Raw genomic sequence first — 72,089 nt, forward strand, 5'->3', positions numbered from 1 at the left:
CCTGCTTGTACCTTCCCTTTTGCTGTCTGCTAAACTTGTGTACCAAACCACTGCTTTGCCTCCTGATAAAGTTTTCTGATTATTCCATCAACTCTGCCTGTGGGTCTGCATTTGTGTCCTCCACCTTCTGTGGAACAAGTTCTCGCTGCCTGACACAGCAAGCTGCGAGACTACGGTGTTGGGCTGTGTGACCTGTGCTGAGAGGTTCTGGACCTGGGTTCCCATGTCTACAGACTGCTGAATTCCTCCAGGAGCTGTCCTTGTCGAGCAAGTGCCTGCTGGATGAAGTCTCCCTCTGGGTCCATGTTATGGCCAGATATTTCTGTCATGGTTAGAGGTTCAGGTGGATCCGAACCAAGTGATGGGGGACTGGGCATGATCCTTCGTGTTACAGCGTGTGGGGGACTGGGCACAGATCCTCTTGTGTAATTACAGTGAGTGATGGGGACTGGAGCACAGATCCTCTTAATTTCATTACAGTGAGTGATGGGGACTGGAGAACAGATCCTCTTCTTTTCATACAGTGAGTGATGGGGACTGGAGCCCAGATCCTCTTCATGTCATACAGTGACGGGTGGGGACTGGAGGACAGATCTCTTCAGTCATTGCAGTGAGTGATGGGGACTGGAGCACAGATCCTCTTCTTGTCATTACAGTGAGTGATGGGGGACTGGAGCACAGATCCTCTTCATGTCATTGCAGTGAGTGATGGGGGACTGGAGCACAGATCGCCTTCATGTCATTGCAGTGAGTGATGGGGGACTGGACCACAGATCTCTTTGTCATCAATGAGTGATGGGGACTGGAGCACAGATCCCCTTGTGTCATAGTGAGTGATGGTGGACTGGAGCACAGATCCTCTTCATGTCATACAGTGAGTGATGGGGAGTGGAGCACAGATCCTCTTCGTGTCATACAGTGAGTGATGGGGACTGGAGCAAGATCATCCTTCGTGTCATACGTGAGTGATGGGGACTGGAGCAGATCTTCGTGTCATTACAGGGGTGATGGGGGTGAGCACAGATCCTCTTCGTGTCATACAGTGAGTGATGGGGGACTGGAGCACAGATCCTTCTCGTGTCATACAGTGATGTGGGACTGGAGCAGATCCTCTTCGTGTCATTACAGGGTGATGGGGACTGGAGCACGATCCTCTTCGTGTCATTACGTGAGTGTGGGGACTGGAGCACAGATCCTCTTCTTGTCATTACAGTGAGTGATGATGGACTGCAGCACAGATCCTTTTCATGTCATTACAGTAAGTGATGGGGGACTGGAGCACAGATCCTCTTGTCATTACAGTGAGTGATGGGGGACTGGAGCACAGATCCTCTTCATGTCATTGCAGTGAGTAATGGGGACTGGAGCACGATCCTCTTCATGTCATTACAGTGAGTGATGGGGGACTGGAGCACAGATCGTCTTCATGTCATTGGGGTGAGTGATAGGGGATGGAGCACAGATCCTCTTCATTTCATTACAGTTTGTGATGGGGACTTGAACAAGATCCTTCATGTCATGCTCATAACTGATCATGCAGAGGAATGGTCTATTTGAAGAGTTTCATTCAGGTTTTAGAATCATCATAGTACAAACACCCATTAGTGAAGGTTACAAATGATCTTCTTATGGCCTCGGACAGTGGACTCATCTCTGTGCTTGTTCTGTTAGACCTCAGGCTGCTTTTGATACTGTTGACCAAAATTTTATTACAGAGATTAGAGCATGCCATAGGTATTAAAGCGCTGCGCTGCGGTGGTTTGAATCATATGTCTAATACAATTTGTCAGGTAAATGGGGAATCTTCTTCACAGACTAAAGTTAATTATGGAGTTCCACAAGGTTCTGTGCTAGGACCAATTTTATTCACTTTATACATGCTTCCCTTAGGCAGTATTAGGCGGTATTGCGTACATTTTCATGTTACGCAGATGATACCCAGCTTATATATCCATGAAGCCAGAGGACACACACCAATTAGCTAAACTGCATTGTCTTACAGACATAAAGACATGGATGACCTCTAATTTCGGCTTTTAAACTCAGATAAAACTGAAGTTATTGTATCTTAGAAACATGGTGCTAACCAGATCCTTACTCTGGATGGCATACCCTGACCTCTAGTAATACTGTGAGAAATCTTGGAGTCATTTTTGATCAGGATATGTCATTCAAAGCGCATATTAAACAAATATGTAGGACTGCTTTTTGCATTTACGCAATATCTCTAAAATCAGAAAGGTCTTGTCTCAGAGTGATGCTGAAAAACTAATTCATGCATTTATTTCCTCTAGGCTGGACTATTGTAATTCATTATTATCAGGTTGTCCTAAAAGTTCCTAAAAAGCCTTCAGTTATTCAAAATGCTGCGCTAGAGTACTGACGGGGACTAGAAGGAGAGAGCATATCTCACCCATATTGGCCTCTCTTCATTGGCTTCCTGTTAATTCTAGAATGAATTTAAAATTCTTCTTCTTACTTATAAGGTTTTGAATAATCAGGTCCCATCTTATCTTAGGGACCTCGTAGTACCATATCACCCCAAATAGAGCGCTTCGCTCTCAGACTGCAGGCTTACTTGTAGTTCCTAGGGTTTGAAGAGTAGAATGGGAGGCGAGCCTTCAGCTTTCAGGCTGTCCTGTGGAACCAGCTCCCAATTCAGATCAGGGAGAGACACCCTCTCTACTTTTAAGTAGGCTTAAAACTTTCCTTTTTGCTAAGCTTATAGTTAGGGCTGGATCAGGGACCCGAACCACCTAGTTATGCTGCTATAGACGTAGACTGCTGGGGGTTCCCATGATGCACTGTTTCTTTCTTTTTGCTCTGTATGCACCACTCTGCATTTAATCATTAGTGATTGATCTCTGCTCTCTTCCACAGCATGTCTTTTTCCTGGTTCTATCCCTCAGCCCAACCAGTCCCAGCAGAAGACTGCCCTCCCTGAGCCTGGTTTGCTGGTTTCTTCCTGTTAAAAGGGAGTTTTTCCTTCCCACTGTAGCAAGTGCTTACTCACAGGGGGTCATTTTGAGCGTTGGGTTTTACATAATTATTGTATGGCCTTGCCTTACAAATAAAGTGCCTTGGAGCAACTGTTTGTGTGATTTGGCGCTATATAAAAAAATTGATTGATTGATGATACAGTGAGTGATTGGGGACAGGAGCCAGATCCTTTTCCTGTCATACAGTGAGTGATGGGGACTGAAGCACTGATCCTCTTCATGTCATACAGTGATGATGGGGACTGGAGCACAGATCCTCTTCATGTCATACAGTGAGTGATGGGGGACTGGAGCACAGATCTCTATGTCATACAGTGAGTGATGGGGGACTGGAGCACAGATCCTCTTCATGTCATACAGCGTGTGATGGGGACTGGAGCAGATCTTCATTCATTACAATGAGTGATGGGGGACTGGAGCACAGATCCTCTTCATGTCATACAGCGTGGAGATGGAGCACAGATCTCTTCTTGTCATTACAGTGAGTGATGGGGACTGGAGCACAGATCCTCTTCATTTCATTACAATGAGGATGGGGACTGGAGCACAGATCCTCTTGTCATTACAGGGAGTGATGAGGGACTGGAGCACAGTCTTCTTGTCATTACAGTGAGTGATGAGGGACTGTGAGCACAGTTCCTCTTCATTTCATTAAATGAGTGATGGGGACTGGAGCACAGATCCTCCTCTTGTCATACAGGGAGTGATGAGGGACTGGAGCACAGTCTTCTTGTCTTACAGTGAGTGGGGACTGGAGCACAGTCCTCTTCATTTCATTACAATGAGTGATGGGGACTGGAGCAGATCTCCTCTTGTCATTACAGTGAGTGATGAGGCACTGGAGCACAGTTCCTCTTCTTGTCATTACAGTGAGTGATGAGGGACTGGAGCACAGATCCTTTTCATGTTATTACAATAAGTGATGGGGGACTGGAGCACAGATCCTATTATTGTCATTACAGTGAGTGATGGGGGACTGGAGCACAGATCGTCTTTTTGTCATTACAGTGAGTGATGGGCGATGGAGCACAGATCCTCTTCGTGTCGTACAGTGAATGATGTGTACTGGAGCACAGATCATCTTCATGTCATTACAGTGAGTCATTGTGGACTGGACCACAGATCCTCTTCATGTCATTACAGTGAGTGATGGGGGACTGGAGCACAGATCCTCTTCATGTCATTGCAGTGAGTGATGGGGGACTGGAGCACAGATCCTCTTCATGTCATTACAGTGAGTGATGGGGGACCGGAGCACATTTCCTCTTCATGTCATTACAGCGAGTGATGGGGACTGGAGCACAGATCCTCTTCATGTCATTACAGTGAGTGATGGGGGACTGGAGCACAGCTCCTCTTTATGTCATTACAGCGAGTGATTGGGACTGGAGCACATATCCTCTTCATGTCATTACAGTGAGTCATTGGGGACTGGAGCACAGATCCTCTTCCTATCATACGGTGAGTGATGGGGGACTGGAGCAGAGATCCTCCTCATGTCATTACAGGGAGTGATGGGGGACTGGAGCACAGATCCTCTTCATGTCATTGCAGTGAGTGATGGGGTACTGGATCACAGATCTTCATGTCATACAGTGACTGATGGGGATGGAGCACAGATCCTCTTCGTGTCATACAATGAGAGATGGGGACTGGAGCACAGATCTTCGTGTCATCAGTGAGTGATGGGGGACTGGAGCACAGATCCTCTTAATTTCATTACAGTGAGTGATGGGGATGGAGAACAGATCTCTTTTCATACAGTGAGTGATGGGGACTGGAGCACAGATCCTCTTCTGTCATACGTGAGCGATGGGGACTGGAGGACAGATCCTTTCATGTCATTGCAGTGAGTGATGGGGGACTGTAGCACAGATCCTTCTTGTCAGACAGTGAGTGAGGGGGACGGGAGCACAGATCCTCTTCATGTCATACAGTGAGTGATGTGGACTGGAGCACAGATCCTCTTCTTGTCATTACAGTGAGTGATGAGGATGGAGCACAGATCCTTTCATGTTATTACAGTAAGTGATGTGGGACTGGAGCACAGATCCTCTTGTCATACAGTGAGTGATGGGGGATGGAGCACAGATCCTCTCTTGTCATTAACAGTGAGTGATGGGCGATGGAGCACAGATCCTCTTCGTGTCGTACAGTGAGTGATGGGGACTGGAGCACAAATCCTGTTTGTGTCATACAGTGAGGATGGGGACTGGAGCACAGATCCTCTTCAGTCATACAGTGAGTGATGGGGGACTGGAGCACAGATCCTTCATGTCATTACAACGTGTGATTGGGACTGGAGCACAGACTCTTCATGTCATTACAATGAGTGATGGGACTGGACCACAGATCCTTGTCATTACAGTGAGTGATGGGGGACTGGAGCACAGATCCTCTTGTGCTACAGTGAGTGATGGGGGACTGGAGCACTGATCTTCTTCTTGTCATTACAGGGGTGATGGACTGGAGCACAGATCCTCTTCTTGTCATTACAGGGTGTGATGGGGACTGGAGCACAGATCCTCTTAATTTCATTACAATGAGTGATGGGGACTGGAGCACAGATCCTCTTCTTGTCATACAGTGAGTAATGGGGGATGGAGCACAGATCCTCTTCTGAATTACAGTGAGTGATGGGGACTGGAGCACAGATCGTCTTCATGTCATTGCAGGAGTGAGGGGACTGGACCACAGACTCTTTGTGCATACAATGAGTGATGGGGGACTGCAGCACAGATCCCCTTTGTGTCATACAGTGAGTAATGGTGGATGGAGCACAGATCCTCTTCGGTCATACAATGAGTGATGGGGACTGGCGCACATATCTCTTCGTTTCATACAGTGAGTGATGGGGGACTGAAGCACAGATCCCTTCGGTCATACAGTGAGTGATGGGGGACTGGAGCATGATCCTCTTCTTGTCCTTACAGGGTGGTGATGGGGACTAGAGCACAGATCCTCTTAATTCATTACAATGAGTGATGGGGATGGAGCACAGATCCTCTTCTTGTCATTACAGTGAGTGATGGGGGACTGGAGCACATATCCTTTTCATGTCATACAGTAAGTGATGGGGGGACTGATCACAGACTTCTTGTCATTACAGTGAGTGATGGGGGACTGGAGCACAGATCCTCTTCATGTCATTGCAGTGAGTAATGGGGGACTGGAGCACAGATCCTCTTCATGTCATTACAGTGAGTGATGGGGACTGGAGCACAGATCGTCTTCATGTCATTGCAGTGAGTGATGGGGGGACTGGACCACAGATCCTCTTTGTGTCATACAATGAGTGATGGTGACTGGAGCACAGATCCCTTTCGTGTCATACAGTGAGTGATGGTGGACTGGAGCACAGATCCTCTTCATGTCATACAGTGAGTGATTGGGGACTGGAGCACAGATCCTTTCCTGTCATACAGTGAGTAATGGGGACTGAAGCACAGATCCTCTTCATGTCATACAGTGAGTGATGGGGACTGGAGCACAGATCTTTCATGTCATGCTATGAGTGATGGGGGACTGGAGCACAGATCCTCTTCATGTCATACAGTGAGTGATGGGGACTGGAGATCAGATCCTCTTCATGTCATGCAGTGAGATGGGGGACTGGAGCACAGATCCTCTTCTTGTCACACAGTGAGGTGATGGGGACTGGAGCAGAGATCCTCTTCCTGTCATACAGTGAGTGATGGGACTGGAGAACAGATCCTTTTCATGTCATTACAGTGAGTGATGGGGACTGGAGCACAGATCCTCTTCATGTCATTACAGTGTGTGATGGGGGACTGGAGCACAGATCCTCTTCATGTCATTACAGTGAGTGATGGGGACTGGAGCACAGATCCTCTCATGTCATGCAGTGAGGGATGGGGGACTGGAGCAAGATCCTCTTCATGTCATTACAGCGAGTGATGGGGACTGGAGCACAGATCCTCTTCATGTCATTGCAGTGAGTGATGGGGGGGAGCACAGCTCCTCTCAGTCATTACAGAGATGATGGGGACTGGAGCACAGATCCTCTTCCGCATTACAGTGAGTGATGGGGGACTGGAGCACAGCTCCTCTTCATGTCATTACAGGAGTGATGGGGGACTGGAGCACAGATCCTCCATGTCATTACAGCGAGTGATGGGGACTGGAGCACAGATCCCTCATGTATTGCAGTGAGTGATGGGGGATGGAGCACAGATCCTCTTCATGTCATTACAGTGAGTGATGGGGGACTGGAGCACAGCTCTCTTCATGTCATTACAGTGAGTGATGGGGGACTGGAGCACAGATCCTCTTCATGTCATACCGCGAGTGATGGGGACTGGACAGATCTTCATGTCATTACAGTGAGTGGTGGGGGACTGGAGCACAGCTCCTCTTCGTGTCATTACAGTGAGGTGGGGGACTGGAGCACAGCTCCTCTTCATGTCATTACAGTGAGTGATGGGGGACTGGAGCACAGATCCTCTTCGTGTCATTACAGTAAGGATGGGGGACTGGAGCACAGATCCTCTTCATGTCATACAGTAAGTGATGGGGGACTGGAGCACAGATCCTCTTCTTGTCATTACAGTGAGCGATGGGGAGTGGAGCACAGATCCTCTTCCTGTCATACAATGAGTGATGGGGACTGGAGCACAGATCCTCTTCGTGTCATTACAGGGTGTGATGGGGACTGGAGCACAGATCCTCTTCGTGTCATTACAGTGAGTGATGGGGACTGGAGCACAGATCCTCTTAATTTCATTACAATGAGTGAGGGACTGGAGCACAGATCCTCTTCTTGTCATTACAGTGAGTAATGTGGGACTGGAGCACAGATCCTCTTCATTACAGTGAGTGATGGGGGACTGGAGCACAGATCGTCTTCATGTCATTGCAGTGAGTGATGGGGACGGACCACAGATCCTCTTTGTGTCATACAATGAGTGATGGGGACTGCAGCACAGATCCCCTTCGTGTCATACAGTGAGTAATGGTGGACTGGAGCACAGATCCTCTCGTGTCATACAATGATGGGGACTGGAGCACAGATCCTCTTCGTTCATACAGTGAGTGATGGGGGACTGGAGCACAGATCCTCTTCGTGTCATACAATGAGTGATGGGGGACTGGAGCACTGATCCTCTTCTTGTCATTACAGGGTGTGATGGGGACTGGAGCACAGATCCTCTTAATTTCATTACAATGAGTGATGGGGACTGGAGCACGATCTCTTCTTGTCATTACAGTGAGTGATGGGGGACTGGAGCATATCCTTTTCATGTCATTACAGTAAGTGATGGGGGACTGGATCACAGATCTCTCTTGTCATTACAGTGAGTGATGGGGGACTGGAGCACAGATCCTCTTCATGTCATTGCAGTGAGTAATGGGGACTGGAGCACAGATCCTCTTCATTCATTACAGTGAGTGATGGGGGACTGGAGCACAGATCATCTTCATGTCATTGCAGTGAGTGATGGGGACTGGACCACAGATCTCTTTGTGTCATACAATGAGTGATGGTGACTGGAGCACAGATCCCTTCGTGTCATACAGTGTGTGATGGTGGACTGGAGCACAGATCCTCTTCATGTCATACAGTGAGTGATTGGGGACTGGAGCACAGATCCTTTTCCTGTCATACAGTGAGTAATGGGGACTGAAGCACAGATCCTCTTCATGTCATACAGTGAGTGATGGGGACTGGAGCACAGATCCTCTTCATGTCATGCTATGAGTGATGGGGGACTGGAGCACAGATCCTCTTATGTCATACAGTAAGATGGGGACTGGAGCACAGATCCTCTTCATGTCATGCAGTGAGTGAGGGGGACTGGAGCACAGATCCTCTTCTTGTCACACAGTGAGTGATGGGGACTGGAGCAGAGATCCTCTTCCTGTATACAGTGAGTGATGGGGACTGGAGAACAGATCCTTTTCATGTCATTACAGTGAGTGATGGGGACTGGAGCACAGCCTCTTCATGTCATTACAGGTGTGTGATGGGGGACTGGAGCACAGATCCTCTTCATGTCATTACAGTGAGTGATGGGGACTGGAGCACAGATCCTCTTCTTGTCATTACAGTGAGTGATGGGGACTGGAGCACAGATCCTCTTCTTGTCATTACAGTGAGTGATGAGGGACTGGAGCACAGATCCTTTTCATGTCATTGCAGTGAGTGTTGGGGGACTGGAGCACAGATCCTCTTCAGTGTCATACAGTGAGTGATGGGGATGGAGCCACAGATCCTCCTTATGTCTTACAGTGAGTGATGGGGGACTGGAGCACAGATCCTCTTCATGTCATACAGTGAGTGATGGGGACTGAAGCACAGATCCTCTTTAGTGTCATACACGTGAGTGATGGGGACTGGAGCACCGATCCTCTTCTGTCATACAGTGTGTGATGGGGACTGGAGCACAGATCCTCTCATTTCATACAATGAGTGATGGGGACTGGAGCACAGATCCTTTTCCTGTCATACAGTGAGTATGGGGACTGAAGCACAGATCCTCTCATACAGTGAGTGATGGGGACTGGAGCACAGATCCTCTTCATGTCATGCTATGAGTGGGGGGACTGGAGCACAGATCCTCTTCATGTCATACAGTGAGTGATGGGGACTGGAGCACAGATCCTCTTCATGTCATGCAGTGAGTGATGGGGGACTGGAGCACAGATCCTCTTCTTGTCACTCAGTGAGTGATGGGGACTGGAGCAGAGATCCTCTTCCTGTCATACAGTGAGTGATGGGGACTGGAGCACAGATCCTTTTCATGTCATTACAGTGAGTGATGGGGACTGGAGCACAGATCCTCTTCATGTCATTACAGTGAGTGATGGGGACTGGAGCACAGATCTTCATGTCATTACAGTGAGTGATGGGGGACTGGAGCACAGATCCTCTTCATGTCATTGCAGTGAGTGATGGGGACTGGAGCACAGATCCTCTTCATGTCATTGCAGTGAGTGATGGGGACTGGAGCACAGATTCTCTTCATTTCATTACAGTGAGTGATGGGGACTAGAGCACAGATCCTCTCATGTCATACAGTGAGTGATGGGGGTACTGGAGCACAGCTCCTCTTCATGTCATTACAGTGAGTGATGGGGGACTGGAGCACAGATCCTCTTCATGTCATTACAGGAGTAATGGGGGACTGGAGCACAGATCCTCTTCATGTCATTGCAGTGAGTGATGGGGACTGGAGCACAGATCCTCTTCATGTCATTTACAGTGAGTGATGGGGGGACTGGAGCACAGCTCCTCTTCATGTCATTACAGCGAGTGATAGGGGGACTGGAGCTACAGCTCCTCTTCATGTCATTACAGCGAGTGATGGGGACTGGAGCACAGATCCTCTTCATGTCATTACAGTGAGTGATGGGGACGGAGCACAGCTCCTCTTCATGTCCATTACAGCGAGTGGATGGGGGACTGGAGCACAGATCCTCTTCATGTCATTGCAGTGAGTGATGGGACTGGAGCACAGATCCTCTTCATGTCATTACAGTGAGTGATGGGACTGGAGCACAGCTCCTCTCATGTCATTACAGCGAGTGATGGGGGACTGGAGCACAGCTCCTCTTCATGTCATTACAGCGAGTGATGGGGACTGGAGCACAGATCCTCTTCATGTCATTACAGTGAGTGATCGGGGACTGGAGCACAGCTCTTCATGTCATTACAGCGAGTGATGGGGGACTGGAGCACAGATCCTCTTCATGTCATTGCAGTGAGTGATGGGGACTGGAGCACAGATCCTCTTCATGTCATTGCAGCGAGTGATGGGGACTGGAGCACAGATCCTCTTCATGTCATTGCAGTGAGTGATGGGGACTGGAGCACAGATCCTCTTCATGTCATTACAGTGAGTGATGGGGGACTGGAGCACATCTCCTCTTCATGTCATTACAGCGAGTGATGGGGACTGGAGCACAGCTCCTTCATGTCATTACAGTGAGTGATGGGGGACTGGAGCACAGCTCTCTTCATGTCATTACAGTGAGTGATGGGGGACTGGAGCACAGATCCTCTTCATGTCATTACAGTGAGTAATGGGGGACTGGAGCACAGATCCTCTTCATGTCATTGCAGTGAGTGATGGGGGACTGGAGCACAGATCCTCTTCATGTCATTACAGCGAGTGATGGGGGACTGGAGCACAGCTCCTCTTCATGTCATTACAGCGAGTGATGGGGACTGGAGCACAGATCCTCTTCATGTCATTACAGTGAGTGATCGGGGACTGGAGCACAGCTCCTCTTCATGTCATTACAGCGAGTGATGGGGGACTGGAGCACAGATCCTCTTCATGTCATTACAGCGAGTGATGGGGACTGGAGCACAGATCCTCTTCATGTCATTACAGTAAGTGATGGGGGACTGGAGCACAGATCCTCTTCGTGTCATTACAGTGAGTGATGGGGGACTGGAGCACAGATCCTCTTCCTGTGATGTCAGTGAGCAATAATGTGAGGTCATAATGCAAACTAATACATGTTTTAAAGGCCTCAGAAAGGATTTCCTGACTGCTGGAGGAGAACATGAGGTCCCCTGTGTCCACCTGAACCACTCATACAGTTCCCCCCCCCCCCCCCCCCCCCCCCCCCCCCCCGCCCCCACTCTCAACTTTTGTGACCTCACAGGTGTTTGAACATCATGTTCAGATCAAAGCACGTTTCAGTTTATAAGACAAAACAAAAAAAACTCCCACTGAAACGTTTCCAGTGCGCTGATGGATTTGCACTGCTCAGAATGACTTAGAGTCAAAACCCAAATGAGAGTGAGAAGCCTCAGAGGGCTGATGTGTGCGTTCACACTCCACAGAACACAAGGAACATCTGCCTGTAATGATGTTTATCACTCACTGTCATGTGACTTCTGTGTGGCTACATTATGAAGTCATCCATACCAGATAATGTAATATCTTTCTCATCAATGTATGCTTTAGTTTAGGGGTCCCAAACCCCGGGCAGTGGACTGGTGCTGAACCAGGCTGCAGAAAACCCGTAGGAGGCCAGGAGGAAACGATGTGTCCCTGTATGTTTTTATTTTTCTGAAAATATTAAACGATTCATTACATAGAAATCAAAACTCACTCAGAAGTAAAATGTTCAAGAAATCCATTTAATTTATTCAGAGATAAAGAGTTAAACTAAGATGTTGCCCGTTGGGATCCATGGGCTCTAGATTGGGTCGTGTTTATAAATTAGGTAGCTGCTATTTTTCAAGGGTGGTAATAAATTGTGCAAAGTTTCTAGAATGAGTTGGAATGGTGTGTGAGTCCAGAATGTTTTTAGAACCCTTTAACCTCAACAACTTTAGAAGAAGACCTCAAACCTTTTATTTCCTGTTATTTACATATTTTTATGTTAATTTACTGTCTAAATGTATTTATAAATTGTTTAGGCCCCTTCACACATTGAATTGTGCATTAAGTGCGCATGAAGCAGGAATCGTCAGCAAACCATGTAATTTGTAGCTGTCTCTAACGCCTCGTACACCTGTTGATACAATGACATGCGCACACCAGTGGCTGAAAGGGACAGCGTGCACTGTGAGAGCCCATCGCAGAATGTGTCGGCCAAATTCCAGCTGACACGTACAAACATCTAACACCGCTCACATGGCACTGTGTGGCCATTCACACTATTGACACGACAACAGTCAGCAGACAATCGCTGTCGTACTGCTGTGAAATTTGCATAAGTTCCCCACAAGTGCAGCTTTGGTATGTGTGCGCTGAACCTACAGGAGGTGTGGCTATGACAGAAGCGGCCATGGAGATCTGTCATCTGGACAACCCAGCTGGACAGTACTGTGTTTGGACGGACATAGACTAACAACTGACCACTGTGATGCATGTATGTCTGTTTGCTGTCATCAAGTGGACATAAATAAAAACATATATCACTGTGGCGACGGGCTGCAGCAAACGAGCGCTCGTCCACACGGAGCTCACATTGACAGGCTGCCCCACTGCCCCAGGTTGAAACAGACCGTCAGATCATAACATGCAGCAGGCGATCTGACTATCACGTCACCCATGTGAGCTCTGTTCCACATGACGCAGTGTCCTGCAGCACGCTGTTCACAAGACATGCGTGAGCCGGCAGATGTGGACATGAATGAGAGGAGCGAACTGCTTCTCATTCATGTGATTTCATGACTGTACATCAGTGACCATGGGTCATCTACAGAGGAACAGACGGATCATATTTGTATTGCCCGCTTGATAGGAGGGATTTAATACAATGCAATGTTTTTATACGGTGAGTCGTTTTTATTTTTAGTTTTGAATATGTCCATGTGCTTCCTGATATGATGCAGTGTTCGGCACCTTTTACAGGACAGCGATGGTAGCTCAGGTGGTAAAGTTTCTGGCTATGATCAGAGCTTTTGGAAGGCGTGGGTGACCTTTTTTTTCCAGCTGCGCAATGTGTGACCACATCGTACAGCTGGTGGCACTTTATTCCCACGTGCATGAACCATTGCACCAGCATCGTGCACGTCTGCCCGTCGGTATGATGTTTCATGGTGCGCACATACCAGCTGCTCCAACGGGTGTCGCCCTGGAGTTGTAAATGTTCACACTATGTGTGAAAGGGCCTTTAGGTTCTTGTTATCATATACACACTATAATTATTATTATTATTATATTATTATGTTATGTGGTTTTTTACTTCTATTTTGTCATTTGATTTTAAATGGACCACAATGGAAATAAGAGGACTGTAATGCAGGGCATCCTGTGTAACACCAGGCATCCTTTGCATAACAGTAACCACAGCAACAGGCTGCTTTCCCTGCGCTGCAGAACACAACGTTAAGAGAGGCCTTTTGTCCCCTCTGCTATAAGACTTTAGAACAGCATGATCTGAGCATTTGAGTTTTATTTGTTAGTGATTTTATCTATCTATCTATCTATCTATCTATCTATCTATCTATCTATCTATCTATCTATCTATCTATCTATATATCTATCTATCTATATCTATCTATCTATCTATCTATCTATCTATCTATCTATCTATCTATCTATCTATCTATCTATCTATCTATCTAAGTGGTTTCACTTAGTATATTAGGTACTTACATTTAACTTACTAAATAAAATCACACACTCACAGACGCCTTCACACTTTTAATATATAGATGATTTTCTTGTGAATTTTCTGTGTACTAAAATTAGGCTTTACAGGTTTTCTTTGTCAACAACATTTTATTGTCTTAAAGTAAATAAATATGAAATTGGTCACTGGATCCTTGATCTCTGGACATAAATAGAAATAAACAAAATCTGGAGTTTCTGTCAAAAACATTTCCTTTCTGATATTAATGACACAAATGTAACTCCATAGACTCTGAGCTGAGCTCTTACAGCCAGCTGTGCTGCACGTCGGGATGTCATTCATAAGAAACAGAGGATGTCACATTTTGGTCGGATGTTTGATTGTATTGTAACGTTTGGAAAGAGGTGTCATTTGATTTACAACGGCAATTCTCTCTGAAGTTATTAATTCTGTCCGAAATCTGTGCAGCTCTTTGGAGCTGTGCACTTAGTCCCACAAAACAGAGGATATTAATATTATTATTATTATTATTACTGTTATTATTATTATTATTATTATTATTATTACTATCTCCTTTACCTGATGGACAACTTCAGTTTATAGACTGGTTGATGCTCATGTCAGGGGACTTGCCGCCCCTGAAAACCAGCGAACAACAGGTCGAAGCCCTGCTTCATTGCGTCAAGCTTCAAGCAGACGGCAAACCCACTGCAGTCTGCAATCAACATAGAGAAATACAAATTTTCTCGATAAATGGCTGCTCCAGTGTCCTGAACCATCCGCCTCTGAAAAAAATCAATGCAAGCAAGCAGCACACGATTCAATCCATCAATTGAATCAATGCACACTGAATGAATTGATGCACTCATACCACGCATGTTTGTATCTAGATAACTATATATATATATATATATATATATATATATATATATATATATATATATATATATATATATATAGTTATATATATATATATATATATAGTTATATATATATATATATATCAATTCATCAATTTTTATTTATATAGCGCCAAATCACAACAAACAGTTGCCCCAAGGTGCTTTATATTGTAAGGCAAGGCCATACAATAATTACGTAAAAACTCCAACGGTCAAAACGACCCCCTGTGAGCAAGCACTTGGCTATAGTGGGAAGGAAAAACTCCCTTTTAACAGGAAGAAACCTCCAGCAGAACCAGGCTCAGGGAGGGGCAGTCTTCTGCTGGGACTGGTTGGGGCTGAGGGAGAGAACCAGGAAAAAGACATGCTGTGGAAGAGAGCAGAGATCAATCACTAATGATTAAATGCAGAGTGGTGCATACAGAGCAAAAAGAGAAAGAAACACTCAGTGCATCATGGGAACCCCCCAGCAGTCTAAGTCTATAGCAGCATAACTAAGGGATGGTTCAGGGTCACCTGATCCAGCCCTAACTATAAGCTTTAGCAAAAAGGAAAGTTTTAAGCCTAATCTTAAAAGTAGAGAGGGTGTCTGTCTCCCTGATCTGAATTGGGAGCTGGTTCCACAGGAGAGGAGCCTGAAAGCTGAAGGCTCTGCCTCCATTCTACTCTTACAACCCTAGGAACTACAAGTAAGCCTGCAGTCTGAGAGCGAAGCGCTCTATTGGGGTGATATGGTACTATGAGGTCCCTAAGATAAGATGGGACCTGATTATTCAAAACCTTATAAGTAAGAAGAAGAATTTTAAATTCTATTCTAGAATTAACAGGAAGCCAATGAAGAGAGGCCAAATATGGGTGAGATATGCTCTCTCCTTCTAGTCCCTGTCAGTACTCTAGCTGCAGCATTTTTGAATTAACTGAAGGCTTTTTAGGGAACCTTTAGGACAACCTGATAATAATGAATTACAATAGTCCAGCCTAGAGGAAATAAATGCATGAATTAGTTTTTCAGCATCACTCTGAGACAAGACCTTTCTAATTTTAGAGATATTGCGTAAATGCAAAAAAACAGTCCTACATATTTGTTTAATATGCACATTGAATGACATATCCTGATCAAAAATGACTCCAAGATTTCTCACAGTATTACTAGAGGTCAGGGTAATGCCATCCAGAGTAAGGATCTGGTTAGACACCATGTTTCTAAGATTGTGGGGCCAAGTACAATAACTTCAGTTTATCTGAGTTTAAAAGCAGGAAATTAGAGGTCATCCATGTCTTTATGTCTGTAAGACAATCCTGCAGTTTAGCTAATTGGTGTGTGTCCTCTGGCTTCATGGATAGATAAAGCTGGGTATCATCTGTGTAACATGTTGCAGACACATCCAGTGGGGCATCCACAATTATACTGTTATTCCAGTGTAGTAATGGGAATTAAATTTCCAAAACATGTCCGTCTACGCTCTTTATGAGTTTGTCTGTAGAAACAGGCCACAGTCTCAACTTTAAAAATTTCCCTTCATGGCACATAAACTACACTGTCACCATCGTGGATTTCCTGTGTTATTTCCCCCACTAAGCTAATGGATTCCACATCCACATTAACAGGAGGTCCTGCAGGTTCTCTCAACACCTTGTGCGTGGCCTGCTATAGGGTCCTAATGTTACCTTCCCTCTAGGACTCTGTCTATGTTTGCAGTGAAATGGGTCAGTTATCAATAAAACTAAAGTCTTGCTGTCTACAAAATTGTTTGGGGGTAGGAAGGTGTCGAAGAAAGGAAGTGGTCTCCTTGCCTGATCATGCCCTGGCCCAGCATGTCCATAACATGCCGACTGAATATTCGAAATATGCAGTAATTTTAAACCCAAGACAAAACTGTAGACTCCCGACGGATGTCAGAAACCTGAAAAGCTTTCCATAACATCTGAGGATTTAAGTCAGCCCGACTATGGTGCGTGTTTTCATTTCAAATGGATTAGATTAGTGTCACACTTTAGTGGCTAAACTACAAAAGCAAACAGTAAAAGGCTCCAGGGGGGCATGTTGTAATTCTCCCACCACTCCTGTCGTATGCTTCACATCAATTCATTCAAATTATGTTTTTATCATTGTCGTACAAAAGTTAGTGTTGAATTTCCAATAAGTGTTAAACCTCGGAGTGTGTGAGTGGAATATTATTAATATGTGTGGTGATGAGATGATGATCTGAAAAACCAACTGGCTGAATGAAACTCCTGCGTAATCTGTTCCTGAATGAGTGTGACATATAAATCTGGTCAAGCCTGGCTGCAGACACCACCCCATCTGAAACCCGAACCCATGTGTACTGTCTGTCCTGTGGGTGTGTGTCCAATAAATCCACCTCACTTATAAAATCAGCCAGTGGGGAAACTGACTGCAAATGTGTCTCCTCACCAACCCAATCCAGTGACATATCCACAGTGCAGTTAAAGTCAACCCCCAACACCAAACAGTCACCAGGATCCTGCTGAACTAAAATGTCCCTCACCCGTTTGAATAACCCCACCCACTCCGAGCCCTCATTGTGTGCGTAAATATTTGTAAACAGCATGGTCAACCTCTCAACCTGAGCCCTGACCAACAGAACCCGACCCTGAACAATATCAGTGGTGGATAAAACAGTGACATCAAGTCGAGGTGAAAACAAAACCGCCACTCCAGCACTGATGTTGGAGCCATGACTCTGATAAAGGTTCCCTCCACCACCGAGCCCAGTCCACTTCATTATCTGTGTCAGAGTGAGTCTCCTGCAGGAACAACACATTTGTTCAAAGAGCCCAGAGACCAAAGCCCTTCTCCGGCCGTCCCTGCCACGTTCATGTTCAAAGAGCCCACCTTCAGATGCTGCATGTGGACTGGATTTATGACCCCTGAGACCTCACCCCTGCTTGGACAGAGATTCCTTCCCCAAAGCAGTGATGTGTTTCCTGAGTCTGTATCGCTTCTTCTCATGCAGCAGGTCCAGGCCAATGAGCTTCCTCAACACTTTAAGAGATTTAACACATTTCTTTGTGTCGGGAAAATAATCCAACAACTTTTACAGGATTTAGCAAATGTCCTGCAGTGTGTACAGATCACTGCTCTGACAGAAGGAACCAGTGGTGGACATGCTGGAGTCCGACTCATAATCCATGTTGTCATCATTCATACAAGGCGCAGCCAAGTTGAATAGAGCATTTGACCTTTCATTGATTGAAATATTCTTACAATTGCACAAATGAAAAACCTTTAATGATTTGTCTTATTACATAAGGCCAAAAATGGAACATTTCATCATTATTAACAAGAGAAAAGGGTGTGCATCACTGGTCCTTTGAGGTCAAGAGGTTCCAATCAGTCCAACAGGAACTTTAAATAATAATCCAATGAAATCAAACTTGTTCTCAGTCAACTTGCAAAAACAGTCAGATCCAATCCAGATTTGTTCATTATAACAGTAAACACTGAATTTCAAGAGCATATTTACGTTTCTGACTTGTGCAGTCCTTTTTGTTGACATCATAGGAAGTTCCAGGTCCATGAAAATGGAAATGCTGCACTGAAGATGATGTGTTGGGAAAGTGTAATGACACGGACCCACAACAGGGGGCGTAAATGAACGGACAATAGATGAGTCAAAAATATAACATTTTACTGTTGTGAAATGTGCACAACGAAATACAGACAAATGCAGAATTTGGTTCACAATGAAAATATACAAAGTGACGTGTGGGTAGGCTCGAGGATAGGAGACGTCCGTCCCGAGTAGAACCGGATCCCACACGATTTCCACTGCCACCGAACCCAAAGGATACTGGAGCCGCCAAGTCCTGAGTCCCCAGGTGGTCACCGTCTCCGACTGTCAGATCTGGTACTGCTGGCAGGAAGCAGAAGACAGAAGTAATGAGTGTGTGAAAAACACACCCAGTAAACAGTCAGCAAGTTCTTTTTGTATTAGTCAGGTGGGAAAGACACCTCCACCTCTAGTACACAGTTTATGCAGCGTCTGTAATCCTACTTATTGAAGTTCAGAGTGAGGAGTGAAGTGCGTCACTCCTCCACCATCCGCAAACCCAGCCTCCAGCTAAAAGTAGCGATTCAGACACCTGCAAATAGTTCAACACACATGAAAACATGTAAAGTGCGACAACACAACAACGGCTGAGTATTTACCGTGAAGGTAGATGATATCTCGGCGACGAGGTGGAGATGTCGTCCGGCTTTTGTGTGTGTGGGTGATGACCAGGTGATTGGTGACAGCTGTCATAGTTGATGAGTGACAGCTGTCACCCCGGCTGTTCCTGTGAGGCGGCAGCGCCCTCTCGTGCCTGAAGCCCGCACTCCAGGCAGGGCGCCCTCTGGTGGTGGTGGGCCAGCAGTACCTCTTCTTCAGCGGCCCACACAACAGGACCTCCCTCAATGGGCACCTCCTGGCGCCCGACCAGGCTTGTCCGGGTGTCGCCGGTAGAAATCGGCCAGGAGGGCCAGATCCAGGATGAAGCTCCTCTTCACACAGGAGCGTTCTTCGGGTCCGTAACCTTCCCAGTCCACCAAGTACTGGAAACCCCGGCCCTTCCGGCGGACGTCCAGGAGCCGACGCACAGTCCAAGCCGGCTCCCCTTCGATGATCCGGGCAGGAGGCGGCGCCGGTCCGGGAGCACAGAGGGGTGAGGTGTGGTGTGGCTTGATCCTGGAAACATGAAAAACCGGGTGGAGGATTACAGCTGGGAGCTGGAGCTTCACTGCGGCCGGACTGAGGACTTTGAGGATCATGAATGGACTGATGTACCTGTCCTTTAGTTTGGGTGAGTCCACTTGGAGGGGGATGATCCGGAAGTCAAAACGCCCAAAGAACAATGACCAGCGGGCTTGCCTGGGGTTCAGCCGCTTGGCGGTCCTGATATACTCCAGGTTCCGGTGGTCCGTGAAAACCGTAAATGGTACCATGGCTCCCTCTAACAGATGTCTCCACTCCTCAAGAGCCTCCTTCACCGCGAGGAGTTCCCGATTGCCCACATCATAGTTCCGCTCAGCTGGGGTCAACCTGTGTGAGAAATAGGCACAAGGATGGAGAATCTGATCGGACTCCCCGCTCTGGGACAGCACGGCTCCTATCCCTGAGTCCGAGGCGTCCACTTCTACCACAAACTGGCGGCTAGGATCGGGCTGCACCAGAACTGGTGCAGTCGAAAACCGGCGTTTCAACTCCCTAAACGCGGCCTCGCACCGATCCGACCAAGTAAATGGTACTTTGGAGGAGGTCAGAGCTGTCAGGGGGCTAACTACCTGACTGTAGCCCTTTATGAACCTCCTGTAGAAATTCGCAAAGCCGAGGAACTGTTGCAGCTTCCTACGGCTTGTCAGTTGGGGCCAGTCTCTCACCGCCGCAAACCTTGGCCGGATCAGGGGCGACGGAGTTGGAGGAGATTATGAACCCCAGGAAGGACAAAGAAGTGCAGTGGAACTTACACTTCTCGCCCTTCATAAACAGCCGGTTCTCCAACAACCGCTGCAGGACCTGACGTACATGCTGGACATGGGTCTCAGGAACCGGGGAAAAAATGAGAATATCGTCTAGGTATACGAAGACGAATCGGTGCAGGAAGTCCCGCAAGACGTCATTTACCAAAGCCTGAAACGTCGTGGGGGCATTAGTGAGGCCGAACGGCATGACCAGGTACTCAAAGTGACCTAATGGGGTGTTGAATGCAATCTTCCACTCGTCTCCCTTCCGGATCCGAACCAGGTGGTAAGATCGAGTTTTGTGAATATTTGGGCTCCATGCAGGGGCGTGAACACCGAATCTAACAGGGGTAGAGGGTACCGGTTGCGGACCGTGATCTCGTTCAGTCCCCTGTAGTCAATGCATGGAGGGAGGCCGCCGTCTTTCTTGCCCACAAAAAAGAAACCTGCACCCATTGGGGAGGTGGAGTTCCGGATCAACCCGGCAGCTAATGAGTCCTGGATGTAGGTCTCCATTGATTCGCGCTCAGGACGTGAGAGGTTGTACAGTCTGCTGGACGGATACTCAGTGCCCGGGATCAAATCAATGGCGCAATCGTACGGATGGTGTGGGGGAAGAGTGAGTGCCAGATCTTTGCTGAAGACGTCAGCGAGATCGTGGTACTCCTCAGGCACCGCCGCAAGATTGGGGGGGACTTTAACCTCCTCGTTAGCGGTCAAACCGGGCGGAACCGAGGATCCTAGACATTCCCGGTGACAGGTTTCGCTCCACTGAGCCACAACCTCAGACGGCCAATCAATCCGGGGGCTGTGTTTGATCATCCAAGGGAAGCCCAAAATCACGCGGGAGGTGGAAGGAGTCACGTAAAACTCGATCTCCTCCCGATGATTCCCAGACACTACCAAAGTTACTTGCAGTGTCTTGTGTGCAATTAAAGGGAGAAGGGTGCCATCTAGTGCCCGCACCTTCAATGGTGAAGGAAGCGCCACCAGAGGGAGCCCTACCTCCCTTGCCCATCTGCTGTCCAGCAGATTCCCTTCTGACCCCGTGTCCACCAGTGCGGGGGCTTGAAGGGTTAGATCCCCACTCAGGATCATAACTGGGAGTCTTGCAGAAAGACGGGTTTGTCCCACGTGTATTTCTTGGCCCACCCTTAGCCCAGTTTCTAAGAGCGGGCGTTGGTGTTTAACCGTTTGGGGCAGTCTCTCTGCTGATGCTCGTTTGAGCCGCAGATAAAGCACTCTCCGCGGACCAGTCTTCTTTGTCTATTAGTGGCTCTGACTTTAGCCCTGCTCGTGTCCATAGCATCGTCAGCAGGGGGAGCTGTCGCCAAACGGAGCGCTGAGGCAGTGGAGCGTGGGGAGGGCGGTACCTTTTCGCAGCCGGAAGGGAGAGGGACGGCGCATACCCAACCACACCCTTCGTCTCGCTCCCGACGGCGTTCCTCTAACCGATTGTCTAATCGTATGACCAGATCAATAAGCCCATCTAAATCCCGCCGCTCATCCTTAGCCACCAGATGCTCCTTCAGGACTGACGACAGTCTGTTTATGAAGGCGGCGCGGAGTGCAGCGGTATTCCAGCCGGACCTCGCAGCCGCGATGCGGAAGTCGACCGCATACTCAGCTGCACTCCGACGCCCCTGTCTCATTGACAGCAGCGCCGTAGAAGCAGTCTCGCCTCTGTTTGGGTGATCAAATACTGTTTTTAACTCCCTCACAAACCCAGTATAAGAGGTAAGGAGCTGTGAATTCTGCTCCCAGAGTGCCGTAGCCCAGGCGCGTGCCTCGCCTCTAAGCAAATTAATTACATAAGCCACCCTGCTGGCGTCCGATGCATACATCACGGGACGCTGTGAAAAGAGCGAACACTGCATTAAAAAGTCCGCGCACGTCTCCACACAACCCCCGTACGGCTCTGGGGGACTTATGTATGCTTCAGGGGATGGTGGGGGGGGTCGTTGAATGACCAGTGGAATGTCTATATTCGGCACCGGGTCAGCAGGAGGAGGAGCTGCAGCAGCGCCCTAAGCGCGCGCTTCCACCTGCGCGGTGAGAGCCTCCATCCTGCGATTGAGGATGACGTTCTGCTCGGTCATTAGACCCAACCGAGCAGTAAAGGCGATGAGGATTTGCTGCAACTCACCAATCACGCCTCCTGCAGACGCCTGTGCACCCTGCTCTTCCATTGGCTGTTCAACAGATGGTTGACGCCCCTCGGGATCCATGACGATGGCCGAGATATCCTGTTGGGAAAGTGTAATGACACGGACCCACAACAGGGGGCGTAAATGAACGGACAATAGATGAGTCAAAATACAACACTTTACTGTTGTGAAATGTGCACAACAAAATACAGATAAATGCAGAATTTGGTTCACAATCAAAATATACAAAGTGATGTGTGGGTAGGCTCGAGGATAGGAGACGTCCGTCCCGAGTACAACCAGATCCCACACGATTTCCACTGCCACCGAACCCGAAGGATACTGGAGCCGCCAAGTCCTGAGTCCCCAGGTGGTCACCGTCTCCGACTGTCAGATCTGGTACTGCTGGCAGGAAGCAGAAGACAGAAGTAATGAGTGTGTGAAAAACACACCCAGTAAACAGTCAGCAAGTTGTTTTTGTATTAGTCGAGTGGGAAAGACACCTCCACCTCTAGTACACAGTTTATGCAGAGTCTGTAATCCTACTTATTGAAGTTCGGAGTGAGGAGTGAAGTGCGTCACTCCTCCACCATCCGCGAACCCAGCCTCCAGCTGAAAGTAGCGATCCAGACACCTGCAAATAGTTCAACACACACGAAAACACATAACGTGCGACAACACAACAATGGCTGAGTATTTACCGTGAAGGTAGATGATATCTCGGCGATGAGGTGGAGATGTTGTCCGGCTTTTGTGTGTGTGGGTGATGACCAGGTGATTGGTGACAGCTGTCATAGTTGATGAGTGACAGTTGTCACCCCAGCTGTTCCTGTGAGGCGGCAGCGTCCTCTCGTGCCTGAAGCCTGCACTCCAGGCAGGGCGCCCTCTGGTGGTGGTGGGCCAGCAGTACCTCCTCTTCAGCGGCCCACACAACATGATGTTGCATTCTGAATGTTGACGTTGGATTCCTGTCGAATCAGTTGATCTTGAGACAATGTCAAGATTGAATCCAGTTTGTCATCCTGATCCCCTCATGCGGCAGCCTGTACAGGCTCAGCAGGCTGAGTTATAGGCCTCCTCTCAGTATTAGCGCTAGGCGCACTAGTATTAGACGGTGTTGCAAAATTTTCTTGCAACATTTTGCAAGCAATCTTACTCCTCATTTCCTTCTTCCTGCCACTGCTTGTAGAAGCTTAGAAGATTCTGATCTATGACAAGTGACAGACGATATCGTGGTTTGCAAAACCAGCACAATCTAGGACAGCAACCGTTGTGGGCCTCAGACTGTGGTTTGTGTAGTTCTTTGTGCAACCAGATGCCTTGGTGATTCCTTTCATTTTCTTTCAAAGAGTGTTGACACCTAATGGAGAGTTGCAGTACCATGAACCCTCTGCTGGGGTTTACGACACTGCCACAAACAGTCCAGTTTTACTATGTGCCTTCGCTCCATTGGTGCTGAATGCTCTTTTTCTCTCTGCCAAAATGGAAAGTTGATAGGACAAATCTTACTGGAGAAACTATGAATATTAGCTAACAACACTGAACAATGGACATTGATAATTACATTTTGAATTCACATGCCATTCCAGAAGGGGGCACTAAATCATCTGTATATTAAAAGTGTGTGTGTATGGCTTCAATCACATGTAACCAAGGAAAGATTCCAGTTAAGGACAAATTACTGTGTGACAAAGTAAAAGTTTGCCCCCCGATGATTTCCATGATTTTCCTTGATAAATCATTGGTTGTTTGGATCAGCAATTTCAGTTAATTATATCATATAGCAGACAAATATTGATATTTGAGAAGTGAAATGAAGTTTATAGGATTTACAGAAAGTGTCCAATAATTCTTTAAATAAAATTAGGCAGGAGCATAAATTTGGGCACACCAACAGAAAAAATACATCAATATTAGTAGATCCTCCTTTTGTAGAAATAACAGCCTCTAAACCAGGGGTGGCCAAGTTTGGTCCTCGAGAGCCACCTTCCTGACACTCTTAGTTGTCTCCCTGCTCCAACACACCTGAATCCAATGAAAGACTCGTTAGCAGACTTTTAATGAGACTTTCATTGGATTCAGGTGTGTTGGAGCAGGGAGACAACTAAGAGTGTCAGGAATGTGGCTCTCGAGGACCAAACTTGGCCACCCCTGCTCTAAACGCTTCCAATAGCTTCCAGTGAGAGTCTGGATTCTGGTTGAAGGTATTTTGGACCATTCTTCTTTACAAAACATCTAGGTTTGTTGGTTTCTGAGCATGGACAGCCCGCTTACAATCACACCACAGATTTTCAATAATATTCAGGTCTGGGGACTGAGATGGCCATTCCAGAACGTTGTACTTGTTCCTCTGCATGAATGCCTTTGTAGATTTTGAGCAGTGTTTAGGGTTGTTGTCTTGTTGAAAGATCCAGCCCCGGCACAACTTCAACTTTGTCACTGATTCTTGAACATTGTTCTCAAGAATCTGCTGATATTGACTGGAATCCATGTGACCCTCAACTTTAACAAGATTCCTAGTACCTGCACTGGCCACACAGCCCCACAGCATGATGGAACCACCTCCAAATTTTACTGTAGGTAGCAAGTGTTTTTCTTGGAATGCTGTGTTCTTTTTCAGCCATGCATACCGCCCCTTGTTATGTCCAGATAACTCAATTTTAGTTTCATCAGTCCACAGCATCTTATTCCAAAATGAAGCTGGCTTGTCCAAATGTCCTTTAGCACACCTCAAGTGACACACCTCTGTTTGCATGTACGCAGAAAAGGCTTCCTCTGCATTACAGCATCATACAGCATCTCTTTGTGCAAAGTGTGCTGTATAGTTGAACGATGCACAGAGACACTATCTGCAGCAAGATCATGTTGTAGGTCTTTGGAGCAGGTCTGTGGGTTGACTATGACTGTTCTCACCATCCTTCGCTTCAGCTTATCTAAGATTTTTCTTTGCCTGCCACTTCGGGTCTTAACTAGTAGTGTGCCTGCGGTCTCCCATTTACTCACTACGTTCCTCACAGTGGAAACTGACAGCTGAAATCTCTGATAGATTTTTGTATCCTAGAGTTGTTTCGAGGCTCCCATGTTGCCACTCATTAGAAGAGATGCAAAGAGGGGAAACATTTGAAATGGCTACCTTAAATACCTTTTGTCATGATTGGATTCACCTGTGTAAGGAGGTCAAGGGTCAGTAAGCTTACCAAACCAATTTTGTATTCCAATAATTAGTGCTAAATGTATTCAAATCAATAAAATGACAAGGGTGCCAAAATTTATGCACCTGACTAATTTTGCTTAAAGAATTATTGCACACTTTCTGTAAATACTACAAACTTCATTTCACTTCTCAAATATCAGTGTCTTTGTCTGCTATATGATATACTTAACAGAAATTTCTGATCCAGACAAAGTCAAAGTCAAAGTGTCTTTATTTGTCTCCCTAAGGAGAAATTTGCCTTGGACAGAGGGGTCTGCTACACAACAACACATCCAGTACATAGCATCCATACATCAAAAACAACAACATAGTAAATCAAAGTTAAAATATAAATACGAGGTCTGTCCATAAAGTATCGTACCTTTTTATTTATTTTTTTTTTAAACTATATGGATTTGATTCATATGTTTTCACGTCAGACAAGCTTGAACCCTTGTGCGCATGTGTATGTTTTTCCACGCCTGTCGGTGACATCATTCGCCTGTGAGCACGCCTTGTGGAAGGAGTGGTCCCGCCCCGTCGTCGGATTTTCATTGTCTGGAAATGGAGGAATGATTTGGGGTTTTTTTCCATCAGAATTTTTTCAGAAGCTGTTAGAGACTGGCACCTGGAAATTATTCGAAAAACTTATCTGGCTTTCAGTGAAAATTTTACGAGCTTCACAGAGAATAAGGTCTGTTACTACAGCTTTAAGGACCCCTTTAAGGACGCTCGGCGCGCCGCGCTCCGAGCTACGACCACGCGGCACAAGCCACCGGACCATTTCTAAACGGATCGCTCTGTGGATACGAGACTGTTGTGTGCACTTTCTCTGGTTATCACAAGAGCTGGACATCAGCCATTTTCCGGCAGATTTCACTTTTAACAAAAGATTTTGTCATGGAAAGCCGCGCGGAGGCTTTGCCCGTAAAGACCGATTCGCTTTGGAAGCGAGACAAAGGAACACCTCCGTTTTGGCGTGTCAGAGGACAAGTTTGGACATGTCTATCTCAGCTTTCAATGCTTACCAGTCCAGTAAGTATCAGTGAAATTGTGGAGAGCTGGACATGTCCAAACTTGTCCTCTGACACGCCGAAACAGAGGTGTTCCTTTGTCTCGCTTCCAAAGTGAATTGGTCGTGACGCGCGAAGCCTCTGTGCGGCTTTCCATGACAAAATCTCTTGTTAAAAGTGAAATCTGCCGGAAAATGGCTGATGTCCAGCTCTTGTGATAACCAGCGAAAGAGCACACGACGGTCTCGTATCCACAGAGCCATCAGCTCAGAAATGGTCTGGTGGCTTGTGCCGTGTCGTCGCAGCTCGGAGCGCAGCGCGCCAAGCATCCTTAAAGGGGTCCTTAAAGCTGTAGTAACAGACCTTATTCTCTGTGAAGCCCGTAAAATTTTCACCGAAAGCCAGATAAATTTTTCGAATAGTTTCCAGGTGCCAGTCTTTAACAGCTTCTGAAAAAATTCTGATGGAAAAAAAACCCAAATCATTCCGCCATTTCCAGACAATGAAAATCCGACGACGGGGCGGGACCACTCCTTCCACAAGGCGTGCTCACAGGCGAATGACGTCACCGACAGGCGTGGAAAAACTCACGCATGCGCACAAGGGTTCAAGCTTGTCTGACGTGAAAACATATGAATCAAATCCATATAGTTTAAAAAAAAATAAAAAGGTACGATACTTTATGGACAGACCTCGTACACAACATTATTAACATCTTAGTGTAACTTCTGCAATACATAACCTTATACTATCTTCCCTGAGCTATCTGCTGATTTATGAGTGTCACTGATAATGGAATAAATGAATGTTTATATTGATTATTACAAAGAGGAACCCTGTACCTCCTTCCTGATTTCAGTAAAATATATTCAGAGTGCAGTACATGAGACGCATCTGTTAAAATATTGTCTGCACATCTGAGAACTGCCTGTTCAAACAACTCTTGGGGAGTTACAGGTACCACCATACCCATGATTTTGCCATCTATCTTAATCAGATTTAATATTTGAGTTTTTGATTTAACCATTAAATTACAAAACCGGCTAGTAATACCACACCGTAAGACGGACTCAATCGCTGCTCTGTAGAAAATCAACATAATATTCTGTCAGGAAAGATGACTTTAAGCTTGCTTTCAGCTTGTTTTCATCTTGGAATGTAGTACGTGCCATGGGATTAATATACATGCTGTTGGATTAAACTGAACAGTGTTTGGTACTTTCCTGGAGTAAGTGAGGTCATATCGGACTTTTCCATTACAAATGGGGAGGCCCACGGAATGAACTCAGTGGTGAAGACGATGGAATATGTCTAAGAATGATTCTAAAATGACAAGTATGATCAAATGAAGTATTAACGTGTTAAAAATTAAGAATTGATTAGAAAAAGTATGTTACAAATAAGTGAAATGAATGATTATATGAGTTGTTTTTCATAAAGAGTGCAGAGTTAGAGAAAAAAGGAAGTGAAGAAGTTGTTTTTCATAAAGAGTGCAGTCAGAGAGAAAAGAGGAAGTGAAGTGATGTTGCAACAAGGCCAGAAAAGCTGATGATAAACAACTGATCAAATGATTAAAATATGAAAATGAATAATAAGGAATGAAAATGTTTGTATATGATCATATGAATTGTTTTTATGTGAAAGAGAGTTGTAATGAAATGATTGAATATGATTGATGTGATTCTAAAGACATGATTTTGAAAAACGAATTCTCAGAAAAGCTGAAGTGTTAACAGAAAAGAGGAACTTGAGAAATAAGTTACTGGCAAAGGGCTGCAGATGGCTTCCAGTAAGGGAAGGAGAAGGGAGGAGGTTTTGAGTCACCAGCGTCCCCATGGTAACCAAGATGATCTGAAGACAAGAGTCCAGCTCATATATAAACTGTGAAACACCAGGAAACGGGGTTATTCTTCCAGGGAGAGGTGCTGTTGTCACTTCTCCCCTGCTACGAGGAGATCACAAGACTTGACATCTTGTGAGCAGCAATTGGCATCGTGAAGTGAGAGGATTGGAGCCATAAGAGATCATTTGAGAGAGTTTTAAACTCCCACTCAGGCCGTCCAGTCACGGAGTAGCAGAGCATTGGAGAATAATCACTGGCCTTAAGTCTGAGTGGGGAAGTATCAACGTTCTCTCTCTCAAGGAACATCACTGCATACCAGAATGGATTAGATCAACTTTTGGTTGATTGAAGAAGGAATAAACTCTTATGTGGATTAATTTCCTGAAGGATTACAACATCACACAAGGATCGTGGTCAGCTAACAACTAATAGCTGATGAAGAGGAAATTAAGTTCATCGAGCTGGGGACTTTAACATCAAAAACCTCTTTCCCTCACTCCTAGAAAAATTGTTAAGAAGTCAATCTAGTCCAGTCAAAGTAAGATCAGACAGTATTATTGAATCAAAAACAAAAATCTCAGCCAATCATTATCTTAATTATACTTGAATTACTGTTGTGAAATTATCAACATATAACCTATTTTTGATTATGTTGTCGGCACTTGCAAAACCTGCAATAAATTTCCAAGCATGCAGTTAAAGTGTTAAGGCTCGGACATTGGATTTATTGATGCTTCTTAAGGTGTAAAAGTTAAAGTTTATTGGGTGTACAACATCAAAAAGTGCTCTAAAAGGTTAGTCTGGTTTTTAATGAAATTAATGCATCCTGGGGACTCGCTGTACGAGTCACTAAATTCAAAATCTAGCAACATTCCAAGAGCCCTGATCCATAAGAGGAGAGCTGCCGTTAATGGGCGTGGCCAGTTCGTATCCTGGTTCCAGAGAAGGCTATTCGACCGGGGTGCAAGATCAGCTTCAGCGGGGTGGACGTCCTGATGGAGGCAGTGAGCGGCTAGACGAATCTCCTCACCACCAGCTTGAACAGCCTTTGTGCAGCCCTGCCGGGTAATACCCGTGGAGTCACGAAGGTCGGACCTCAGAGACGGAGAGCTGGTTTTAGTACACAAACACACTCATCGGAGGGTGAGCGTGTGCCGTGTGTCTAAAAGAATAACGGGATCTGACAATTCCTACATACACCAAACAGTCGGAGTCGATGAAGAAAGTGCATGCACTGGTGGAATCGGGCACAAACACTTGACACTTGCATGTGCCAGCTTAAGTTGTTATCCATGTAAACCCACAAATATCTATACGAATCCCCTGTTCAATGTTACGTCCATGTATTGACCCACAATCAGTTACAGCAGGCCACGGAGCAGGTGATTAGAGACCCTACAAGGCTTATGACAAATGTGGGTGTGGAATCTATTAGCTTAGCAGGGAAATTAGTGCAGAAAATCCACTATGGTGATAGTACAGTTTATTTGCCAGGGAGGGAATTTCAACAAGTTGAGACTGTGGCCTGCTTCTGTAGTCGTGTCCATAAAAATCATAGAGGGATTTGCTTTCCAAACTTAATACCCATTACTATATTGGATGATGTTGAAATTGAGGATGGCCCAGTGATTGTTCCAGCAATAGCAAAGATTTTGTGTCTGCTACGTACAACCAGTGATGCCGGTAACGCGTTACTTAGTAACGCGTTACTTAGTAACGCGTTACTTAGTAACGCGTTACTCTAATCTGACCACTTTTTTTAGTAACGAGTAATCTAATGCATTAATCTTTCCAAATCAGTAATCAGATTAAAGTTACTTCTCCATGTCACTGTGCGTTACTATTAGTTTTCATTGTGGGTCGACAGCAGCATTAAACTTGGTCTGTGGGTTCAACTGAACTGTCCACTTTAAGCGAGCTGTGAGCTTTTCATCCGCGTTTTTTTGCAGCTGCTCGACTCGTCCTCACCTCTTAAAGCACGGTGATCAGCACACCTGCACTGAACTTTACAAAGACATTTTTATACTTTTTCCCCTCCTTTATTTAGAATTCTGAGCTGAGTTGCTCCGTATCGTCTCGTTAAAACAGCTGATCCTCCGCGACGCGTCAACAACTAACACTATTTTCCACTCAAATGCACCTAAACTCTCTTTCTGAGGACCACATGATGTGAAAACACAATAAAACTTTCTTACCTGTAAATCTGGTCCTGTTTTCTGCATAAATAAATGTTATCCATTCTTTGTGCTCAAACGCCAAAGCAGGGGCGAATCCAGATGGAATGGGGGCGTGGGCAGGGATGTGCCCCCCTCCCCCACAACACCCCTAGATTAAAGGTCCAGTTTTGAAGCCGTTTTTTACTACAACTACTAATACTGCTTAAAATAATAATAATTTCGACAAGTAAAATGTTTAGAGAATTTAAATGTTAGAAAAATGTTAGAATTTAATAGTTACATTTATAAACAATGTAGGTTTGAAATTGCAAGTTTTACTGTTACAGTGCTGTCAACAGTTAAATATGAGGTCAAGAAAGAGGTCTTTATTTTACTTTTTATAAAACAAGTATTTGTTTTCATTGAAGTCAAGAAAGGGTGACTATAAAGTGAGTTTTGGCAAAACAGGTATCATTGTCATGTTGACGTGGGTTGTTGTCGGCAGCTGGGGAAAGTAACTAAAAAAGTAACTAGTAATCTAACTTAGTTACTTTTACAATTGAGTAATCAGTAAAGTAACTAAGTTACTTTTTCAAGGAGTAATCAGTAATCAGTAATTGGATTACTTTTTCAAAGTAACTGTGGCAACACTGCGTACAACGCACGTGGAATGTCTTAAACCTAAACCTACCTCTAGGCATCTTATATATGCTACTCTGGAACCACCCCTAAACCCAAACAGTTCAACTGTCAACTCCACTGAGGTCCTTAGACTGGGTCTCATTAACATAAGATCACTGTCCTCAAAATCATTGTTGATAAATGATTTAATTATTGATCATCAATCAATCAATCAATTTTTTTTTTTATATAGCGCCAAATCACAACAAACAGTTGCCCCAAGGCGCTTTATATTGTAAGGCAAGGCCATACAATAATTATGTAAAACCCCAACAGTCAAAACGACCCCCAATCATCACTTAGATATGATTGGGCTACGTGAAACCTGGCTTAAACCTACAGCTGTCCTCCCCTTAAATGAGGCCTGCCCACCAGCTTATACATTTCATCACGTCCCTCATGATGCAAAGCAAGGCGGGGGTGTTGCTCTTATTTATAAATCTAGGTTTAGCTTATTAGCTGTTGGGGGTTACAAATATCACTCGTTTGAGCATCTGATTTTCCGCTCGGCTCAGAATATTACACATTGCCAAGGTCAGAAGAATAAAAATCAGTCGTATTACGTTGTCACTGTAGGAGAGAGCATATCTCACCCATATTGGCCTCTATTGGCCTCTCTTCATTGGCTTCCTGTTAATTCTAGAATAGAATTTAAAATTCTTCTTCTTACTTATAAGGTTTTGAATAATCAGGTCCCATCTTATCTTAGGGACCTCGTAGTACCATATCACCCCAATAGAGCGCTTCGCTCTCAGACTGCAGGCTTACTTGTAGTTCCTAGGGTTTGTAAGAGTAGAATGGGAGGCAGAGCCTTCAGCTTTCAGGCTCCTCTCCTGTGGAACCAGCTCCCAATTCAGATCAGGGAGACAGACACCCTCTCTACTTTTAAGATTAGGCTTAAAACTTTCCTTTTTGCTAAAGCTTATAGTTAGGGCTGGATCAGGTGACCCTGAACCATCCCTTAGTTATGCTGCTATAGACGTAGACTGCTGGGGGGTTCCCATGATGCACTGTTTCTTTCTCTTTTTGCTCTGTATGCACCACTCTGCATTTAATCATTAGTGATTGATCTCTGCTCCCCTCCACAGCATGTCTTTTTCCTGGTTCTCTCCCTCAGCCCCAACCAGTCCCAGCAGAAGACTGCCCCTCCCTGAGCCTGGTTCTGCTGGAGGTTTCTTCCTGTTAAAAGGGAGTTTTTCCTTCCCACTGTAGCCAAGTGCTTGCTCACAGGGGGTCGTTTTGACCGTTGGGGTTTTACATAATTATTGTATGGCCTTGCCTTACAATATAAAGCGCCTTGGGGCAACTGTTTGTTGTGATTTGGCGCTATATAAAAAAATTGATTGATTGAATTGATTGATTGACTGTATATAGGCCCCCTGGCCCATATTCTGAATTCTTAGATGAATTTGGTGCGTTCATCTCTAACTTGTCAACTAGTGTAGATAACATTCTGATCATTGGTGACTTTAACATTCATATAAATAAGTCGGGAGGAGCTCGGAGTCGAGCCGCTGCTCCTCCACGTTGAAAGGAGTCAGTTGAGGTGGCTCGGGCATCTTTTCCAGATGCCCCCTGGGCGCCTCGCTGGAGAGGTGTCCCGGGCACGTCCCATTGGGAGGAGGTCCCAGGGAAGACCCAGGACACGCTGGAGGGACTACATCTCTCGGCTGGCTTGGGAGCGCCTTGGGGTTCCCCCGGAGGAGCTGGGGGAGGTGTGTGTGGATCGGGAGGTCTGGGCGGCTTTGCTTGAGCTGCCGACTCCGGATAAAGCGGAAGAAAATGGATGGATGGATGGATGGATAAATAAGCCTTCTCATCCCCTCTGCAAATCATTTATGGAAATTGTGGATGCATTAGGATTTCGGCAATGCATTCTGGATTTGACGCACATTAGTGGAAATACCCTGGATCTGCTTCTCGCACCTGGTATTGCTGTTACGAATACTGACATCATGCCTCTCACATCAGTGGTGTCTGATCACTCACTTATTAAGTTTACAGTTTCGCTGCAGTGTTTAGTGAAGCAACAACCTTATATATCTTTACGCTGATGCATCAACTCCTCAACTAAGACTGAACTCGAAGTTAAACTGCCTGATGTCTTAGCTTCACATTTGACAAATACCCAGTCAGTAGACAGACTTGTGGATAGTTTAATCTCAGTGCTCAAAACTACACTCGACATGATTGCGCCACCTGTGTTAAAACCGCTCTCCACCAAATCACAGTCACCTTGGTTCAATGATTATCTGCGTGACCTCAAGCATAAAGCAAGAGGTCTAGAATGGAAATGGCGTTCAAAATTAGAAGTATTCCACCTTGTGTGGCGTGATGCTATCTTAGACTATAAGTATGAATTACTGGCTACAAAGCAGATTTACTACTCTGATTTGATCAACAAAAACAAGTATAACTCAAAGTTCTTGTTCGACACGGTAGCAACACTTATTCATGGACAACCACCTGTAGTTCGCTCTCCTTTTACAGCACAAGATTTCCTGGATTACTTTGGGAAGACAATAGAAGACATTAGGTTGAACATATCCCAGCATGCCTTAACCCAGCCACTACACCCTGCTGAAATGTTTTAAAAAGAAAAGCAGACATATTGTCTGACCCTGTGGCTTTATTAGTATACATTGATTTAAAAACTTGAACAACTTGATTGTGGGTCAGTTAAAATTCTGTCCTCATGCAAATTACACCTAATCTCTTTTAAAATGTCCCTGCACTCTTCCTGGTTATCAAAACGCAAATAAAAATCAATTCGCTCATTGGGTTTTGCAAATTCATTGTTGTCAATGACAGGTTTCCTTTATGTGTCCATGTTTGTTTTGTCCCAAATAGAATCCCACAGTCTCTTGTTGTTTGCTCTGGAGAGGTCCTGTTCTGTGAGAGGTCCAGTGCTGTGAGAGGTCCCACTCCTTATGCTGCAGTCCAGCATCTCTCATCTTCTGGTTCAGGTCTTTTTGTGCGACCCTGACCTTTGCAATGTCCCTTGATTTAAAAGCTGCTTTCTTCCTATTGATACTTTCCTGTATTTCCCGTGTGACATACAATTTATTATTCGGGCATTTCTTAATAATCTTTTGGGGAATGATTGAGTCACCACAGAAGGAGATGTAACCAGTAGTTGTCTCTGTGTCAGTGTTGATATCTGTATCTTGGAAAAAAAAAGTCCCAATCTGTCCACAAGAAACATCCTTTCAGCTCCTCGGTCTTGTCAGCAGACCACAGTTTGACAGAGTGGACCTCAGGTTTACTGGATTTGTTTTCTTTTTTGGAGCAGGATGAAATTTGACCATAATGGGGAGCTATTAATCAATGGACCAATCTGCACGAGCTATGCAAGCTCACACATTCTACCCTACAAACAATTAATGCCACCTTAAATATAAAAACATTTGTTTGAATATTTAGATGATTTATGAATTAATGTTGAACATTTTTAATGTAATTTAATAAAATTGAGAATTTGGGGGGGGGCACAAAAATTTATTTAGATAGGTATTGTCCGCCTATGTGCCCCCGTAATGACGTCCCCAGTGAAGGATGGGCCGCAAGAGATGGACTATGTAAGTGCAGAGGAATCTGGTTTTATATCATTTCAGCAGGAATAATTTGTGAAATTAAGCTATAGGGTCACAAAAAGTTGACTTTGGAAGCAGTTATCACAGCCAGAGCTTCCTGTTTTGATATATGTAATGTTGTACAAAATGCTCAAACTCTGTTGCGTCTTTCAGTGACTATATTAAAAAAATTCTTTGAAAAAACAGGTAACTTCATTATGCCTTGAATATTTTTGAGATGGCCAAAGCTTTCAATGCTCAAGGCCAAGGCCTGAGGAAAGAAGAGCCTTCAGGCACCTTAAGGCAAAGGCCGAGCTTCAAGACACTGCAACACTGATCAGCGATGCTGACCGCAGTGTGTCCAAGGCAACCATCTGTCAGGCTGTCAGCAATGGTACAACTGCCCCAACATATATATATATATATATACTACTGATCATTTCTGTCATTTACCCAAATCACAGACCCACAAGACTCATACCTACAGAAGACTGAATGGATTTCAGATTGATGATTGTGGTTTGTGTTTGTGACTGGCTGTAGAGGCGACACGCACATATCTGTCACAGCTCCATCACAAAATGAAGGGCACTGTGTGAACAGGACGTCTTTTCACAGCAGCTGTGTCCAGATACACGGCAGCCTTCAGACGAAACATGTCTTTCACAGTATGGCTGCTGGAGCTCATGACTGTCCTTCACGGTGACACAGCCCACATCAGCCAACGTGGCCTCTCTTCAGCTGTGATTCATACATTACAAACAAAACTGTGACAACTGGTTCATCACTCATTAATGTCATCAGTTTTCTATATGCAAAAAGTATCTGCACAGGGTCATGTGAACGCAATTTTCTTGATTTTCAGTGAGGAAACTTGGGGTAATTTTCCCTACCTAGCTGACCTAATTAAACCTTACGTACCGGCCCGGGCTTTACGTTCTCAGTGTGCAGGACTACTTTGTGAATGATCTCCCTGCATCAATAAAACAATCAGATTCTGTGGAGACTTTCAAGTCCAGACTTAAGATGCACTTATTTTCCCTTTCATTTGGCTAGCATACTGACATAGTATGTTACTATACTTTTTACTCTTTCAAATTAATTCTATTAGTAAACGGAGCGTGCTGCAGCCTCAACTTTATCTAAATTCTGGGTCTTTTAGTGAAGCTTAGGGATAGTGGTTGGCGATCACCTTAGTATTTCTTCTGTTTTTCTTGTTGTTTAATGCTGAAAAATTATACTGTATTTGTTGTCTTTCTGGTGCCTGATTCTGTTTTTTCTCTCTGTTTGAGGTGCAGCTCCATCCAGAGATGGGTGTGGTATTTGTGCTGGAGACCCTCCTGTCCTGTTTGTGTCTGTATCATGGCCCAGGCAGAGGGTCACCCCTTTGAGTCTGGTCTGCTTGAGGTTCCTCCCTCAAATCATCAGAGGGAGTTTTTCCTTACCACTGTTGCCTGTGTGCTTGCTCTAGGGGTTGGTAAGGTTAGACCTTGAGGCAACTTTGTTGTGATTTGATGCTATATAAATAAATGAAATATATATATAAATAAATAACAAACAAAATTTAACCATAGTTTCAGTCATTCTCCCTTTAAGGTACTTTCTTTTAATGCCCATGTGTTGCATATCAAAATGTTCAGACCAATTTCAGGTTTCTGAGTGTAAGACATATATTTCTTTAGAACGTTGCACTGAAGATATAATTTGGTTCTAAAGCTGAAAATTTGAAAATGTGTTTTTTTTATATATTTTTGTTTTCAAATCTTTAGTGAATATACATTTTTATTTATTTTTATTCATGTGGACAAATTAGCAGGGTTAGTACACTTGTTTCCAGAGCAGAAGGTTCCCAGTTCAAGAGCTTCCCTACCTATTTTCCATGTAATGAGGAGTTGCATCAGAAACGGCATCGGACATAAAAACTTGGTCCACATCAACATGCAGATCCATGTGGGATCTGCTGTGTTGACCCCAAGTGAGAAAACACAGAAGCTGAAGGAACTTACCATTCATTTGGACAAACTGTTTTGGCATTTGAATGGGTTTGTCAGAGTCTTCAAGTCAGAAAAGCAGTGAAATATGTGAAAAAGATTTGAAAACAATGTATAACAGCAACTCCTTTCAGCTTCACCCTTGTTTCCACTATGGGTGTGTATTATGGCATGGAAGTGATGCCAGTCAAAGAACCCCCTGAGTGGGATGCCAGTCCATCACAGGTTACCTCAGCAGCCAAAGAGTTGACCCATTTACAGCTGGTTGGACTGCAATGATGCAGATGGAGGATCTCGTCCAAGGACACAGACAGGTAGCGTGATCAGGATTCAAACCCAGATTTACAGTATACATTGGTAATCCAACTCTAAACCTAAAGACCCGCCTGCTCTCTTGGTTGGATGCTTGGCATGCTAAAGTCATACTGCTTGAGTTGGGGGATGGATTCTAGATTTACAAACATGGATTCTATATAGTCAAAAACCACTTTTTGCTGGGCTGAGCACATTTATAACTGAAAGAAGAATTTACAGAAGAATTTTAGAGAGTGGCCTACATGACAGGTCCAAAACACTAAATTGCTCACCAGTTTTAGTTTGGCTTTCCAACAATGCCCAGCAAAGCCACTGTCCATAGAGCTGCTTGTATGGAGGATGGTTTTTCTCTCAGTGTGTCTCAGCATTCTGTATTACTAGAGTTCCTGGATTTTTAAGATGTTCTCATAACACTGATGCCTTGGACAAAAATAAAGAGAAAGAAAGAAAGAAAGATTCAAAACACTATTTCTACGCATACAACAGTAAGCAGAGCAGCTGAGCTCGGTGGACTGGAGTGTCTGTTGGTGATATTGTGTCTGTCTGTCTGTGTCCTTGGAATAGACATTTCATCTACATTCTCCCAGTCAACCCAAGTGAAAATAGACATCAGCCTTGGCTGGGGAAGTGACCTGCAATGGACTGGAGTTCCCTCCTGTCCACCCTGTGGAATCTAAGCCCCGGCACCAAAGGGCACCAAAGGACACCAACGGGCCTATACAGGACTTAGCTCTGCTGCCTAACAAGACATTAAGACAAGGGGGTGATGTGGACTCTTGGTTTTGTCTTGTGTTTGCACAGACGATCTTGATAAGAGCTCAGAGAACCTGGATGAAAAAAATGTGCTGCTTCAATGTAGGTTAAACATAAAATATCCGCTGGTAGGTGTCAACGTGGGACACTGATCTCACTCAGAGCTCTCAACATCCCACATCTTTGTTTTCCACACAACAGACCGCTGCTTTCCCTGTTAGTAGAAGAAACTCACCAGATGAGCCAGATGGCTTCCAGCCCCCCCAACCCACATGAAATATTCATCAAGGATTTGCAATCTTTATGAGTGGCCTAAAAATAGGAAAATCCAGGATCAGCAAGTACCTTTATATATGTGGACCGTTTCTTCCGCTTGAAAAAGTGAATATAGAGATTTAAATGAATTCAAATGTCTTTTGCTCCACAGTCACTGAATGTTCTGCACTTTTTAAATATTGCTTTGAAAATCTTTTTTTTTTTCTGTTACACTGACTGATACTTCAGGAAACATCCATCCATTTTCAGTATCCACTTACTTCAAAGAAGGGTCAAAGGGCGGGGGGAGGGGCTATCCCAGCAGTCATAGGGTCAGTGGCGGGGTTCACTCTGGACAGGACGTCGGTCTGTCACAAGGACACACACACATACACACTCTAAAAACATGATTCATGGTGTCAGTTAGTGTGGCTCAAGCTCAAGAGTTGTTCATGTATCAAAAATCACGTCTGTGACACAGACACATCGTAACGAGTCCAGAGCTTCATATAATCAATCAGTCCGGATGGAAACAAAGAAAACCATTTAGCTCAATAATAAATGGATATTGAACAGATGTTTCCACCTTAATAGAAGTGTAATCAGTTGGTCCACCTTAAAAATCTCCATAAAAAAAAACAATAAAAGGTCAGACGTGCACAGACGTGCACAGACATGTCCAGACGTGCACAGACGTGCACAGACGTGTACAGACGTATGATGGCGTATTAGGGCCATTCAAAGACAGGAAAAAAATGAAGATTACATTTTTGAGTTCAAAGTCACAAATATATGAGAATAAATATGCACATTTACAAGAATAACATGCAAATTTGTGAGATTATAAACATGCAAATATGTGAGAAAAATATATCAAATTTACCAGATTAAACACGCACATTTTCGAGATTATAAAGATGCAAATATGTGAGAAAAATATATCAAATTTACCAGATTAAACACGCACATTTTCGAGATTATAAAGATGCAAATATGTGAGAAAAATATATATCAAATTTACCAGATTAAACACGCACATTTTCGAGATTATAAAGATGCAAATATGTGAGAAAAATATATCAAATTTACCAGATTAAACACGCACATTTTCGAGATTATAAAGATGCAAATATGTGAGAAAAATATATATCAAATTTACCAGATTAAACACGCACATTTTCGAGATTATAAAGATGCAAATATGTGAGAAAAATATATCAAATTTACCAGATTAAACACGCACATTTTCGAGATTATAAAGATGCAAATATTGAGAAAAATATATCAAATTTACCAGATTAAACACGCACATTTTCGAGATTATAAAGATGCAAATATGTGAGAAAAATATATCAAATTTACCAGATTAAACACGCACATTTTCGAGATTATAAAGATGCAAATATGTGAGAAAAATATATATCAAATTTACCAGATTAAACACGCACATTTTCGAGATTATAAAGATGCAAATATGTGAGAAAAATATATCAAATTTACCAGATTAAACACGCACATTTTCGAGATTATAAAGATGCAAATATTGAGAAAAATCTATCAAATTTACCAGATTAAACACGCACATTTTCAAGATTATAATGATGCAAATATGAGAAAAATATATCAAATTTACCAGATTAAACACGCACATTTTCGAGATTATAAAGATGCAAATATGTGAGAAAAATATATAAAATTTACCAGATTAAACACGCACATTTTCGAGATTATAAAGATGCAAATATGTGAGAAAAATATATCAAATTTACCAGATTAAACACGCACATTTTCGAGATTATAAAGATGCAAATATGTGAGAAAAATATATCAAATTTACCAGATTAAACACGCACATTTCCGAGATTATAATGATGCAAATATGTGAGAAAAATATATCAAATTTACCAGATTAAACACGCACATTTTCGAGATTATAAAGATGCAAATATGTGAGAAAAATATATCAAATTTACCAGATTAAACACGCACATTTCCAAGATTATAATGATGCAAATATGTGAGAAAAATATATCAAATTTACCAGATTAAACACGCACATTTTCGAGATTATAAAGATGCAAATATGTGAGAAAAAATATATCAAATTTACCAGATTAAACATGCACATTTTCGAGATTATAAAGATGCAAATATGTGAGAAAAATATATCAAATTTACCAGATTGGATTTGCATTAACTGCAAGCACAAGCATGATCGCATTATTTCTCTTTTCTCTCAGACATTAAATATTGAAACCGCTGCCCATGTATTAATTTTTTGACTGTAAAAAAGAACATGAACTCATTGTTCCATCTCATTCCATCGCTATAAGGCTCCAATAGGCTGCATTTGCATGTGCGTTTATGTAGCTGTAGTTTTACGTGTTCTAATCTGACGTTGTGTTTTTCTTGCAAATATATCAATCAATCAACTTTTTTCTTATATAGCGCCAAATCACAACAAACAGTTGCCCCAAGGCGCTCCATATTGCAAGGCAAGGCCATACAATAATTATGAAAAACCCCAATGGTCAAAACGACCCCCTGTGAGCAAGCACTTGGCCACAGTGGGAAGGAAAAACTCCCTTTTAACAGGAAGAAACCTCCAGCAGAACCAGGCTCAGGGAGGGGCAGTCTTCTGCTGAGACTGGTTGGGGCTGAGGGAAAGAACCAGGAAAAAGACATGCCGAGAAGGGGGGCAGAGATCGATCACTAATGATTAAATGCAGAGTTGAGCATACGGAGCAAAAAGAGAAAGAAACAGTGCATCATGGGAACCCCCCACAGTCTACGTCTAAAGCAACATAACCAAGGGATGGTCCAGGGTCACCTGATCCAGCCCTAACTATAAGCCTTAGCGAAAAGGAAAGTTTTAAGCCTAATCTTAAAAGTAGAGAGGGTATCTGTCTCCCTGATCTGAATTGGGAGCTGGTTCCACAGGAGAGGAGCCTGAAAGCTGAAGGCTCTGCCTCCCATTCTACTCTTACAAACCCTAGGAACGACAAGTAAGCCTGCAGTCTGAGAGCGAAGCGCTCTATTGGGGTGATATGGTACTACGAGGTCCCTAAGATAAGATGGGACCTGATTATTCAAAACCTTATAAGTAAGAAGAAGAATTTTAAATTCTATTCTAGAATTAACAGGAAGCCAATGAAGAGAGGCCAATATGGGTGAGATATGCTCTCTCCTTCTAGTCCCCGTCAGTACTCTAGCTGCAGCATTTTGAATTAACTGAAGGCTTTTTAGGGAACTTTTAGGACAACCTGATAATAATGAATTACAATAGTCCAGCCTAGAGGAAATAAATGCATGAATTAGTTTTTCAGCATCACTCTGAGACAAGACCTTTCTGATTTTAGAGATATTGCGTAAATGCAAAAAGGCAGTCCTACATATTTGTTTAATATGCGCTTTGAATGACATATCCTGATCAAAAATAACTCCAAGATTTCTCACAGTATTACTAGAGGTCAGGGTAATGCCATCCAGAGTAACGATCTGGTTAGACACCATGCTTCTAAGATTTGTGGGGCCAAGTACAATAACTTCAGTTTTATCTGAGTTTAAAAGCAGGAAATTAGAGGTCATCCATGTCTTTATGTCTGTAAGACAATCCTGCAGTTTAGCTAATTGGTGTGTATCCTCTGGCTTCATGGATAGATAAAGCTGGGTATCATCTGCGTAACAATGAAAATTTAAGCAATACCGTCTAATAATACTGCCCAAGGGAAGCATGTATAAAGTGAATAAAATTGGTCCTAGCACAGAACCTTGTGGAACTCCATAATTAACTTTAGGCTGTGAAGAAGATTCCCCATTTACATGAACAAACTGTAATCTATTAGACAAATATGATTCAAACCACCACAGCGCAGTGCCTTTAATACCTATGACATGCTCTAATCTCTGTAATAAAATTTTATGGTCAACAGTATCAAAAGCAGCACTGAGGTCCAACAGAACAAGCACAGAGATAAGTCCACTGTCCGAAGCCATAAGAAGATCATTTGTAACCTTCACTAATGCTGTTTCTGTACTATGATGAATTCTAAAACCTGACTGAAACTCTTCAAATAGACCATTCCTCTGCAGATGATCAGTTAGCTGTTGTACAACTACCCTCTCAAGAATCTTTGAGAGAAAAGGAAGGTTGGAGATTGGCCTATAATTAGCTAAGATAGCTGGGTCAAGTGATGGCTTTTTAAGTAATGGTTTAATTACTGCCACCTTAAAGGCCTGTGGTACATAACCAACTAACAAAGATAGATTGATCATATTTAAGATTGAAGCATTAAATAATGGTAGGACTTCCTTGAGCAGCCTGGCAGGAATGGGGTCCAATAAACATGTTGATGGTTTGGATGAAGTAACTTGTTGTGAAAGTGTAGGTACACGGACCCACAACAGGGGGCGTAATGAACGGACAATGGAGAAAGGTGAATAACAAGTTTTACTGTTGTGAAACGAGCACAACTAATACAACAATCAATAATTTGGGGTTTAAGTCGAAATCCGCTGGTGTCGTGTGGGCAGGCTCGAAGGTAGGAGACGTCCGTCCCAGTCGAACCGGAACCACCCAGATCTCCTCTGCCACCGAACCCTGGGAGTACTGGAACCGCCAAGTCCCGAATTCCCAGGTGGCCACTGCCTCCGCTCGTCGGATCCGGTACTGCTGGCGGGAGAGAGCAACAAACACACAGGTGTGGATGCGACAGCACCCAGTAAACGGAGAGGGGAGAAGCCGCCTCCACCTCTTGTCACTATACAGCAGGAAGGTGAGTACTTATCCAAGTAATTAGCTTTCAGTAGTCAGCTGTCCTGAAAAGGTTTGACAAGTTTTATCTGGTTATGCAGAATATGCGTGCAGAGAACGTTACCTCAATCTTAAGGCGATATCTCGGCACTGAGGTGGAGACGCCGTCCTGATGATATACCTCCGTGCTGAGTGGAGTCAGCTGTGTCCAGTAATGGGTGACAGCTGTCACCCTGACTGCTCTCGTAAGGCGGCAGCGCCCTCTGGTGCCTGGAGCCCGCACTCCAGGCAGGGCGCCCTCTGGTGGTGGTGGGCCAGCAGTACCTCCTCTTCAGCGGCCCACACAACATAACTAATGAAAATAACTCAGACAGAACAATCTGAGAGAAAGAGTCTAACCAAATACCGGCATCACTGAAAGCAGCCAAAGATAACGATACATCTTTGGGATGGTTATGAGTAATTTTTTCTGTAATAGTCAAAATTTTGTTAGCAAAGAAAGTCATGAAGTCATTACTAGTTAAAGTTAATGGAATACTCAGCTCAATAGAGCTCTGACTCTTTGTCAGCCTGGCTACAGTGCTGAAAAGAAACCTGGGGTTGTTCTTATTTTCTTCAATTAGTGATGAGTAGAAAGATGTCCTAGCTTTACGGAGGGCTTTTTTTATAGAGCAACAAACTCTTTTTCCAGGCTAAGTGAAGATCTTCTAAATTAGTGAGACGCCATTTCCTCTCCAACTTACGGGTTATCTGCTTTAAGCTACGAGTTTGTGAGTTATACCACGGAGTCAGACACTTCTGATTTAAAGCTCTCTTTTTCAGAGGAGCTACAGCATCCAAGTTATCTTCAATGAGGATGTAAAACTATTGACGAGATACTCTAACTCCCTTACAGAGTTTAGGTAGCTACTCTGCACTGTGTTGGTATATGACATTAGAGAACATAAAGAAGGAATCATATCCTTAAACCTAGTTACAGCGCTTTCTGAAAGACTTCTAGTGTAATGAAACTTATTCCCCACTGCAGGGTAGTCCAACAGGGTAAATGTAAATGTTATTAAAAAATGATCAGACAGAAGGGAGTTTTCAGGGAATACTGTTAAGTCTTCTATTTCCATACCATAAGTCAGAACAAGATCTAAAATATGATTAAAGTGGTGGGTGGACTCATTTACTTTTTGAGCAAAGCCGATAGAGTCTAATAATAGATTAAATGCAGTGTTGAGGCTGTCATTCTCAGCATCTGTGTGGATGTTAAAATCGCCCACTATAATTATCTTATCTGAGCTAAGCACTAAGTCAGACAAAAGGTCTGAAAATTCACAGAGAAACTCACAGTAACGACCAGGTGGACGATAGATAATAACAAATAAAACTGTTTTTTGGGACTTCCAATTTGGATGGACAAGACTAAGAGACAAGCTTTCAAATGAATTAAAGCTCTGTCTGGGTTTTTGATTAATTAATAAGCTGGAATGGAAGATTGCTGCTAATCCTCCGCCCCGGCCCGTGCTACGAGCATTCTGACAGTTAGTGTGACTCAGGGGTGTTGACTCATTTAAACTAACATATTCATCCTGCTGTAACCAAGTTTCTGTTAGGCAGAATAAATCAATACGTTGATCAATTATTATATAATTTACCAACAGGGACTTAGAAGAGAGAGACCTAATGTTTAATAGACCACATTTAACTGTTTTAGTCTGTGGTGCAGTTGAAGGTGCTATATTATTTTTTTTCTTTTTGAATTTTTATGCTTAAATAGATTTTTGCTGGTTATTGGTGGTCTGGGAGCAGGCACCGTCTCTACGGGGATGGGGTAATGAGGGGATGGCAGGGGGAGAGAAGCTGCAGAGAGGTGTATAAGACCACAGCTCTGCCTCCTGGTCCCAACGCTAGACAGTCACAGTTTGGAGGATCCAAAAAAATTGGCCAGATTTCTAGAAATGAGAGCTGCTCCATCCAAAGTGGGATGGATGCCGTCTCTCCTAACAAGACCAGGTTTTCCCCAGAAGCTTTGCCAATTATCTATGAAGCCCACCTCATTTTTTGGACACCACTCAGACAGCCAGCAATTCAAGGAGAACATGCGGCTAAACATGTCACTCCCGGTCCGATTGGGGAGGAGCCCAGAGAAAACTACAGAGTCCGACATTGTTTTTGCAAAGTTACACACCGATTCAATGTTAATTTTAGTGACCTCCGATTGGCGTAACCGGGTGTCATTACTGCCGACGTGAATTACAATCTTACCAAATTTACGCTTAGCCTTAGCCAGCAGTTTCAAATTTCCTTCAATGTCGCCTGCTCTGGCCCCCGGAAGACAATTGACAATGGTTGCTGGTGTCGCTAACTTCACATTTCTCAAAACAGAGTCGCCAATAACCAGAGTTTGATCCTCGGCGAGTGTATCGTCGAGTGGGGAAAAACGGTTAGAGATGTGAACGGGTTGACGTTGTACACGGGGCTTCTGTTTAGGGCTACACTTCCTCCTCACAGTCACCCAGTCAGCCTGCTTTCCCGGCTGCACGGGATCTGCCAGGGGGGAACTAACGGCGGCTAAGCTACCTTGGTCCGCACCGACTACAGGGGCCTGGCTAGCTGTAGAATTTTCCACGGTGCGGAGCCGAGTCTCCAATTCGCCCAGCCTGGCCTCCAAAGCTACGAATAAGCTGCACTTATTACAAGTACCGTTACTGCTAAAGGAGGCCGAGGAATAACTAAACATTTCACACCCAGAGCAGAAAAGTACGGGAGAGACAGGAGAAGCCGCCATGCTAAATCGGCTAAGAGCTAGTAGCTGCGCTAAGCCAGCGGATTCCCAAAAACACACAAAGTGAATAATGTGCAAATAATCCAGAGGTGATTCAGCAGAAGGAGTGCCCCAATCAAGGCACCAAACAGGCCATGAAGCAGCACAGGCAACGCACAACAACAGCGAATGCACGACAACGGTGCTAAAATAAAATAAAAATAAAAAAAAATAAAAAAATAAAAACGAAAGCATTAGCAAGCTAGTTAGCCTGCCAACGCTAATGAAAGTTAGCTGATAAAAGTGCTCTGTCGCGATGTTTCGACCGTTAGAGGTCTTCCTTAGGCGTTGGAGCACAGTAAAAAAGTTAAAAAAAAAAGTAAAAAGGTAAAAAAGTAAAAAAGTCTTGAAAAGACTGTTAGTTCAAGTCCAAAGCAGCAGGTAGCAGTCTCTGTGTAAACAGTCCCAACAGAGAGCCAAAATTCTGATGCAATCTCACTCCCGCCAAATATACATGTTTATAATCTCGCAAATTTGCATGTTTAAATCTTGCAAATTTGCGTGTTATTTCTCGGAAATTTGCATGTTTATTCTCGTATATTTGTGACTTTAAACTCGAAAAAGTAATCTCCATTTTTTCCCCCCGTCTTTGAATGGCACTGATACGCCGTCGTACAGACGAGACCCACGTGCACAGATGTGCCTTACAGGAAGGAAGTGGAGTGATGTAATGACAACACAACAAAATCTGTCATATTAACAACAAAAACATCCAGAAAAAATCCAGTTAAGGAACTAATTTACATTCAGTAAATACACAAAACCTATTTACTTAATTTCAGCTGATCTTTTCAGTTTCAATCACCCAACAAACATTTTCTTGTTGGATTCACACTGTGATCACTAAGGCTGTAAACTGTTGTGCTGCAATGCATTATGGGAGGTGGTACCATAAGTGTAAACTGTAGTGTGTTTGATGTCTTGCCTCTGTGTTGCTGCAGCTTTGAGGTAGAGTGTACAAAATACTGAGTGAGTGAGTGAGTGAGTGGTGAGTGAGTGAGTGAGTGAGTGAGTGAGTGAGTGAGTGAGTGAGTGAGTGAGTGAGTGAGTGAGTGAGTGAGTGAGTGAGTGAGTGAGTGAGTGAGTGAGTGAGTGAGTGAGTCTTCTGATACTTCTCTATTCTTCTAATGCTTTTCTATTCTCCTGACACTTTTCTATTCTGATACTTTTCTGTTCTTCGGATACTTTTCTATTCTTCTGATACTTTTCTGTTCTTCTGATACTTTCTGTTCTTCGGATACTTTTCTATTCTTCTGATACTTTTCTGTTCTTCGATACTTTTCTATTCTGATACTTTTCTGTTCTTCGGATACTTTTCTATTCTTCTGATACTTTTCTATTCTTCTGATACTTTTCTGTTCTTCTGATACTTTCTATTCTTCTGATACTTTTCTGTCTTCTGATACTTTCTGTTCTTCTGATACTTCCTATTCTTCTGATACTTCTCTATTCTCTGATACTTCTCTATTCTTCTGATACTTTTCTATTCTTCTGATACTTTTCTATTCTTCTGATACTTCTCTATTCTTCTGATACTTTTCTGTGCTTCTGATACTTTATATTCTTCTGATACTTCTCTGTTCTTCTAATACTTTTCTATTCTCCTGATACTTTCGATTCTGCTGATACTTTTCTGTTCTTCTGATACTTTTCTATTCGTCTGATACTTTTCTGTTCTGATACTTTTCTGTTCTTCTGATACTTTTCTGTTCTTCTGATACTTTTCTATTCTTCTGATACTTTTCGATTCTTCTGATACTTTTCTGTTCTTCTGATACGTTTATATTCTTCTGATACTTCTCTATTCATCTGATACTTTTACATTCTTCTGATACTTTTTATATTCTTCTCATAATTTTATATTCTTCTGATACTTTTCTATTCTTCTGATACGTCTCTATTCTGATACTTTTCGATTCTTCTGATACTTTTCTGTTCTTCTGATACTTTCCTATTCTTCTGATACTTTTATATTCTTCTGATACTTCTCTATTCTGATACTTTTTGATTCTTCTGATACTTTTCTGTTCTTCTGATACTTTTATATTCTTCTGATACTTCTCTATTCTTCTGATACTTTTACATTCTTCTGATACTTTTATATTCTTCTCATAATTTTATATTCTTCTGATACTTTTCTATTCTTCTGATACGTCTCTATCCTGATACTTTTCGATTCTTCTGATACTTTTCTGTTCTTCTGATACTTTTCTATTCGTCTGATACTTTTCTGTTCTTCTGATACTTTTCTGTTCTTCTGATACTTTTCTATTCTTCTGATACTTTTCTGTTCTTCTGATACTTTCCTATTCTTCTGATACTTCTCTATTCTTCTGATACTTTTATATTCTTCTGATACTTCTCTATTCTGATACTTTTTGATTCTTCTGATACTTTTCTGTTCTTCTGATACTTTTATATTCTCCTGATACTTCTCTATTCATCTGATACTTTTACATTCTTCTGATACTTTTATATTCTTCTCATAATTTTATATTCTTCTGATACTTTTCTATTCTTCTGATACGTCTCTATTCTGATACTTTTCTATTCGTCTGATACTTTTCTGTTCTGATACTTTTCTGTTCTTCTGATACTTTTCTATTCTTCTGATACTTTTCTATTCTTCTGATACTTTTCTGTTCTTCTGATACTTTCCTATTCTTCTGATACTTCTCTATTCTTCTGATACTTTTATATTCTTCTGATACTTCTCTATTCTGATACTTTTTGATTCTTCTGATACTTTTCTGTTCTTCTGATACTTTTATATTCTTCTGATACTTCTCTGTTCTTCTAATACTTTTCTATTCTCCTGATACTTTTCGATTCTTCTGATACTTTTCTGTTCTTCTGATACTTTTCTATTCGTCTGATACTTTTCTGTTCTGATACTTTTTGATTCTTCTGATACTTTTCTGTTCTTCTGATACGTTTATATTCTTCTGATACTTCTCTATTCATCTGATACTTTTACATTCTTCTGATACTTTTATATTCTTCTCATAATTTTATATTCTTCTGATACTTTTCTATTCTTCTGATACGTCTCTATTCTGATACTTTTCGATTCTTCCGATACTTTTCTGTTCTTCTGATACTTTCCTATTCTTCTGATACTTTTATATTCTTCTGATACTTCTCTATTCTGATACTTTTTGATTCTTCTGATACTTTTCTGTTCTTCTGATACTTTTATATTCTTCTGATACTTCTCTATTCTTCTGATACTTTTACATTCTTCTGATACTTTTATATTCTTCTCATAATTTTATATTCTTCTGATACTTTTCTGTTCTTCTGATACGTCTCTATCCTGATACTTTTCGATTCTTCTGATACTTTTCTGTTCTTCTGATACTTTTCTATTCGTCTGATACTTTTCTGTTCTTCTGATACTTTTCTGTTCTTCTGATACTTTTCTATTCTTCTGATACTTTTCTGTTCTTCTGATACTTTTCTATTCTTCTGATACTTTTATATTCTTCTGATACTTCTCTATTCTGATACTTTTTGATTCTTCTGATACTTTTCTGTTCTTCTGATACTTTTATATTCTTCTGATACTTCTCTATTCATCTGATACTTTTACATTCTTCTGATACTTTTATATTCTTCTCATAATTTTATATTCTTCTGATACTTTTCTATTCTTCTGATACGTCTCTATTCTGATACTTTTCTATTCGTCTGATACTTTTCTGTTCTGATACTTTTCTGTTCTTCTGATACTTTTCTATTCTTCTGATACGTTTCTATTCTTCTGATACTTTTCTGTTCTTCTGATACTTTCCTATTCTTCTGATACTTCTCTATTCTTCTGATACTTTTATATTCTTCTGATACTTCTCTATTCTGATACTTTTTGATTCTTCTGATACTTTTCTGTTCTTCTGATACTTTTATATTCTTCTGATACTTCAATATTCATCTGATACTTTTACATTCTTCTGATACTTTTATATTCTTCTCATAATTTTATATTCTTCTGATACTTTTCTATTCTTCTGATACGTCTCTATTCTGATACTTTTCGATTCTTCCGATACTTTTCTGTTCTTCTGATACTTTCCTATTCTTCTGATACTTTTATATTCTTCTGATACTTCTCTATTCTGATACTTTTGATTCTTCTGATACTTTTCTGTTCTTCTGATACTTTTATATTCTTCTGATTATTCTCTATTCTGATAATTTTTGATTCTTCTGATACTTTTCTGTTCTTCTGATACTTTTATATTCTTCTGATACTTTATATTCTTCTGATACTTCTCTATTCTTCTAATACTTTTCTATTCTCCTGATACTTTTCTGTTCTTCTGATATTTTTCTATTCTTCTGATACTTCTCTATTCTGATACTTTTTCTATTATTTTGATACTTTTCTGTTCTTCTGATACTTTTCTATTCGTCTGATACTTTTCTGTTCTTCTGATACTTTTCTATTCTTCTGATACTTTTCTGTTCTTCTGATACTTTCCTATTCTTCTGATACTTCTCTATTCTTCTGATACTTTTATATTCTTCTGATACTTCTCTATTCTGATACTTTTTGATTCTTCTGATACTTTTCTGTTCTTCTGATACTTTTATATTCTTCTGTTACTTCTCTATTCTTCTGATACTTTTACATTCTTCTGATACTTTTATATTATTCTCATAATTTTATATTCTTCTGATACTTTTCTATTCTTCTGATACGTCTCTATCCTGATACTTTTCGATTCTTCTGATACTTTTCTGTTCTTCTGATACTTTTCTATTCGTCTGATACTTTTCTGTTCTTCTGATACTTTTCTGTTCTTCTGATACTTCTCTATTCTTCTGATACTTTTATATTCTTCTGATACTTCTCTATTCTGATACTTTTTGATTCTTCTGATACTTTTCTGTTCTTCTGATACTTTTATATTCTTCTGATACTTCTCTGTTCTTCTAATACTTTTCTATTCTCCTGATACTTTTCGATTCTTCTGATACTTTTCTGTTCTTCTGATACTTTTCTATTCGTCTGATACTTTTCTGTTCTGATACTTTTTGATTCTTCTGATACTTTTCTGTTCTTCTGATACGTTTATATTCTTCTGATACTTCTCTATTCATCTGATACTTTTACATTCTTCTGATACTTTTAAATTCTTCTCATAATTTTATATTCTTCTGATACTTTTCTATTCTTCTGATACGTCTCTATTCTGATACTTTTCGATTCTTCTGATACTTTTCTGTTCTTCTGATACTTTCCTATTCTTCTGATACTTTTATATTCTTCTGATACTTCTCTATTCTGATACTTTTTGATTCTTCTGATACTTTTCTGTTCTTCTGATACTTTTATATTCTTCTGATACTTCTCTATTCTTCTGATACTTTTACATTCTTCTGATACTTTTATATTCTTCTCATAATTTTATATTCTTCTGATACTTTTCTGTTCTTCTGATACGTCTCTATCCTGATACTTTTCGATTCTTCTGATACTTTTCTGTTCTTCTGATACTTTTCTATTCTTCTGATACTTTTCTGTTCTTCTGATACTTTTCTGTTCTTCTGATACTTTTCTATTCTTCTGATACTTTTCTGTTCTTCTGATACTTTTCTATTCTTCTGATACTTTTATATTCTTCTGATACTTCTCTATTCTGATACTTTTTGATTCTTCTGATACTTTTCTGTTCTTCTGATACTTTTATATTCTTCTGATACTTCTCTATTCATCTGATACTTTTACATTCTTCTGATACTTTTATATTCTTCTCATAATTTTATATTCTTCTGATACTTTTCTATTCTTCTGATACGTCTCTATTCTGATACTTTCTATTCGTCTGATACTTTTCTGTTCTGATACTTTTCTGTTCTTCTGATACTTTTCTATTCTTCTGATACGTTTCTATTCTTCTGATACTTTTCTGTTCTTCTGATACTTTCCTATTCTTCTGATACTTCTCTATTCTTCTGATACTTTTATATTCTTCTGATACTTCTCTATTCTGATACTTTTTGATTCTTCTGATACTTTTCTGTTCTTCTGATACTTTATATTCTTCTGATACTTCAATATTCATCTGATACTTTTACATTCTTCTGATACTTTTATATTCTTCTCATAATTTTATATTCTTCTGATACTTTCTATTCTTCTGATACGTCTCTATTCTGATACTTTTCGATTCTTCTGATACTTTTCTGTTCTTCTGATACTTTCCTATTCTTCTGATACTTTTATATTCTTCTGATACTTCTCTATTCTGATACTTTTTGATTCTTCTGATACTTTTCTGTTCTTCTGATACTTTTATATTCTTCTGATTATTCTCTATTCTGATAATTTTTGATTCTTCTGATACTTTTCTGTTCTTCTGATACTTTTATATTCTTCTGATACTTTTCGATTCTTCTGATACTTTTCTGTTCTTCTGATACTTTCCTATTCTTCTGATACTTTTATATTCTTCTGATACTTCTCTATTCTGATACTTTTTGATTCTTCTGATACTTTTCTGTTCTTCTGATACGTTTATATTCTTCTGATACTTCTCTATTCATCTGATACTTTTACATTCTTCTGATACTTTTATATTCTTCTCATAATTTTATATTCTTCTGATACTTTTCTATTCTTCTGATACGTCTCTATTCTGATACTTTTCGATTCTTCTGATACTTTTCTGTTCTTCTGATACTTTCCTATTCTTCTGATACTTTTCTATTCTTCTGATACTTCTCTATTCTGATACTTTTTGATTCTTCTGATACTTTTCTGTTCTTCTGATACTTTTATATTCTTCTGATACTTCTCTATTCTTCTGATACTTTTACATTCTTCTGATACTTTTATATTCTTCTCATAATTTTATATTCTTCTGATACTTTTCTATTCTTCTGATACGTCTCTATCCTGATACTTTTCGATTCTTCTGATACTTTTCTGTTCTTCTGATACTTTTCTATTCGTCTGATACTTTTCTGTTCTTCTGATACTTTTCTGTTCTTCTGATACTTTTCTATTCTTCTGATACTTTTCTGTTCTTCTGATACTTTCCTATTCTTCTGATACTTCTCTATTCTTCTGATACTTTTATATTCTTCTGATACTTCTCTATTCTGATACTTTTTGATTCTTCTGATACTTTTCTGTTCTTCTGATACTTTTATATTCTTCTGATACTTCTCTATTCATCTGATACTTTTACATTCTTCTGATACTTTTATATTCTTCTCATAATTTTATATTCTTCTGATACTTTCTATTCTTCTGATACGTCTCTATTCTGATACTTTCTATTCGTCTGATACTTTTCTGTTTCGATACTTTTCTGTTCTTCTGATACTTTTCTATTCTTCTGATACTTTTCTATTCTTCTGATACTTTTCTGTTCTTCTGATACTTTCCTATTCTTTACATAGTATGTTACTATACTTTTACTCTTTCAAATTAATTCTATTAGTAAACGGAGCGTGCTGCAGCCTCAACTTTATCTAAATTCTGGGTCTTTTAGTGAAGCTTAGGGATAGTGGTGGCGATCACCTTAGTATTTCTTCTGTTTTTCTTGTTGTTTATGCTGAAAAATTATACTGTATTTGTTGTCTTTCTGGTGCCTGATTCTGTGTTTTTTTCTCTCTGTTTGAGGTGCAGCTCCATCCAGAGATGGGTGTGGTATTGTGCTGGAGACCCTCCTGTCCTGTTTGTGTCTGTATCATGGCCCAGGCAGAGGGTCACCCCTTTGAGTCTGGTCTGCTTGAGGTTCCTCCCTCAAATCATCAGAGGGAGTTTTTCCTTACCACTGTTGCCTGTGTGCTTGCTCTAGGGGTTGGTAAGGTTAGACCTTGAGGCAACTTTGTTGTGATTTGATGCTATATAAATAAATGAAATATATATATAATAAATAACAAACAAAATTTAACCATAGTTTCAGTCATTCTCCCTTTAAGGTACTTTCTTTTAATGCCCATGTGTTGCATATCAAAATGTTCAGACCAATTTCAGGTTTCTGAGTGTAAGACATATATTCTTTAGAACGTTGCACTGAAGATATAATTTGGTTCTAAAAGCTGAAAATTTGAAAATGTGTTTTTTTATATATTTTTTTCAAATCTTAGTGAATATACATTTTTATTTATTTTTATTCATGTGGACAAATTAGCAGGGTTAGTACACTTGTTTCCAGAGCAGAAGGTTCCCAGTTCAAGAGCTTCCCTACCTATTTTCCATGTAATGAGGAGTTGCATCAGAAACGGCATCGGACATAAAAACTTGGTCCACATCAACATGCAGATCCATGTGGGATCTGCTGTGTTGACCCCAAGTGAGAAAACACAGAAGCTGAAGGAACTTACCATTCATTTGGACAAACTGTTTTGGCATTTGAATGGGTTTGTCAGAGTCTTCAAGTCAGAAAAGCAGTGAAATATGTGAAAAAGATTTGAAAACAATGTATAACAGCAACTCCTTTCAGCTTCACCCTTGTTTCCACTATGGGTGTGTATTATGGCATGGAAGTGATGCCAGTCAAAGAACCCCCTGAGTGGGATGCCATTCCATCACAGGTTACCTCAGCAGCCAAAGAGTGACCCATTTACAGCTGGTTTGGACTGCAATGATGCAGATGGAGGATCTCGTCCAAGGACACAGACAGGTAGCGTGATCAGGATTCAAACCCAGATTTACAGTATACATTGGTAATCCAACTCTAAACCTAAAGACCCGCCTGCTCTCTTGGTTGGATGCTTGGCATGCTAAAGTCATACTGCTTGAGTTGGGGGATGGATTCTAGATTTACAAACATGGATTCTATATAGTCAAAAAACCACTTTTGCTGGGCTGAGCACATGTATAACTGAAAGAAGAATTTACAGAAGAATTTTAGAGAGTGGCCTACATGACAGGTCCAAAACACTAAATTGCTCCCAGTTTTAGTTTGGCTTTCCAACAATGCCCAGCAAAGCCACTGTCCATAGAGCTGCTTGTATGGAGGATGGTTTTCTCATCAGTGTGTCTCAGCATTCTGTATTACTAGAGTTCCTGGATTTTTAAGATGTTCTCATAACACTGATGCCTTGGACAAAAATAAAGAGAAAGAAAGAAAGAAAGATTCAAAACACTATTTCTACGCATACAACAGTAAGCAGAGCAGCTGAGCTCGGTGGACTGGAGTGTCTGTTGGTGATATTGTGTCTGTCTGTCTGTGTCCTTGGAATAGACATTTCATCTACATTCTCCCAGTCAACCCAAGTGAAAATAGACATCAGCCTTGGCTGGGGAGTGACCTGCAATGGACTGGAGTTCCCTCCTGTCCACCCTGTGGAATCTAAGCCCCGGCACCAAAGGGCACCAAAGGACACCAACGGGCCTATACAGGACTTAGCTCTGCTGCCTAACAAGACATTAAGACAAGGGGGTGATGTGGACTCTTGGTTTTGTCTTGTGTTTGCACAGACGATCTTGATAAGAGCTCAGAGAACCTGGATGAAAAAAATGTGCTGCTTCAATGTAGGTTAAACATAAATATCCGCTGGTAGGTGTCAACGTGGGACACTGATCTCACTCAGAGCTCTCAACATCCCACATCTTTGTTTTCCACACAACAGACCGCTGCTTTCCCTGTTAGTAGAAGAAACTCACCAGATGAGCCAGATGGCTTCCAGCCCCCCCAACCCACATGAAATATTCATCAAGGATTTGCAATCTTATGAGTGGCCTAAAATAGGAAAATCCAGGATCAGCAAGTACCTTTATATATGTGGACCGTTTCTTCCGCTTGAAAAAGTGAATATAGAGATTTAAATGAATTCAAATGTCTTTTGCTCCACAGTCACTGAATGTTCTGCACTTGTTAAATATTGCTTTGAAAATCTTTTTTTTTTCTGTTACACTGACTGATACTTCAGGAAACATCCATCCATTTTCAGTATCCACTTACTTCAAGAAGGGTCAAAGGGCGGGGGGAGGGGCTATCCCAGCAGTCATAGGGTCAGTGGCGGGGTTCACTCTGGACAGGACGTCGGTCTGTCACAAGGACACACACACATACACACTCTAAAACATGATTCATGGTGTCAGTTAGTGTGGCTCAAGCTCAAGAGTTGTTCATGTATCAAAAATCACGTCTGTGACACAGACACATCGTAACGAGTCCAGAGCTTCATATAATCAATCAGTCCGGATGGAAACAAAGAAAACCATTTAGCTCAATAATAAATGGATATTGAACAGATGTTTCCACCTTAATAGAAGTGTAATCAGTTGGTCCACCTTAAAAATCTCCATAAAAAAAAACAATAAAAGGTCAGACGTGCACAGACGTGCACAGACATGTCCAGACGTGCACAGACGTGCACAGACGTGTACAGACGTATGATGGCGTATTAGGGCCATTCAAAGACAGGAAAAAAATGAAGATTACATTTTTGAGTTCAAAGTCACAAATATATGAGAATAAATATGCACATTTACAAGAATAACATGCAAATTTGTGAGATTATAAACATGCAAATATGTGAGAAAAATATATCAAATTTACCAGATTAAACACGCACATTTTCGAGATTATAAAGATGCAAATATGTGAGAAAAATATATCAAATTTACCAGATTAAACACGCACATTTTCGAGATTATAAAGATGCAAATATGTGAGAAAAATATATATCAAATTTACCAGATTAAACACGCACATTTTCGAGATTATAAAGATGCAAATATGTGAGAAAAATATATCAAATTTACCAGATTAAACACGCACATTTTCGAGATTATAAAGATGCAAATATGTGAGAAAATATATATCAAATTTACCAGATTAAACACGCACATTTTCGAGATTATAAAGATGCAAATATGTGAGAAAAATATATCAAATTTACCAGATTAAACACGCACATTTTCGAGATTATAAAGATGCAAATATTGAGAAAAATATATCAAATTTACCAGATTAAACACGCACATTTTCGAGATTATAAAGATGCAAATATGTGAGAAAAATATATCAAAATTACCAGATTAAACACGCACATTTTCGAGATTATAAAGATGAAAATATGTGAGAAAAATATATATCAAATTTACCAGATTAAACACGCACATTTTCGAGATTATAAAGATGCAAATATGTGAGAAAAATATATCAAATTTACCAGATTAACACGCACATTTTCGAGATTATAAAGATGCAAATATTGAGAAAAATCTATCAAATTTACCAGATTAAACACGCACATTTTCAAGATTATAATGATGCAAATATGAGAAAAATATATCAAATTTACCAGATTAAACACGCACATTTTCGAGATTATAAAGATGCAAATATGTGAGAAAAATATATAAAATTTACCAGATTAAACACGCACATTTTCGAGATTATAAAGATGCAAATATGTGAGAAAATATATCAAATTTACCAGATTAAACACGCACATTTTCGAGATTATAAAGATGCAAATATGTGAGAAAAATATATCAAATTTACCAGATTAAACACGCACATTTCCGAGATTATAATGATGCAAATATGTGAGAAAAATATATCAATTTACCAGATTAAACACGCACATTTTCGAGATTATAAAGATGCAAATATGTGAGAAAAATATATCAAATTTACCAGATTAAACACGCACATTTCCAAGATTATAATGATGCAAATATGTGAGAAAAATATATCAAATTTACCAGATTAAACACGCACATTTTCGAGATTATAAAGATGCAAATATGTGAGAAAAAATATATCAAATTTACCAGATTAAACATGCACATTTTCGATATTATAAAGATGCAAATATGTGAGAAAAATATATCAAATTTACCAGATTGGATTTGCATTAACTGCAAGCACAAGCATGATCGCATTATTTCTCTTTTCTCTCAGACATTAAATATTGAAACCGCTGCCCATGTATTAATTTTTTGACTGTAAAAAAGAACATGAACTCATTGTTCCATCTCATTCCATCGCTATAAGGCTCCAATAGGCTGCATTTGCATGTGCGTTTATGTAGCTGTAGTTTTACGTGTTCTAATCTGACGTTGTGTTTTTCTTGCAAATATATCAATCAATCAACTTTTTTCTTATATAGCGCCAAATCACAACAAACAGTTGCCCCAAGGCGCTCCATATTGCAAGGCAAGGCCATACAATAATTATGAAAAAACCCCAATGGTCAAAACGACCCCCTGTGAGCAAGCACTTGGCCACAGTGGGAAGGAAAAACTCCCTTTTAACAGGAAGAAACCTCCAGCAGAACCAGGCTCAGGGAGGGCAGTCTTCTGCTGAGACTGGTTGGGGCTGAGGGAAAGAACCAGGAAAAAGACATGCCGAGAAGGGGGGCAGAGATCGATCACTAATGATTAAATGCAGAGTTGAGCATACGGAGCAAAAAGAGAAAGAAACAGTGCATCATGGGAACCCCCCACAGTCTACGTCTAAAGCAACATAACCAAGGGATGGTCCAGGGTCACCTGATCCAGCCCTAACTATAAGCCTTAGCGAAAAGGAAAGTTTTAAGCCTAATCTTAAAAGTAGAGAGGGTATCTGTCTCCCTGATCTGAATTGGGAGCTGGTTCCACAGGAGAGGAGCCTGAAAGCTGAAGGCTCTGCCTCCCATTCTACTCTTACAAACCCTAGGAACGACAAGTAAGCCTGCAGTCTGAGAGCGAAGCGCTCTATTGGGGTGATATGGTACTACGAGGTCCCTAAGATAAGATGGGACCTGATTATTCAAAACCTTATAAGTAAGAAGAAGAATTTTAAATTCTATTCTAGAATTAACAGGAAGCCAATGAAGAGAGGCCAATATGGGTGAGATATGCTCTCTCCTTCTAGTCCCCGTCAGTACTCTAGCTGCAGCATTTTGAATTAACTGAAGGCTTTTTAGGGAACTTTTAGGACAACCTGATAATAATGAATTACAATAGTCCAGCCTAGAGGAAATAAATGCATGAATTAGTTTTTCAGCATCACTCTGAGACAAGACCTTTCTGATTTTAGAGATATTGCGTAAATGCAAAAAGGCAGTCCTACATATTTGTTTAATATGCGCTTTGAATGACATATCCTGATCAAAAATAACTCCAAGATTTCTCACAGTATTACTAGAGGTCAGGGTAATGCCATCCAGAGTAACGATCTGGTTAGACACCATGCTTCTAAGATTTGTGGGGCCAAGTACAATAACTTCAGTTTTATCTGAGTTTAAAAGCAGGAAATTAGAGGTCATCCATGTCTTTATGTCTGTAAGACAATCCTGCAGTTTAGCTAATTGGTGTGTATCCTCTGGCTTCATGGATAGATAAAGCTGGGTATCATCTGCGTAACAATGAAAATTTAAGCAATACCGTCTAATAATACTGCCCAAGGGAAGCATGTATAAAGTGAATAAAATTGGTCCTAGCACAGAACCTTGTGGAACTCCATAATTAACTTTAGGCTGTGAAGAAGATTCCCCATTTACATGAACAAACTGTAATCTATTAGACAAATATGATTCAAACCACCACAGCGCAGTGCCTTTAATACCTATGACATGCTCTAATCTCTGTAATAAAATTTTATGGTCAACAGTATCAAAAGCAGCACTGAGGTCCAACAGAACAAGCACAGAGATAAGTCCACTGTCCGAAGCCATAAGAAGATCATTTGTAACCTTCACTAATGCTGTTTCTGTACTATGATGAATTCTAAAACCTGACTGAAACTCTTCAAATAGACCATTCCTCTGCAGATGATCAGTTAGCTGTTGTACAACTACCCTCTCAAGAATCTTTGAGAGAAAAGGAAGGTTGGAGATTGGCCTATAATTAGCTAAGATAGCTGGGTCAAGTGATGGCTTTTTAAGTAATGGTTTAATTACTGCCACCTTAAAGGCCTGTGGTACATAACCAACTAACAAAGATAGATTGATCATATTTAAGATTGAAGCATTAAATAATGGTAGGACTTCCTTGAGCAGCCTGGCAGGAATGGGGTCCAATAAACATGTTGATGGTTTGGATGAAGTAACTTGTTGTGAAAGTGTAGGTACACGGACCCACAACAGGGGGCGTAATGAACGGACAATGGAGAAAGGTGAATAACAAGTTTTACTGTTGTGAAACGAGCACAACTAATACAACAATCAATAATTTGGGGTTTAAGTCGAAATCCGCTGGTGTCGTGTGGGCAGGCTCGAAGGTAGGAGACGTCCGTCCCAGTCGAACCGGAACCACCCAGATCTCCTCTGCCACCGAACCCTGGGAGTACTGGAACCGCCAAGTCCCGAATTCCCAGGTGGCCACTGCCTCCGCTCGTCGGATCCGGTACTGCTGGCGGGAGAGAGCAACAAACACACAGGTGTGGATGCGACAGCACCCAGTAAACGGAGAGGGGAGAAGCCGCCTCCACCTCTTGTCACTATACAGCAGGAAGGTGAGTACTTATCCAAGTAATTAGCTTTCAGTAGTCAGCTGTCCTGAAAAGGTTTGACAAGTTTTATCTGGTTATGCAGAATATGCGTGCAGAGAACGTTACCTCAATCTTAAGGCGATATCTCGGCACTGAGGTGGAGACGCCGTCCTGATGATATACCTCCGTGCTGAGTGGAGTCAGCTGTGTCCAGTAATGGGTGACAGCTGTCACCCTGACTGCTCTCGTAAGGCGGCAGCGCCCTCTGGTGCCTGGAGCCCGCACTCCAGGCAGGGCGCCCTCTGGTGGTGGTGGGCCAGCAGTACCTCCTCTTCAGCGGCCCACACAACATAACTAATGAAAATAACTCAGACAGAACAATCTGAGAGAAAGAGTCTAACCAAATACCGGCATCACTGAAAGCAGCCAAAGATAACGATACATCTTTGGGATGGTTATGAGTAATTTTTTCTGTAATAGTCAAAATTTTGTTAGCAAAGAAAGTCATGAAGTCATTACTAGTTAAAGTTAATGGAATACTCAGCTCAATAGAGCTCTGACTCTTTGTCAGCCTGGCTACAGTGCTGAAAAGAAACCTGGGGTTGTTCTTATTTTCTTCAATTAGTGATGAGTAGAAAGATGTCCTAGCTTTACGGAGGGCTTTTTTTATAGAGCAACAAACTCTTTTTCCAGGCTAAGTGAAGATCTTCTAAATTAGTGAGACGCCATTTCCTCTCCAACTTACGGGTTATCTGCTTTAAGCTACGAGTTTGTGAGTTATACCACGGAGTCAGACACTTCTGATTTAAAGCTCTCTTTTTCAGAGGAGCTACAGCATCCAAAGTTATCTTCAATGAGGATGTAAAACTATTGACGAGATACTCTAACTCCCTTACAGAGTTTAGGTAGCTACTCTGCACTGTGTTGGTATATGACATTAGAGAACATAAAGAAGGAATCATATCCTTAAACCTAGTTACAGCGCTTTCTGAAAGACTTCTAGTGTAATGAAACTTATTCCCCACTGCAGGGTAGTCCAACAGGGTAAATGTAAATGTTATTAAAAAATGATCAGACAGAAGGGAGTTTTCAGGGAATACTGTTAAGTCTTCTATTTCCATACCATAAGTCAGAACAAGATCTAAAATATGATTAAAGTGGTGGGTGGACTCATTTACTTTTTGAGCAAAGCCGATAGAGTCTAATAATAGATTAAATGCAGTGTTGAGGCTGTCATTCTCAGCATCTGTGTGGATGTTAAAATCGCCCACTATAATTATCTTATCTGAGCTAAGCACTAAGTCAGACAAAAGGTCTGAAAATTCACAGAGAAACTCACAGTAACGACCAGGTGGACGATAGATAATAACAAATAAAACTGTTTTTTGGGACTTCCAATTTGGATGGACAAGACTAAGAGACAAGCTTTCAAATGAATTAAAGCTCTGTCTGGGTTTTTGATTAATTAATAAGCTGGAATGGAAGATTGCTGCTAATCCTCCGCCCCGGCCCGTGCTACGAGCATTCTGACAGTTAGTGTGACTCAGGGGTGTTGACTCATTTAAACTAACATATTCATCCTGCTGTAACCAAGTTTCTGTTAGGCAGAATAAATCAATACGTTGATCAATTATTATATAATTTACCAACAGGGACTTAGAAGAGAGAGACCTAATGTTTAATAGACCACATTTAACTGTTTTAGTCTGTGGTGCAGTTGAAGGTGCTATATTATTTTTTTTCTTTTTGAATTTTTATGCTTAAATAGATTTTTGCTGGTTATTGGTGGTCTGGGAGCAGGCACCGTCTCTACGGGGATGGGGTAATGAGGGGATGGCAGGGGGAGAGAAGCTGCAGAGAGGTGTATAAGACCACAGCTCTGCCTCCTGGTCCCAACGCTAGACAGTCACAGTTTGGAGGATCCAAAAAAATTGGCCAGATTTCTAGAAATGAGAGCTGCTCCATCCAAAGTGGGATGGATGCCGTCTCTCCTAACAAGACCAGGTTTTCCCCAGAAGCTTTGCCAATTATCTATGAAGCCCACCTCATTTTTTGGACACCACTCAGACAGCCAGCAATTCAAGGAGAACATGCGGCTAAACATGTCACTCCCGGTCCGATTGGGGAGGAGCCCAGAGAAAACTACAGAGTCCGACATTGTTTTTGCAAAGTTACACACCGATTCAATGTTAATTTTAGTGACCTCCGATTGGCGTAACCGGGTGTCATTACTGCCGACGTGAATTACAATCTTACCAAATTTACGCTTAGCCTTAGCCAGCAGTTTCAAATTTCCTTCAATGTCGCCTGCTCTGGCCCCCGGAAGACAATTGACAATGGTTGCTGGTGTCGCTAACTTCACATTTCTCAAAACAGAGTCGCCAATAACCAGAGTTTGATCCTCGGCGAGTGTATCGTCGAGTGGGGAAAAACGGTTAGAGATGTGAACGGGTTGACGTTGTACACGGGGCTTCTGTTTAGGGCTACACTTCCTCCTCACAGTCACCCAGTCAGCCTGCTTTCCCGGCTGCACGGGATCTGCCAGGGGGGAACTAACGGCGGCTAAGCTACCTTGGTCCGCACCGACTACAGGGGCCTGGCTAGCTGTAGAATTTTCCACGGTGCGGAGCCGAGTCTCCAATTCGCCCAGCCTGGCCTCCAAAGCTACGAATAAGCTGCACTTATTACAAGTACCGTTACTGCTAAAGGAGGCCGAGGAATAACTAAACATTTCACACCCAGAGCAGAAAAGTACGGGAGAGACAGGAGAAGCCGCCATGCTAAATCGGCTAAGAGCTAGTAGCTGCGCTAAGCCAGCGGATTCCCAAAAACACACAAAGTGAATAATGTGCAAATAATCCAGAGGTGATTCAGCAGAAGGAGTGCCCCAATCAAGGCACCAAACAGGCCATGAAGCAGCACAGGCAACGCACAACAACAGCGAATGCACGACAACGGTGCTAAAATAAAATAAAAATAAAAAAAATAAAAAAATAAAAACGAAAGCATTAGCAAGCTAGTTAGCCTGCCAACGCTAATGAAAGTTAGCTGATAAAAGTGCTCTGTCGCGATGTTTCGACCGTTAGAGGTCTTCCTTAGGCGTTGGAGCACAGTAAAAAAGTTAAAAAAAAAAGTAAAAAGGTAAAAAAGTAAAAAAGTCTTGAAAAAGACTGTTAGTTCAAGTCCAAAGCAGCAGGTAGCAGTCTCTGTGTAAACAGTCCCAACAGAGAGCCAAAATTCTGATGCAATCTCACTCCCGCCAAATATACATGTTTATAATCTCGCAAATTTGCATGTTTAAATCTTGCAAATTTGCGTGTTATTTCTCGGAAATTTGCATGTTTATTCTCGTATATTTGTGACTTTAAACTCGAAAAAGTAATCTCCATTTTTTCCCCCGTCTTTGAATGGCACTGATACGCCGTCGTACAGACGAGACCCACGTGCACAGATGTGCCTTACAGGAAGGAAGTGGAGTGATGTAATGACAACACAACAAAATCTGTCATATTAACAACAAAAACATCCAGAAAAATCCAGTTAAGGAACTAATTTACATTCAGTAAATACACAAAACCTATTTACTTAATTTCAGCTGATCTTTTCAGTTTCAATCACCCAACAAACATTTTCTTGTTGGATTCACACTGTGATCACTAAGGCTGTAAACTGTTGTGCTGCAATGCATTATGGGAGGTGGTACCATAAGTGTAAACTGTAGTGTGTTTGATGTCTTGCCTCTGTGTTGCTGCAGCTTTGAGGTAGAGTGTACAAAATACTGAGTGAGTGAGTGAGTGAGTGAGTGAGTGAGTGAGTGAGTGAGTGAGTGAGTGAGTGAGTGAGTGAGTGAGTGAGTGAGTGAGTGAGTGAGTGAGTGAGTGAGTGAGTGAGTGAGTGAGTGAGTGAGTGAGTGAGTGAGTCTTCTGATACTTCTCTATTCTTCTAATGCTTTTCTATTCTCCTGACACTTTTCTATTCTGATACTTTTCTGTTCTTCGGATACTTTTCTATTCTTCTGATACTTTTCTGTTCTTCTGATACTTTTCTGTTCTTCGGATACTTTTCTATTCTTCTGATACTTTTCTGTTCTTCTGATACTTTTCTATTCTGATACTTTTCTGTTCTTCGGATACTTTTCTATTCTTCTGATACTTTTCTATTCTTCTGATACTTTTCTGTTCTTCTGATACTTTTCTATTCTTCTGATACTTTCTGTTCTTCTGATACTTTTCTGTTCTTCTGATACTTTCCTATTCTTCTGATACTTCTCTATTCTTCTGATACTTCTCTATTCTTCTGATACTTCTCTATTCTTCTGATACTTTTATATTCTTCTGATACTTCTCTATTCTGATACTTTTTTGTTCTTCTGATACTTTTATATTCTTCTGATACTTCTCTGTTCTTCTAATACTTTTCTATTCTCCTGATACTTTTCGATTCTGCTGATACTTTTCTGTTCTTCTGATACTTTTCTATTCGTCTGATACTTTTCTGTTCTGATACTTTTCTGTTCTTCTGATACTTTTCTGTTCTTCTGATACTTTTCTATTCTTCTGATACTTTTCGATTCTTCTGATACTTTTCTGTTCTTCTGATACGTTTATATTCTTCTGATACTTCTCTATTCATCTGATACTTTTACATTCTTCTGATACTTTTATATTCTTCTCATAATTTTATATTCTTCTGATACTTTTCTATTCTTCTGATACGTCTCTATTCTGATACTTTTCGATTCTTCTGATACTTTTCTGTTCTTCTGATACTTTCCTATTCTTCTGATACTTTTATATTCTTCTGATACTTCTCTATTCTGATACTTTTTGATTCTTCTGATACTTTTCTGTTCTTCTGATACTTTTATATTCTTCTGATACTTCTCTATTCTTCTGATACTTTTACATTCTTCTGATACTTTTATATTCTTCTCATAATTTTATATTCTTCTGATACTTTTCTATTCTTCTGATACGTCTCTATCCTGATACTTTTCGATTCTTCTGATACTTTTCTGTTCTTCTGATACTTTTCTATTCGTCTGATACTTTTCTGTTCTTCTGATACTTTTCTGTTCTTCTGATACTTTTCTATTCTTCTGATACTTTTCTGTTCTTCTGATACTTTCCTATTCTTCTGATACTTCTCTATTCTTCTGATACTTTTATATTCTTCTGATACTTCTCTATTCTGATACTTTTTGATTCTTCTGATACTTTTCTGTTCTTCTGATACTTTTATATTCTCCTGATACTTCTCTATTCATCTGATACTTTTACATTCTTCTGATACTTTTATATTCTTCTCATAATTTTATATTCTTCTGATACTTTTCTATTCTTCTGATACGTCTCTATTCTGATACTTTTCTATTCGTCTGATACTTTTCTGTTCTGATACTTTTCTGTTCTTCTGATACTTTTCTATTCTTCTGATACTTTTCTATTCTTCTGATACTTTTCTGTTCTTCTGATACTTTCCTATTCTTCTGATACTTCTCTATTCTTCTGATACTTTTATATTCTTCTGATACTTCTCTATTCTGATACTTTTTGATTCTTCTGATACTTTTCTGTTCTTCTGATACTTTTATATTCTTCTGATACTTCTCTGTTCTTCTAATACTTTTCTATTCTTCTGATACTTTTCGATTCTTCTGATACTTTTCTGTTCTTCTGATACTTTTCTATTCGTCTGATACTTTTCTGTTCTGATACTTTTTGATTCTTCTGATACTTTTCTGTTCTTCTGATACGTTTATATTCTTCTGATACTTCTCTATTCATCTGATACTTTTACATTCTTCTGATACTTTTATATTCTTCTCATAATTTTATATTCTTCTGATACTTTTCTATTCTTCTGATACGTCTCTATTCTGATACTTTTCGATTCTTCTGATACTTTTCTGTTCTTCTGATACTTTCCTATTCTTCTGATACTTTTATATTCTTCTGATACTTCTCTATTCTGATACTTTTTGATTCTTCTGATACTTTTCTGTTCTTCTGATACTTTTATATTCTTCTGATACTTCTCTATTCTTCTGATACTTTTACATTCTTCTGATACTTTTATATTCTTCTCATAATTTTATATTCTTCTGATACTTTTCTGTTCTTCTGATACGTCTCTATTCTGATACTTTTCGATTCTTCTGATACTTTTCTGTTCTTCTGATACTTTTCTATTCTTCTGATACTTTTCTATTCTTCTGATACTTTTCTGTTCTTCTGATACTTTTCTATTCTTCTGATACTTTTCTGTTCTTCTGATACTTTCCTATTCTTCTGATACTTTTATATTCTTCTGATACTTCTCTATTCTGATACTTTTTGATTCTTCTGATACTTTTCTGTTCTTCTGATACTTTTATATTCTTCTGATACTTCTCTATTCATCTGATACTTTTACATTCTTCTGATACTTTTATATTCTTCTCATAATTTTATATTCTTCTGATACTTTTCTATTCTTCTGATACGTCTCTATTCTGATACTTTTCTATTCGTCTGATACTTTTCTGTTCTGATACTTTTCTGTTCTTCTGATACTTTTCTATTCTTCTGATACTTTTCTATTCTTCTGATACTTTTCTATTCTTCTGATACTTTCCTATTCTTCTGATACTTCTCTATTCTTCTGATACTTTTATATTCTTCTGATACTTCTCTATTCTGATACTTTTTGATTCTTCTGATACTTTTCTGTTCTTCTGATACTTTATATTCTTCTGATACTTCAATATTCATCTGATACTTTTCCATTCTTCTGATACTTTTATATTCTTCTCATAATTTTATATTCTTCTGATACTTTTCTATTCTTCTGATACGTCTCTATTCTGATACTTTTCGATTCTTCCGATACTTTTCTGTTCTTCTGATACTTTCCTATTCTTCTGATACTTTTATATTCTTCTGATACTTCTCTATTCTGATACTTTTTGATTCTTCTGATACTTTTCTGTTCTTCTGATACTTTTATATTCTTCTGATTATTCTCTATTCTGATAATTTTTGATTCTTCTGATACTTTTCTGTTCTTCTGATACTTTTATATTCTTCTGATACTTTTATATTCTTCTGATACTTCTCTATTCTTCTAATACTTTTCTATTCTCCTGATACTTTTCTGTTCTTCTGATATTTTTCTATTCTTCTGATACTTCTCTATTCTGATACTTTTCTATTATTTTGATACTTTTCTGTTCTTCTGATACTTTTCTATTCGTCTGATACTTTTCTGTTCTTCTGATACTTTTCTATTCTTCTGATACTTTTCTGTTCTTCTGATACTTTCCTATTCTTCTGATACTTCTCTATTCTTCTGATACTTTTATATTCTTCTGATACTTCTCTATTCTGATACTTTTTGATTCTTCTGATACTTTTCTGTTCTTCTGATACTTTTATATTCTTCTGTTACTTCTCTATTCTTCTGATACTTTTACATTCTTCTGATACTTTTATATTATTCTCATAATTTTATATTCTTCTGATACTTTTCTATTCTTCTGATACGTCTCTATCCTGATACTTTTCGATTCTTCTGATACTTTTCTGTTCTTCTGATACTTTTCTATTCGTCTGATACTTTTCTGTTCTTCTGATACTTTTCTGTTCTTCTGATACTTCTCTATTCTTCTGATACTTTTATATTCTTCTGATACTTCTCTATTCTGATACTTTTTGATTCTTCTGATACTTTTCTGTTCTTCTGATACTTTTATATTCTTCTGATACTTCTCTGTTCTTCTAATACTTTTCTATTCTCCTGATACTTTTCGATTCTTCTGATACTTTTCTGTTCTTCTGATACTTTTCTATTCGTCTGATACTTTTCTGTTCTGATACTTTTTGATTCTTCTGATACTTTTCTGTTCTTCTGATACGTTTATATTCTTCTGATACTTCTCTATTCATCTGATACTTTTACATTCTTCTGATACTTTTAAATTCTTCTCATAATTTTATATTCTTCTGATACTTTTCTATTCTTCTGATACGTCTCTATTCTGATACTTTTCGATTCTTCTGATACTTTTCTGTTCTTCTGATACTTTCCTATTCTTCTGATACTTTTATATTCTTCTGATACTTCTCTATTCTGATACTTTTTGATTCTTCTGATACTTTTCTGTTCTTCTGATACTTTTATATTCTTCTGATACTTCTCTATTCTTCTGATACTTTTACATTCTTCTGATACTTTTATATTCTTCTCATAATTTTATATTCTTCTGATACTTTTCTGTTCTTCTGATACGTCTCTATCCTGATACTTTTCGATTCTTCTGATACTTTTCTGTGCTTCTGATACTTTTCTATTCGTCTGATACTTTTCTGTTCTTCTGATACTTTTCTGTTCTTCTGATACTTTTCTATTCTTCTGATACTTTTCTGTTCTTCTGATACTTTCCTATTCTTCTGATACTTTTATATTCTTCTGATACTTCTCTATTCTGATACTTTTTGATTCTTCTGATACTTTTCTGTTCTTCTGATACTTTTATATTCTTCTGATACTTCTCTATTCATCTGATACTTTTACATTCTTCTGATACTTTTATATTCTTCTCATAATTTTATATTCTTCTGATACTTTTCTATTCTTCTGATACGTCTCTATTCTGATACTTTTCTATTCGTCTGATACTTTTCTGTTCTGATACTTTTCTGTTCTTCTGATACTTTTCTATTCTTCTGATACGTTTCTATTCTTCTGATACTTTTCTGTTCTTCTGATACTTTCCTATTCTTCTGATACTTCTCTATTCTTCTGATACTTTTATATTCTTCTGATACTTCTCTATTCTGATACTTTTTGATTCTTCTGATACTTTTCTGTTCTTCTGATACTTTTATATTCTTCTGATACTTCAATATTCATCTGATACTTTTACATTCTTCTGATACTTTTATATTCTTCTCATAATTTTATATTCTTCTGATACTTTTCTATTCTTCTGATACGTCTCTATTCTGATACTTTTCGATTCTTCCGATACTTTTCTGTTCTTCTGATACTTTCCTATTCTTCTGATACTTTTATATTCTTCTGATACTTCTCTATTCTGATACTTTTTGATTCTTCTGATACTTTTCTGTTCTTCTGATACTTTTATATTCTTCTGATTATTCTCTATTCTGATAATTTTTGATTCTTCTGATACTTTTCTGTTCTTCTGATACTTTTATATTCTTCTGATACTTTTCGATTCTTCTGATACTTTTCTGTTCTTCTGATACTTTCCTATTCTTCTGATACTTTTATATTCTTCTGATACTTCTCTATTCTGATACTTTTTGATTCTTCTGATACTTTTCTGTTCTTCTGATACGTTTATATTCTTCTGATACTTCTCTATTCATCTGATACTTTTACATTCTTCTGATACTTTTATATTCTTCTCATAATTTTATATTCTTCTGATACTTTTCTATTCTTCTGATACGTCTCTATTCTGATACTTTTCGATTCTTCTGATACTTTTCTGTTCTTCTGATACTTTCCTATTCTTCTGATACTTTTATATTCTTCTGATACTTCTCTATTCTGATACTTTTTGATTCTTCTGATACTTTTCTGTTCTTCTGATACTTTTATATTCTTCTGATACTTCTCTATTCTTCTGATACTTTTACATTCTTCTGATACTTTTATATTCTTCTCATAATTTTATATTCTTCTGATACTTTTCTATTCTTCTGATACGTCTCTATCCTGATACTTTTCGATTCTTCTGATACTTTTCTGTTCTTCTGATACTTTTCTATTCGTCTGATACTTTTCTGTTCTTCTGATACTTTTCTGTTCTTCTGATACTTTTCTATTCTTCTGATACTTTTCTGTTCTTCTGATACTTTCCTATTCTTCTGATACTTCTCTATTCTTCTGATACTTTTATATTCTTCTGATACTTCTCTATTCTGATACTTTTTGATTCTTCTGATACTTTTCTGTTCTTCTGATACTTTTATATTCTTCTGATACTTCTCTATTCATCTGATACTTTTACATTCTTCTGATACTTTTATATTCTTCTCATAATTTTATATTCTTCTGATACTTTTCTATTCTTCTGATACGTCTCTATTCTGATACTTTTCTATTCGTCTGATACTTTTCTGTTCTGATACTTTTCTGTTCTTCTGATACTTTTCTATTCTTCTGATACTTTTCTATTCTTCTGATACTTTTCTGTTCTTCTGATACTTTCCTATTCTTCTGATACTTCTCTATTCTTCTGATACTTTTATATTCTTCTGATACTTCTCTATTCTGATACTTTTTGATTCTTCTGATACTTTTCTGTTCTTCTGATACTTTTATATTCTTCTGATACTTCTCTGTTCTTCTAATACTTTTCTATTCTCCTGATACTTTTCGATTCTTCTGATACTTTTCTGTTCTTCTGATACTTTTCTATTCGTCTGATACTTTTCTGTTCTGATACTTTTTGATTCTTCTGATACTTTTCTGTTCTTCTGATACGTTTATATTCTTCTGATACTTCTCTATTCATCTGATACTTTTACATTCTTCTGATACTTTTATATTCTTCTCATAATTTTATATTCTTCTGATACTTTTCTATTCTTCTGATACGTCTCTATTCTGATACTTTTCGATTCTTCTGATACTTTTCTGTTCTTCTGATACTTTCCTATTCTTCTGATACTTTTATATTCTTCTGATACTTCTCTATTCTGATACTTTTTGATTCTTCTGATACTTTTCTGTTCTTCTGATACTTTTATATTCTTCTGATACTTCTCTATTCTTCTGATACTTTTACATTCTTCTGATACTTTTATATTCTTCTCATAATTTTATATTCTTCTGATACTTTTCTGTTCTTCTGATACGTCTCTATCCTGATACTTTTCGATTCTTCTGATACTTTTCTGTGCTTCTGATACTTTTCTATTCGTCTGATACTTTTCTGTTCTTCTGATACTTTTCTGTTCTTCTGATACTTTTCTATTCTTCTGATACTTTTCTGTTCTTCTGATACTTTCCTATTCTTCTGATACTTTTATATTCTTCTGATACTTCTCTATTCTGATACTTTTTGATTCTTCTGATACTTTTCTGTTCTTCTGATACTTTATATTCTTCTGATACTTCTCTATTCATCTGATACTTTTACATTCTTCTGATACTTTTATATTCTTCTCATAATTTTATATTCTTCTGATACTTTTCTATTCTTCTGATACGTCTCTATTCTGATACTTTTCTATTCGTCTGATACTTTTCTGTTCTGATACTTTTCTGTTCTTCTGATACTTTTCTATTCTTCTGATACGTTTCTATTCTTCTGATACTTTTCTGTTCTTCTGATACTTTCCTATTCTTCTGATACTTCTCTATTCTTCTGATACTTTTATATTCTTCTGATACTTCTCTATTCTGATACTTTTTGATTCTTCTGATACTTTTCTGTTCTTCTGATACTTTTATATTCTTCTGATACTTCAATATTCATCTGATACTTTTACATTCTTCTGATACTTTTATATTCTTCTCATAATTTTATATTCTTCTGATACTTTTCTATTCTTCTGATACGTCTCTATTCTGATACTTTTCGATTCTTCCGATACTTTTCTGTTCTTCTGATACTTTCCTATTCTTCTGATACTTTTATATTCTTCTGATACTTCTCTATTCTGATACTTTTTGATTCTTCTGATACTTTTCTGTTCTTCTGATACTTTTATATTCTTCTGATTATTCTCTATTCTGATCATTTTTGATTCTTCTGATACTTTTCTGTTCTTCTG

Source organism: Thalassophryne amazonica, chromosome 11, assembly GCF_902500255.1.
Source record: "Thalassophryne amazonica chromosome 11, fThaAma1.1, whole genome shotgun sequence".
Classification (NCBI taxonomy): domain Eukaryota; kingdom Metazoa; phylum Chordata; class Actinopteri; order Batrachoidiformes; family Batrachoididae; genus Thalassophryne; species Thalassophryne amazonica.